Source organism: Gossypium hirsutum, chromosome A01 (assembly GCF_007990345.1).
Source record: "Gossypium hirsutum isolate 1008001.06 chromosome A01, Gossypium_hirsutum_v2.1, whole genome shotgun sequence".
Taxonomy (NCBI): domain Eukaryota; kingdom Viridiplantae; phylum Streptophyta; class Magnoliopsida; order Malvales; family Malvaceae; genus Gossypium; species Gossypium hirsutum.
The window spans coordinates 11,808,023-11,880,111 of record NC_053424.1 but is presented as its reverse complement, the minus strand read 5'-3'; the positions used below and the strand labels follow the sequence as shown (position 1 = coordinate 11,880,111).

At 33.8% G+C, this 72,089-nt stretch overlaps 2 protein-coding genes, 2 long non-coding RNA genes and 2 pseudogenes across 8 annotated transcripts; 2 read left to right on the top strand and 4 right to left on the bottom strand.

The window, feature by feature from the left end:
- The first annotated feature begins 12,130 nt into the window (after positions 1-12,130).
- LOC121205981 (aquaporin NIP1-2-like) lies at positions 12,131-14,047 on the top strand (annotated as a pseudogene).
- A 998-nt stretch (positions 14,048-15,045) lies between these two features.
- On the bottom strand, positions 15,046-20,302 carry LOC121209603 (seipin-2-like; annotated as a pseudogene).
- Positions 20,303-41,485: 21,183 nt separating this feature from the next.
- LOC121205977 (probable beta-1,3-galactosyltransferase 4) lies at positions 41,486-43,624 on the bottom strand. 2 transcript variants are annotated; one of them, XM_041076129.1, is made up of 6 exons: positions 43,304-43,608; positions 42,944-43,097; positions 42,642-42,729; positions 42,419-42,544; positions 42,212-42,318; positions 41,486-41,953 (listed from the first exon to the last, which is right to left on the bottom strand). In XM_041076129.1, the coding sequence occupies exons 2-6, from the start codon at positions 43,050-43,052 to the stop codon at positions 41,805-41,807; spliced, it is 579 nt and encodes a 192-aa protein (XP_040932063.1). In that variant the 5' UTR covers positions 43,053-43,097; positions 43,304-43,608; the 3' UTR covers positions 41,486-41,804. The 2 variants fall into 2 exon arrangements, with proteins under 2 accessions (XP_040932063.1, XP_040932064.1); XM_041076130.1 differs by lacking the exon at positions 41,486-41,953 and adding an exon at positions 41,960-42,119 and having other exon boundaries at positions 43,304-43,624.
- Positions 43,625-44,405: 781 nt separating this feature from the next.
- Positions 44,406-52,482, bottom strand: LOC121205973 (uncharacterized). 3 transcript variants are annotated; one of them, XR_005901037.1, is made up of 7 exons: positions 52,170-52,482; positions 50,896-51,898; positions 50,684-50,824; positions 50,252-50,379; positions 44,874-45,014; positions 44,545-44,789; positions 44,406-44,464 (listed from the first exon to the last, which is right to left on the bottom strand). It is a non-coding gene; the product is annotated as an uncharacterized lncRNA (long non-coding RNA). The 3 variants fall into 3 exon arrangements; XR_005901038.1 differs by having other exon boundaries at positions 50,684-51,085; positions 51,802-51,898; XR_005901036.1 differs by having other exon boundaries at positions 50,684-51,898.
- A 2,950-nt stretch (positions 52,483-55,432) lies between these two features.
- On the top strand, positions 55,433-57,760 carry LOC107917680 (uncharacterized). The gene is made up of 3 exons (XR_001689795.2): positions 55,433-55,575; positions 55,718-55,773; positions 57,510-57,760. It is a non-coding gene; the product is annotated as an uncharacterized lncRNA (long non-coding RNA).
- A 9,209-nt stretch (positions 57,761-66,969) lies between these two features.
- Positions 66,970-71,388, bottom strand: LOC107918123 (probable beta-1,3-galactosyltransferase 4). Of its 2 annotated transcripts, none has more exons than XM_016847647.2 (11): positions 70,348-71,388; positions 69,559-69,661; positions 69,413-69,477; positions 69,119-69,330; positions 68,943-69,006; positions 68,685-68,757; positions 68,426-68,546; positions 68,124-68,211; positions 67,901-68,026; positions 67,694-67,800; positions 66,970-67,435 (listed from the first exon to the last, which is right to left on the bottom strand). In XM_016847647.2, the coding sequence occupies exons 1-11, from the start codon at positions 70,458-70,460 to the stop codon at positions 67,287-67,289; spliced, it is 1,221 nt and encodes a 406-aa protein (XP_016703136.1). In that variant the 5' UTR covers positions 70,461-71,388; the 3' UTR covers positions 66,970-67,286. The 2 variants fall into 2 exon arrangements, with proteins under 2 accessions (XP_016703136.1, XP_040932056.1); XM_041076122.1 differs by lacking the exon at positions 66,970-67,435 and adding an exon at positions 67,447-67,601 and having other exon boundaries at positions 70,348-71,272.
- Between the last annotated feature and the right edge of the window lie 701 nt (positions 71,389-72,089).

The window sequence follows — 72,089 nt, the reverse complement described above, 5'->3', positions numbered from 1 at the left end:
TTCTCGGAACTCATATGATCGGTTCTGACTTCTGAGTCGTGTTTGGATGCCGGAGTATCTCATTGTTTACCAGAAATTGACCGGACATTAAGGAGAACAATATGGTAGAATCTTTTTAAATTTGCTTCGATGTTAAACATACTAACTGGATTTTGGTTAGAAGTCGACTGAATCCATATTTAGAAATCAAAATCGGTTTTTACAGATAAATTACTCTGATTTTTTTTTTTCCGATTCTCTTTTTTTTCATATCCATTTAATTGAGTAAATTTGGGTTGGGTATTACAATATATTCGGACTTAATTGTCAATAAATTTAAGTAATTGCGTATTTTTTGAAAAAAATTAAATTATTTATTATATTATTTTTATATTTTTATTCGTATTATTTTAAGTTTTATTCCGAACTTTTATTTAGCAGTATATATTAACCCCTGAAATTTCTTTTAATTATAATATCTCAAATTAATAAAATATTTATGCTAATATTATTAGTTTGATAATGGTGTTTTAATTTTGATAAAAATATGGAAAAACATGAGAAAAAATAATTAGGATACATTTAATATTATTTATCAAATATATTTATTTATCTTAATTTTTATTTAAAAGTTAAATACCTTTAATTTATTGTATTTTTTATTAGCACACAGGCTTATATTAAAATAATTTCATTTGCACGCCTGATAGGTATATTAATAATGGTTAATATTATTTGAGTTTTTTTAATGAGTCTTTAATTTGATTGATATGAGTATTGTTGTCAATACAATAAGATTGTGGGTTCGAGCGTGTTGAAGCGCATTATTCTCGTATTTATAGGTTGAGAATGAGCTATGGATACTTCTAGTTATTGTGTCAAAAAAAAGCATATTCGAATTATTAAAAAAATTATTATTTGAGTTTATTGTTTATGGTAATATATTATTTGAGTTTTATTGATTAAATAGTATGCGTTGGCCTTTTACAAAGGCATACAAATAAAAGAAGGCCAAAGGTTTACAAAGTTGCAACGCTTAATAGTGCCTGATAAATACTAATCTAATATTTTTTTTGTGATTAGACCAAAACATTTTCTTTTAATAGGAGAAAATAAAATAACACATAATTTGTTATAAGTAGAGTTGTTCATGGCTCGGGTCGGGTTCTAACAAAATTTTAGTCCAATTGTTAGCCTTGGTTCCGAAAAATGGGTCTAAATTTTGCACAAGCCCAATCCAGATAAAAATACAAAAACTCGGCCCGACCCAACCCATATTAAATTTTTTTAATTTTATTTTTTATAAAAATTGAATAAATATAATACATCAAATACACTAAAATATTAAAATAAATGCTTTCCAACAAATTGAAAATAAATTTAAAAAAATCTTTATACTTAAATAACATTAAATAAGTGTAATTTAACAAGAAAATGCCTCCAAAATAGTAGCAAAATTAACAATAAAAAATTGTTATACAATATCAAAACATTAACAACAAAATGTACAACATAATTGTGAAATGGTAGCAACACAGTGGCAAAATTGGGAAACAACAACAAAAAATAGCAAAGGTTTTTTTAATTGAAAATTTGGATTGGGTCGAACCAAAAAAACTTACCCGAGGCCTGACCCTTTTTTTTACCCAAACCTATTTTTCGGGCTTATATTTTTTCCCAAACCCTCCTATTTTCGAGCAACAACTCTAGTTATGAGTATATCTCTTAAGTAGGCTTTATCGGCCTTATCCTGTTACAACACAATTTTGCAAGTCGGCACCTTTACAAACATGCATGCGTTATATGTGAAATTCCTATAGTCCACCTTGCCAAAAACAAATATTAGAACCTTTCTTACATAGTTTACATATAAAATCTCACTTAATCATCTTTATCCGTCACTGCCTACCTAAAAAATTAGATTGCTCCCTAAATAGCCGACCAAGATAGAACTTGCATCATACACGTGTTAAGACCTAAGGTTAAAGATAGGTCATCCTTAGTTGTAAATACGTACCCTTCGTATTGAGAACTTTATGTCTCTCCTTCATCTTTCTCTTTGGTCCCCTTCAACTACCGCTTCTGCTCCAATCATACTCCGTAATGGTTAAGTATAATTTTGGTTGGATTGTTAGTCAATTAGGTCAACCATAATGTTGCTTTCTCCACTCTTAACTTCCGACGCCAAATAATGGTATTAGATAGAATGCTTCTTTTTTATTTTTCACTGAATTTATTTCTTGTCCATTTATATTTTTTATTTATAAAAATTTTTTTATATTTTTAGCTTTCTAGTGTGCGAACGGTGATTAAGGCATCTTGGATGTGTATGCCAGTAAAATTTTTGGGGCAAATTGATTAATTTGGATCAGCTTTTTATTTTTTTATTTCTTAAGTATCTACTGAAGCGAGCCCAATAACGATCCTCGTACTTACCAACCTCTTAGTCAAAATTGGTACATATTGCCAATAGACCAACATTGATTGATACTACGCATCAGGATTATTTATACGAAATGAATGAAAATTATTATTATATATTTAATTATTAACATGATTATAGGCAACTTTTATAATATTTATAGTGTTTAGAATTCCACATATATTTTTGTTTTTTTATGCTTACTGGTTAATATAAAACAATACGGTATATTAGGTCACTAATTATTATAAATTTACTTTTGGTCACTAACTTTAAAAAGTTACAAAATGGTCACTAAACTATTTGGAAATTTCATTTGAGTCATTAGGTTATTAATCGTTGTTGTATGTCTTTCCTATTTGCACCGCTTTTACCAATCAAAATTAAAGCTATCTTTTCCCTTCTCTTCTACAATTCAATTTTTCATGAACACAATTTAAATCTGGTCTGTAACCAATTCAACACTTCTCTTCTATCTCTCACTAACGTCAACGACTTGGAATAAGGTAGCAATTGACCACTGAGATTATGTCGTTTGATCTGTAGTAACTTAAACTAATTAGAGACTTAAACCTTAATGTTGTGATTGTAACTTTAATGGTGACCACATAACTTACAAGTTTAGCTCTAGGTTATACCAGATACTTCTGTCCTACATTTCTCGTTGTAGTATAAGACAAGAAAGAGCGAAGAGTAGAAGAATGTCACTGGATCATTTGTACCCATTTCCTATTAACCTGCGATTATTTGCATTGTCTCCTAATGCTTTGGCTCTCTTTTTTCACGTGTTCTGTGAGATTCTGAGCTGACACATGTTTAAATAGGCTGCTCTCATTAGCCTAATTCTATTACATTGCCTTTCCTTGGAAAGGGAACCTTGTCCATAAGGTTCCAAGCTGGAAATTTTTCAGAAATTCCTCTTCATCCTCACATGAGCTTGGCTACATCTGTACTATCCCATTCACCACACTTGCGTTACAACTTGATTTCGTATAACTTGACCCTGCATCTAATATTGCTATATGATTCTGCATTCTTACTTCATTCCTCGTAGTAGCCAGCAATGAGTTAACAGTTGATTTGGACTGCCTTTACATGGTTCTGTAACATTATTGCCCGACGGATCGGAGTCTGAGTACAGGATGTTACATTCATTGTCGGAGCAATTACATTAATCACAACATAATTCCATCATCAACAATTTGATTCATTAGCAGGTCATTACATCATAACATTATTTTGTACTAGGTTTATACGAGTTTATGAAAGCTCTTTTGATAACTTGAGACCATTGGGGACTAAATGTAAAGTTTTAAAATATTTGGATTGGAATCACGACAGTAGGGGTGTGATGTCGCAACCTCCAAAACAATAGCCATGCATTACAACTTAGGGACTAAATGTAAAGTTTCAAAGTTCACCAAAGTTGGCGTCCGACATCAGGATTCATGTCGCGATGACGATAGTTGTGTCGCGACTTTACAGACATCTCTATAAGTTCTAACCATTTTAAACTAGTGTCCGACATCTATGAGGTGGTGTTGTACTTTGTAGGCATATGCAACATTTCAATCCCCTTTGAATTCAACTTTCATTTCACGTATAAACAAATTGGTGACCTATATTGACAACCATCACAATGCAATTTCATACCAAGTTCACAAATCATCTTATTATGCCCAATTAGGCAACTTAAGCAATGAACCTTAGAACCAATTGCCTAAATGGCACATAACTCTTGAACAAGATTAATCATAGCTAGGCCATATATCAAGCCAAACACAAACATAACCATAGCTACACATTCAACCTTGACATTCACATTTAGGGAATGACCATTTACTAACAAAACCTTATTCATGCCCTTTTAGGTTCCAAAATAAACCATTTTACCGTCTTGATGATAGGGTGTGATCCGCACTAGTCCACCTTGGTGAGTCCACAAACGAGAATCTACATGTAGGAAACAACGATAGTAAGCATTTAATGTTTAAGTGCAAATAGATTACAACACTTACCTTGCCATAGGTGAGCATGTTAACTACTAAAAGTTTGGCATACATTAGCTAAAACATGACACTTAAGGCCACAACAGGTGAGCATATAACATAAGTATTCATTTGCATCAATCATTATAACGTAACTCAAAGCATCATCAAATTTGTATCAAATTCACAATACTCATTTCAATGTCATATTCTATCATTAATCCACAAATCTATACCATTTCTATTGAATCACATATCATATAGTATCAATCATCTTTAATTTTTTTCCATCCTGTGATCATTTGCCAGGAACCTAATAAAATTCGTCGCGGTAATGCACACTCTAGTAGCTCTAGATAACTACACTACAAAGTACCAGGACCCATAGGTCACTGTAATATCAAATCTCTCCCCATACCGAAGTCTCGTAGACCTATCACCATTTTTAGTGTGTATATGATTCGAGATCCTATACGATAGTTTAGAATTTTAAATAATTTTCAGGCACTAAAATTATAATTCATTTTAATTAGGTAGACTTGGCGGATTATTAAGGGATTAAGTTAGTATTAAGTTTCATTAGAAATTTTAACGTTTGGTTAGTCATTATTAAAAGAACTAAATTGAAATAGTGCAAATTTGTTAATTGTGATTAAATAGTTTAAGTGATTAAAAGGAGGATTTAAAAGGATTGGACCCAATTGTATGGGCTGGACGGTTGGGCAAGAAATCAGCAAAAACAGGGAACAGGGTAAATGGGAATTTGCAATTAAACATATAACAGCAAAATTGAAATCTAGAGATTCATCATTTTTCTTCAACAAACACCATGGGAGGTCTGAAAGTTGCTGGTTTTTCTACTTTGACATACGTGAGTTCAATTCTTGCCCTTTTCTTTGAGATTTTGTGTTTTTGTGACTTTTACAATTAGGTCCAAGTGTTTATTCATTAGTTTTTGATTTTATGGACAAAATTGAAAGCTACCATTGATAAGTGTTGGCTGTTTATGATGAAATAAATGAATTTGAGTTTTGATTTTGTTGTTTGATGTTTATCTATTTCATAGAAATTGATTTTAGGACCTAATTGTGAAAAGTTATGAATTAAGGTTTAGTGTTAATTCTGATTTCAAAGGTTGTGTATAGTTTGGTATGGGAATAAATGTTAATTGAGAAAATTGCTTAACGATGGCTTAGCAAGGACTGAATTGTATGACCTGTGAAATTAGGAAAAATGGTAATAAACATCTTGACTAAAAAGTTTTGGACAGCGCAGTAGGTTAACTTTGAAAATCCATATTGTAAAATCAATTAGGGATGAATATTGAATTAGCTTATTGACTCTGTTTCTCATAGAGAACGTGTAAGCATTGATTGTAAATTATGATATAATGAATTTTGTGAGCAAGGTCAGAATGAATTTGGGTTCCCCTATTTTGACTTTGAAAATCACCAAATTGGAGAAAATTTTTGGGGCTAAATTTATATGCTAGATCCTTATGAGTCTATTTTCCAATAGAAATCAACCGAGAATTATCGGTTCTGTATGTGTTAATTAATTTTTAGTGAAGAGAGATCAGAACTGTCATTAGTGAAACAGGGAAACTTAAATGCATTTAAAATATACTAATTGACTAAACCAAAAATTCTGAAATTTATGCGGAATGATATGTGAGTTTAGTTTCAGGGAAAATTTACGGATCTTAATTTGGAGCTCTGTAGCTCGAATTATAAATAATTCAGTGCTATGACTCGTGTGAGCAGCTTGATGTGAGCATTAATAAGTAATTGAATGTACTTACAAGAATGTTATATACATTAAGGATGTGGAATGGAGAGGAGGAAGAGGAAATAAATGATATATGTTTATAAGAAACGTATGAGAATGATACATATCATGAATGTTATATATAACTAGTTTCATATGATGCTTGTTGGGTATGAAGTTGGATTGAAATGTCTCAGGCAAGTATTTTATTTTGGTATCTGAAATATATATTTTTAGAGATATGATCTAGCTTTAAATATGAATGCTTGATATAAGATAAAAATATTTGGTAAGATGATAATCTGGTATAAAAGTATAAGTGGTGCCATAATAGACAAGGTAATGTTATGAGAGTACATGTATGATGACATACAATACTATGTTTGTAGTTTATGAGATGTTTATCATTAAATGATACCATGTTATATGTTTTGATTTTGTATAGTGTATAAGAGATTAGGTTGACCAAGGCTTGGAAAATGCTTAGGTATTGACCACACAGGCCAGAGAACGACCGTGTGTCTCAGCCGTGTATGGAACACGACTTTAGGACACGGGCGTGCGATGTGGCCGTGTGCCCCTAAATTGATGTGATTTCATAAACAGAAGCTCCACGGACAAGGGACACGGCCATGTCCAAGCCACCGGGAGTGTGAATCCACACGGCTAATCACACGGATGTGGGTACTGTTCACAAGTAAAATTTTTAAAAAATTAAGCGAAAAATTTTATGAGAAATCGGTTAACTTTCGACTTGATTTTAATGTTCATGTTGGGCTTCGAGGCCCAAATAAAGGTCGTTATTATATGATCTCAGAAGTGAATAGTAATGTTTTCGATTATCTGTAAATGTTCTGTATGTACTGGTAAACTCTGTAACCCTGTTGATACGACCATGCCCCGGCACACTTTTGGATCAGCTCCTTAAGCATTGTTTGCAAATCCATGCGAGCTGAATTAGTTCAATTTCATTTCGTTAGCTCCGTTTAGCTCGTTTCCAGCTCACTCGAGCTCAAGTCAACTCACTCAAGCTCAATTCAGCTCAATCTTAACCCAATGAGCTTATTTTAGCTTTCTTTAGCTGCATTTATTTTGCTGAAATAAACCATTTAATTTGTCATTAGTTAAATTAGTTGTTTATCTTAAGTTAGTTAATTTGTTAAATCTGGACAAATAATTAATTAAGTGTTTTATTATATCTAATTAAATACTTAATTAATTATGATGTTTTAAATATGTCTAAAATTGTTATATGTATGGCCAATTTATGTGCAATTATTGAGTTCATATGTGCTATTTAATGTGTTTGAAATGCATTTAACTTGCTGATTTAATTTGCTGAGGTTCATGAACGGATTGGTGCAATGTATGGGAGTGTGCTTGCACAATTGAGGTTCAATGGATGGCATTTAAAGGAGCACATGCATTTGGGACGTTCATGCAAGAGGGAGTTGCTGAAAGTTCATGTATTTGAAGATTCATGGATCATATTTATGGGGGAAATACATGGGACGTTTCATGCATGATTCATGCATTTTCAAGATGACCATTCAGTATTTTAGGCACATTAATGCCTCATTCAGCCAAGGGAGATGTAGGATCATTAAAGAGCTGCACATTCATGGAATTATGGAGATTCTTCAAGGCTAAGGATGCATGATGATCAAGTGAAGCATCATGATGGTTCGCCAATTCATGTACCATCTTAAGCATGAACTGGATTTTAATGCTTTTGTGTGAACATGTTAAATACCTGTGTGAAGAATTTAAGTTAGTGTGAACAACATAGATGCCGAATATCAATAGCATTTTAGGCTTATAAATAGCTTACTTGTTATTGTAAAGGTTACAGAATTTGATCAATTAAACTTATAGAACTTTTGTTCTTGTGAGGTTACCTCCTCTCTTCTTTCGTTCGAGTCTCGAGCGACTTATCTAGCTTGCTAGTGGTGTCAATCCGAACTCCATTGAACTTATCACCGAATCGGTGTGGCGTTCACCATCTTCCTATACCTTTGGTTCTTACCTCCATATAGGTAACGGGTCAAGGTCCGCTTCTATCCTTCATCAAAATTCACCTTAAGCAATATAAGACTCGGGGCAATACTTTTTAGTATTGAATCATTCTTAAGTTTGAGTTCTTTATCCATTTCCATTTATTTAACATCTTTGGTAACTTAATTCTTTGTTAAACCGAACCTATCTTTCATCAAACCAAAACCCATCCTTTGAACCCATTTTGCCTACCTTCCGCTTTAAAACATTCAAACTCCATCTATCTACAAATTTGAATGAGCTTCTCGTCGACGATCGGGCATCTTAAGTGAACCCGACTCAATTAATCGGGCCGGATCACATCACCTGTTTCGGCGACGGATACGGGTTAGGGGTGTTACAGAGACAAAGATTACTAGATGATCAACAACAAATGTTGGATCTTAAAAATAGCCTATTATAATCTCCCATATCTCAAGTATCTCATACAAGTACAATATGACCCTATTGGCATGCCAATGTATCCTAAGTTTTACTCACATGGCATCATCATATATATTATATATTCATACCTTGTATCATTCACACTTGCATATCATACCTTGTAATTGGTTTATTTGCATTTCATACCTTGTAATCAGTCACAATTGTCTCCTTCTTTGCATCTATTGGAACCACTTCTTTGTTAGTCCATCCATCCGAAATGATGCCATTGTAACTCGATGGTGGTCATCTATCTCGTAAAAATCAAAGAAGTCATGTGCTAATGCAATCCCAATCCTTAGGATCCTTACCAGTGAATAGGGTAACTCCACATACGTAGGTTTGGGTGGAAAAGGAAATTCATCCTCGATCTCTTCCTTTACTCACACCTTTCCTCGATTTTTGAGCCCCCACCTAAACCACCAGCCATCGCCATTGATTTTAGACAATTGCACCATATTCAAAGAGAAATCTGGGAAGCCACATCTTGCAAGGTTTCCTGTTGAGCTTCCATCATCCTTTTCTGAGCTACCATGTTGGATTGAAGGAGGTCAACATCTGATCATGCTTTTGAATGAGACTCTTGCAATTGACACATCATTTCTTGTGCTCGTGTCTCCATAACTCTCAACGAAAGCACCAATGTCAGGAACTTTCATGCAATTTAGCTCAAACTTAATAATATTAAAGAACGATAATAGAAAGGAAAAGAAGAGATAGAAGGAAAGAATGTTGAATATCCAACCGGAATACTTATTATGTTACAACCATTTCCCTTTATATAATACTAGTGGTTACTACTAAAAATGCACATAGTCCCTCGATGCTTTTCTCCTTCTTTCAGTGTTCTTTGTGATCTGAGCTGCACATATTATTAACTGGGTTTCACTAGCCCCAAATCTGTAACAAAACACAATAAAAAAAGATGTGAATAATGTTTTTTAAAAATAATGTTGATATTTAGAGGATTACTAACCTAATTAGTATATTAACTACAAATCCAAAGCCAAGTTAGATCAAAACAAAATTAATTTTTATAGTCTTTATTTAAGAAATAATTAAATAAAAACAATAATAATGATTAGGTCATAACGTAAACATGATTTTTGTCTTTGTTCAATGTAAACATGATTGTGATCATTCACGTAATCCATGATGGAACATGAGATCATTTTGGTGGGTAAAATATTTTAGTTCTCTTTTTATTTCAGAAATATACAATTATTAGATAATATTTGATATTTGAAATACAGTCAAAAAAAGACTTCAATTATTTTCCACATTTTTTTAATTCAATATTTTTTAGGGTTTAATTCAACCCATCGAGAATTCCCTTTCACTTTCAATGCCTATCATAGAAAACCGCCATAATCAGAGGGTTAACTTTTTAAGCAATAAATTATTTTAAAATTTTCATATTCATTAATTATTGGAAATTAATAGAATGAAAACAGTGATGATTAGAGCATGGCCATGATGTTTTGGTGGGTCTTATAAGACGGAATTATGAATTTATTATATTAAATATGATAATTAAATTAATATATGTTAGATATGGGATTCAAATTAATTAAGTATTAATTCAGTTGAAAAAAATTAATAATATATAAAGACGGTGTTATTATTTTTTCATTCATTTATATAATTTTTATATAAAATTATTAAAACATATATTCAAGTATTGAGTATGTGTTTAATAAGATTTATATACAAATTCTTGATTAGTCCATCTATAATCACTATTGAATTAAAATTTAAATAAAACGTTGATACATGGTGATACAACAAGAAAGGAGGACAAAAAAAAGGATCACAGTGGTACATAAGAGGCCGGTTCATCTAAAGAGACCAAGAGTTGGAACAGAGACAAGAGGAACATGCTAATTGCTGGAGGAGGAAGAGGTTGCTCAAAGTAAGGCTAAGGCTCAAAAGGTCAATTCTTCTTCATCGTTGGAAGGGCTTTTATAGGAGAGGTTCTCTTGTCCTATGTGTGGTGTGGTCAGATAAGCATTTAATCTTGCCAAATGCATAATGGATATTCATGAGCATATATCATGAGATCTTTTCAATACGAGGTTATTATACCTAAATGAACTCCTTATTATATTAAGAGTGCGTGTGTTCACACTTGGGGAATGTCTATACTTAAAAGTGGGTAGATGCCTCCCTCTTAGAGGAATGGGTGGTCTTACCCAAAGGTATTGAGGGCGAATGGCCTGTTGAGGCATTACTTTCAGATGGAGTCACAATGCGTCTATGGCGTTGACACGTTCCTGGTGTGGCGAAAGGGTATAACATAAATATTTTCTTTCATTCATGTTGTGGTTGTGACATAATATAGTGATTAATAATGTGATTAATACCAATAAGTATTGAATGCAGTCGTAAGACCCATTACACTCCAATGAGAGAACATGAGTTTGAAACTTAGAGACATGTTATTAGGAGGCCAGAACCACAAAGTCCAAACATTAAACCGCAAAACAATCATGAAAAATATGACCCAAAATCAAATTTGTTTATTTGTTTGTAACAAATATACGTATTTGAAAGCCTTGATTATAAAAGTACATACATATGTTTTGGCTTACAATTAGAGGAGTTGATTATGATTATTCTTAGTTAAATCATGACACATATTCTCCTTGTTAAATTAAGTAACAATTATTTAAATAATTTACAAATTAAAATATTTAAGCAGTCTACAATGTATAACTAAAAAAAAAAGGCATAACTTCAACTATTTATAAATCATACATCACGGAACTTAATTACCTTAAGAACTTATCCAATCAGCTTTTACAAAGTATTGCGATTGATATAATTTTATTCGAAACCCCTAATTTCATCGAAAATAAATACAATTTTTACAGATTTTATGAATAATAAAAACCCAATTTATCTGAATGTTTTAATCTAAGTGAACTTTTTCGAAAAAAAAAAAAGCAATAACAAATTTGGCCCATATTTAAGAAAACTTGACCATTTTAGAGGATGGCATTCATGAGTTTCTATATTACCGGTGGGTGGTTGAACTTAGAACATGAATTAAAGCGGCCTTGAATGTCTTCTCTGTTCATAAAGTTCTATTAAGTCACATTTTTCAATCTTATCCTCCTAAGTCCACAAAAAAAGATAAATATAAGACTTAAACAATATAAAACCCATACATATAGTAAAATCTCTATTAATTTTTTAGATTAACCCGAAACTCGTATTTAACAGATAGCATCTATTTAAAGATTTCGTTATGATAAGAATTTATAAAGAAAATTAAATTAAAATAAAAAAATATTAATACATATTTGACAAATTTAAGAGATTTTAAATTTGGGGTCACCGATATAATTTCAATGTTTTAACCAAGATGTGACCTTAGACTAGAAAAATAAAAAATTTCTCTTGTTTTTTGTTTTTGACCTTTAATTGGCTTTTGCTTTCATAGGTAGACAAATTTGATTGTTGAAGAACCAGACCTGGCAGAAGAAACATCTTTCTCTGTCTTTTGTCCCCTTCCCCTTCCCCTGTTTTTCTTTTTGTTGTTGTCATGGCGGAGATTTCTGGGTGTAATGGAAACCATGAAGTAGTTTTGAATGTTAATGGTGAAACCAGTCATCATCATCCTCCTCCTTCATCAGCTCCCAAAAAGAAAAGATTCTGACCTGGGTTTCTCTGTACCCTTCATTCAAAAGGTAACTCTACATACATACATACATACATACATACATACATACATAAATATCACGATGATGATGATGGTAAGATGGTTTTGTTTATATCCGAATCTGCAGCTAATGGCAGAGGTGTTAGCACGTACTTCTTATATTTGCGGTTGTGCACGGTGGTAGTGAATGTAAACAATGAGAAAGTGGTATCATACCAGGGATTTCCATAGTATGGGGATTAGCTGTAATGGTCTTGGTTTATTCCTTAGGTTCACATCTCTGGTGCTCATTTCAACCCTGCTGTCACCATTGCTTTGCTACCTGCAAAAGATTTCCTCTCAAACAGGTAAAAGAAATTTGGTATCCTAGCCAATGGTTCTGCAAGTCTCTTAATTTGATTGCTCTTTTTACTTTTAGGTCCCTGCTTATGTTTAGCTCAAGTTATTGGATTCAACACTAGCAGCTGGTACACTTCGGTTGTTATTTAGCGGACCACATGATGTCTTTGCCGGAACATCGCCGCAAGGGTCCGATTTGCAGGCTTTTGGGGTCGAGTTCATCATTACTTTTTTACCTAATGTTCATTTATCTGGTGTTGCCACTGATAACAGAGCTGTAAGTATGCTATCAATGTTCATTTTATTTTTTGGTATAACCAAGGCTAGAGGTTGAAGATGATGGGAATGGAATCGAATGATTCAAACAGTCAAATATTTATTATATCATTGATTAATTGCCTAATATGTTCCAAAGTAAATGGAATAAAAAAGGGCTAATAATGAAAGGACTTCCCCAATTTCAAATCTTATCTGTATTGGAAACGACATTAAGCCTTTGTTTTAAGTTAACACAAATCATGTTCTGATTGGTTAAACACCCTTCTTTTTTTTTTCTTTAATGGCAGATTGGAGAACTTGCTGGACTTGCCATTGGTGCCACTGTGCTGATTAATGTGATGTTGCTGGGTATTTAAACATTTTCCCCTTAATTTACTAGCCTACTATTTAGAGTTGTGCTTGGACATACTAATATATTTTATGTTTGCTAAAGTCTAGCTTGACCCTAAATATAAGCCTAAAATCTTGTCCAAACTCGTTCATATTTGCAAAAGACTAACCCAAACCTATTTTAGACTCGCCATATTATTTTTTTAATCAACTTTTTACTGAACTTGACATGAAGTCTGTTTTAATCCCAAAACTTGGATTCACAAAATATTACGGCGTGACATTTGAGATTTGTTATTTCATCACTTTTAAATATATTCTTTTAATTTTAAATGATGAAATGACACAATACCATCGTGTCACATTATCAAAATTTTACGTTTGCTAAGTTAAGGGACCAAATTGAATATAGTTACCAAGTTTAGCTAAAAAAATGGACAAAAAAGTGAAAATACCAAAATGGACTAATGGCTAAGTCCAAGGACTAAAATTATATAATCGTTTTTTAACACTACAACTCTGTGCTAGGATTTAAGATATTGTTTGGACAGGCCAATTACAGCAGCATCATGAACCCAGCAAGGAGTTTGGGACCTGCAATTGTGTCGAATCATTACAAGGGATATGGATATATCTGATGTCACCAACACTTGGGGCAGTATCAGGTGCATGGGTTTATACATGGTGAGGTACACAGACAAGCATTAAGGGAGATAACCAAGAGTGCTTCTTTCCACAAGAGTTCCCGTAATTCTGGTTAAATTGTACTATAGGGTAGGAACCAAAGGAGATTTTACTTTTATTTGCCTTTGTTTTGTGTAAATCAGAACTATATAATAGTGTTTGATAGAATTGGTTCATATTAACCTTTATTGATATTGCAAACCAAAGATACGAATGTACTGATCATTGGAAATGAATGTGAGATTGGCTCATTTCTGCTGTATTTTCATCAAATTTTATAAAGATTTCTGAGGTATATGTTCCATTCTCAAACACATTTTAAAAAGGGTGAACTATACTTATAGTCACTCAATATTAAACTAATTCTCTTTTAATCACTTAATTATGAAAAAATACAAAATAATCACCGAACCATTCGATTTTTTCTTTTATGGTGGATATCAAAAGATAAATTTGACATAATAGAAAATTTTAACCATTAACATTTATCCACTATGCTTAATTTAGTCTTGATTCTAAAAATTTTAACACTCCATATATATATACATTGTGTCAAAAAAAGAAAGTCAAATAGTTGGGTAATTAACCAAAAAAAAAATACTAATAATATTTATCCAACTATACAAAAAAATTCACTATTACATTAAATTATTTAATGAAATTAATTGAAAAAGTTGTCATCAGACAAAATACTTATCTAAACATAAACAAACTAGAAATAAAAGATCAAATTATAAAAGAAAAACAAATCAACCAAAAACGTATACTACAAGGACCTTTTTATAGAATTTGACCCGTAGTTTTGCATTGATCCTTTGTTCTTTCCCCCCTTAAATTCCAAGTCCCGAAACAGTTGATTTAAATTCCCAGTGCCATGATTTGCTTGAATTAATTTGGAAATTTCTTCCATGTAGACACTTGAAACTTATCTTCTTATCCAAACCATCAAAATGGTTCTTTATTAAATCATCAAAATTATGTGAACTCGGAAAAGTAAGAATGCAAAGTAACTTTCTTATATATATGTGATGTGAAAAAAAAAACCTTCAGCCTTTTAAAGATTAAAAATTAAATTAAAAGGATTGGTTGAGATCACATGTATCATGCATGTTCCATATGCATACTTCATGGTATGCATCCCTTGGAAAGATTGCTCAAATTGAGGAAGCCTCTCCTTCTTCAACAAGCACGTGATTCCTGTAGGCATGAGGTTTTCGACATTTCAGTAACCTATTGATATCGAAAAATCTAATTCCGAGTCATGTGTTCTATCCTAAACATGGAACATGGCAACTAAAAGACTACAACGGGTCGTGTTCAGTAAGAGAGTGAGACAAAATGTCCATTATTTCCATCATCTATGCAACCACTAATCAACTCATTCAACTACATAAAAAACAGTTGAGTTTCATGTATTATTACCTTAAACTCCAGAACACTTCAAATCTGTGGATGTCGACTATTTTGTGTAGACATGTTCCTGGTAGAACCATCTCTCATTCGTGTTCTTGGAATGAGTAAAGGTCTACAACAAACTAAAGTAAAACAGTACCTCCGTGGTAAACAATGTCATACTGAGCCATATAAAAATAGTTCTCCTCCAATACATATCATTCTTTTGAAAAAAGGAAGTTCTGAGTCAAGGATGAGGGATGCATCGTATAGTTCAGGAATACCAGCACCTGATCTGAACTCCGCTCGTTGTTCAAGTACTACCCTTAAGCAAGCAGTAGGCACGGTTCCTTCGTGCAACCTGTAATCTTCAGATTCAAAATCTGGGTTTCTGAACTGTAGCCAGTGATTAGAGGAACAATCTTGAAGACTGTCAGTAGAAACCGGATAGGCTCACTTCTGAATTTCAACATGCAATGACGGCTTGAGCTGGCAAGAGTTTCACCATTAACAGACAAGAAATCTACCCTGACCTTCAAAAAGAACAAGTTGCAGGACAGTTCATCAGTGCAAATTTGTTTTCCCAAAATTAAGAGTCAAATTACTGATTAAATTAAATGCCATTCACTACTCAGGAAGAAGCCACCTTCTATGAAATGGCCATCTTTCCTGGTTACCAAAATTTCATAGCCTGTTTCTAGACTCGGTTTCATCCAAATTATCACCAACCACAATGCTATAGTACATAATTTAGTAGATATGTGATAGAAATGTTGTGGAGCAGAGGAAAGTGGTCTATGACTCTAGTTCAAGTGGCTTAGACGCAATGGATAAATCACTGGAAGATGACCCAACTTATTCTAGAACTCTCTTATGGTATCAGGCTGACACTAACCTATTAGACATGCTAGTATAAGAAGCAGCAAACTCCAATATTCCCTGAATCATGACGTTAGCAATACTATCATTTCAGGCAAATATACTGGCTATACATTTTCCCCAGCTGAAGAGGTAAGTGGCTCATGGAAATAATAACCTATTCACTCGATGATTAAGATCAACAGTCACTCCGAGTGCCACGAGAAGACAAATTAAACCATAAAATCAGTTTCTAGATATAAAATGTAAACATAAATGATCAGAAGTAAATAACATTAAAATGATAGCAACCTCGGCATTCCATAAATCAAACAAATACCTGGAACATCCCAAGATATCTGTTGTACTCTGACTCCGGCAATGTCAAAGAAACAGTAACCTTCAATTTGTATCCATCGGTATGACTCCGAGAACCCACATATTCCCAACATTTATCTTCTCCATACATTTTGCACCGCAACCAATGGCGGCACAAGACACAATCGGAACATATGCAACCGGACTACTCTTACTATAATCAAAGTTCAACATTTCCTTTATCTCCAATGGTTCATCACCAATACTCATAAAATCCACTAGTACAAGTGAAAACATAAACATAAGACAGCCTACATTTAGCAGAACGTTCCGCGATCGAACAAGAGGTTCCATATAGATTTTGGTTCAGCATTTCATCTAGACGAAATAACAAATCGATTCCTAATTTGAAATTTGATAATAACTTACATGACTCAAAGCTTGAAAGGATCAATAATAAACATGTGAGTACTTATACTGACAGGTAATGTAATGGAGCTAATCAGCAAATTTAACTGAAACCCAATTGCCTTATCACTAAACCAGTATAAACAGTAGCAATCGAAGAGGAATGTAGCGACTCACTGAGTTCGGCGCTCGAGTCTGCGGAGTAACGGGCTTGGTCAAGTGATTCATCATTTTCTGCGGTGGTGACAGTGGATTCAACGCCGGCGTTCTCTTCTGAGACACGGATCGGGTTAACTCCATCTCGAGGCGACTCGGTTACCACCAAAGTGCTGTCGCTTGGCTTCAAATCGCGGAAGAGATTGTACCTTGGCTCTCTAGAACTGGTTCTGGAGTGGTCTTCGAGAGGAAGTTTCTGGAAGGGACTCTCCTCCGGATTCCTTGGAGGAGATTCCCCGGCGAGATAAGGCTCGCCGGCGGAGAGTAGACGGTAAGTGAGACGTGGAAGGATCTGATTGGTCAAAGGTAAGGCAATCGTAAAAGGGGAAGTCGTCAAATGCGTCAAAGAACTGATCCTCTTCGTTGGAGCTTTGGGATTCCATCGGAGAAAATGACCGACAATACGACGCTGTGATTTCTTTTTTTCACAAATTTCTATTTTTTTTAAATCAAAATTTGGAAATTATCTATCAAAAAACTTTTGGAAATTACGGCTAGAAGAAGACAATAACGAGAATACGTGTAGGATTAAGCAGTCTTTCCTTGTGACAATATAAAATGAATTTATTTATATGCTGGGTTCATATTTTAATTAATTTTTCATTAACTGAATTAATTAAATTTATTAAAGCATTAATAAATAATTAAATCCAAGTAATTGGTTTTTTACTTGAAAATTAGTTTACTTTTATATTATTTTCAAACTAATTCTATTAACATGTTCAAATATTAAATTATTCATTTAAATATAAAGGTTTACTTGAAATTTTAAAAATTTAAACAAAAATTTTAATGCTTAAAAATGAATTTAGGTAAATATAAGTTGAGTTTAATTTCTCGCTTTTTCAAATAAAAATTTTTTAATCCAATATTTTAATAGATTATTTTATACATCCAATCGAAATCTACAGACAAATCATACATTAATAATTATCAAATATGCAATAAAATTAATTATCAATTTCAAATTAATAGATACATTTAAAATAGGGTAAATTATAAAAATATTCATTTTTATTTGTCTCAGATTATATTTTAGTCACTTATATTTGAAATGTTACGTTTTAATCACTTACGTTATCGTTTTTGTTACGAAAGGGTCACTCTGCTGTTAAACTCTATCACCTCTCTAACGGCAATCCTTCGGTGGCAGTCTAAATGAGTTTTAAATGTCAATTTGGATGTGCAGCTTGGAGGAGAATATATTTTAATTTTTTTAGGAACATAGAATACAAAACTTTACCCTAAAACTTAATTTTCTCCTATTTGAAAAAAAGCAATAGCTGGGTTTTGGGAAATTTCTCCAACTTTCTATTTTGAAAATGAATTCCTCACCCCAACTTGGGTTCAACGTCTTATTCACTACTTTGGTCCTATATCTTTATGGTAATTTTGTAAAACCCAGTTATTGCTTCTTTTTAAACAAGATAAAATTGAATTTTAGGGCAAAATTTGTATTTTATTTTCATTAAAAAAAAGGATTAAAAACCTATTTTCATCTCAGCTAGACATCCAAGTTGACATTTAAAACTCATTTGAAATGCCACGTAAGACAACCGTTAGAGAGGTAACGAAACTTAACAGCAAAGTGACCACTTCATAATAAAACAATAATGCAAGTGACTAAAACGTAATCTGAGATAAACAAAAGTGACTAATTTTATAATTTATCCTTTAAAATAATATAAACTCTAACTAGAGGTGGCATTATTAAAAAGAATAATCATAAACTCTGAAATAATCAATCTTAATGAATTATAAGATTAATATGAAACATAATTACTAAACTAAATAATATTAACCGAACTAAATTAACAATAAAGTATTTTTTAACTTTTATCTTTTTATGATTAATGGTGACTAGAGATTTGCTCCTTAGCCAAGGCATTCCTCGTATATTATTTCTACTATCAATATTAAAAAAAAATAAAAAACCAAAATAGAGGATGTATTGATTGCGTTGAAGATAGTGTGTTGAGAATTGCAGCAACAAATCGTGAATTTACGAATGAAAAGAGGCATGATTTCTGGTCCACGACACCCACATGCCTTTAGAACTCAATATTTGCCGTCTGGCTAGATTAAATATGTTGGATCGATTTGGTATGAAAAATAAAACCTTATCTTGTTGAGCTTTTGTGTTTATATAAATGATTAAATTCTGGTTGGTTCAGCTTAATGGGTCCCAAGCTTTATATCAGCCCAGCTCAGGTATTGTTATAAACCCAATTTTACTCCAATTCAAAGAGAATGAAGCTTGCTAAAAATGATTTGGTTGATGTGTCTTGATATCAAAAGACGAGGAGTGTTGGTTCATCTTATTGTGCGGATTTCTTAATGGAAAGAATCGTATGAAACAGAAACGCTGTATCATTTTATAATCTTTTAGAAATTATTTAATTTTATTTTAGTATTTTTTTACGTTATTAACACATCATTTTCATAATCTTTTTAACATGAATCTTGAATCCTGAATTCTAAATTTTAGACCCTAAATCACTAGATCTAAAACCCTCAATCATAGAGTTCAAGGTAAAAAAAATATCAATATGATGTGTTGATGTTATGAAAAAGATGCTGAAATGACATTAAATAATTGGTACGGGATACATGATGATATGGTGTCTCTATTTCATATAATTATTTCCCAATTTCTAAATAAATAGAGATTGAGAGAGAGGACTAATAGGAGGATGAAGAAGATATTATAGGAATTTTAGAATTCTTTTAGGTTAAAAGGGTTTTCTTGTCTTCTGATAAGAGAAGATATTGCAAACATTTTAGAATCTTTTAGCATTGAGGTTAAGAAAGGTATTTATATAAACTAATCCTCTTTTAACACGTGTCATCTCCTGTGTATTTTTATTTATTCACTTTTATATTTACCATTTAATCAATTACTAATTTATATTTATATAAACTTTTTATAAATATATTAATTGCATGATTTTATTTTTTACCCGCATTATGAATATACCATAATCTAATCTAATCAATACAAAAATTATGAAAATAATTAAACTAATAAAATGAACATTTAAATTAAAAGTGTTACTAAATTTTTACAAATTCTAAGAAATCAAAATAATTTTTTTGGATGAGTAAAGTATAAATTTACAACAATTTTAATAAAAATAAAATGAAAACACCACCTGCCACCGCCACCTTCACATTTGCCATTTTTACCATCTAAACTCCTTTTCTATATGAATTATGATGAATTTTGTTATAATACTTAAAATTTTTAGTAAAATCGATTTGGATGTTTTATTTTAATTTTGTATGACAGTTTTAACTCATAACAGCAATAATCATCCTTATTGATTACATTATTTATTAATTAGTTATCTATAATAATATATTATCTAAAATTTTAAATAAAATATGGCTATTTAATGTAAGCAGATATATTAATTATAATTCATTAAATATAAATTAGTATAATTAAAATATTATTTCAATAAAACTTTTAAAATTTACATGGAAAAAAAAATCTATTAATCATATTTACTAAATGAAAATAATCTTCGTCGAGTGGAATTAAATATATTAATTTGATAAACTGTTATATTCCCTAATTAAATTTTTGATTATGAATTTGGAACCTTATAAACTTAAAAACTAATTACTTAAATTTAATAACTTATTATTAATTAATTAATTCAATTTGATAACTTATACTAATTAATTGAACTTGTTAATTTTATGAATTTCATAATTAATCATATGAAATAATGTAAAATAAAATATGCATAAAAGCAATATTGCATACGCCTGCTATATATATATTTTAATTTTGTTGATTTGATTCTCGATTTCTTTCTTTATTTTGAACTTAATTCTTGTACAAGCCCAATTTTAACCCAGCCCAAACCCATCACCAAAACAACCCACCAGCCTAAACCCAACTACCCAATTACAACACCCAAAGCCCAACAAATACAAGCCCAACTACCAACACACTAACCCAATTAGCCAAAATCAGAAACAAAACAATAAACCTAACCCTATGTGCGCCGCACCTAGGGTCGGCCACTTGACCTGCCGCCACCACCGCACGTCCCATCGGCGCCTGCACCGTTCAGCCACCTGCTCCACCTGCAAAAGAAAAGAAACACGCAACAGCCAAGACAAAATAAAAAAAAAATGCAAATGAAAAATAGAAAGGGAGAATTGGCTATATAAGCCGAATATGAACTGTAACAAGGAGAGATTCTTTGTAACAAAAAAACAGAGATTAGCAAAAAAGGAAACACGATACAAACTAAGTTTTAAGGTGATTATGAGTATTTTTTTTGTTTTCATTTTTATTTCTTGTCTTTTTGTTTATTTACACATATATAAAATAAAGAAAAGAAAAAGAAGGGAACTCACCTGAGAGCCGTTCGGTTGCGCCGATTGAGGGTTGTTTCCCGTCGAAGATCGACCCTAAAAGTTGGGTTCCAAGGCCTCTCCTCTCGGCTCTTTAGGCCATGCGAATCTGGCCTTCAATAAGGTCTTGAAACGGATGGGCAAGATGCCTATTTGCGCGAGGCCGACCACCGTCCGTGGTGGCGTAACGGCGGCGCTAGGGGAACCCAAGGGCCGGACCTTTTGAGAAAACAGAGGTCTTTCGGATTTTTTTTTTTTTAATGGTGGGTGGAAATGAGATTTTTGGGAAAATTTTGGGTTTAAATAACCCCACTGAACGGCACCGTTTGGGCTTTGGGTTCAGAGACCAAAAACGACGTCGTTTTGGTCTCTGACCCGCGCGGTAACCCGACCCATTGGGAGGATCCGCGTGTTTTTGACTATTGGGTAGTTTGCGCATTTAGTCCCTTTGATTCTGTAGCGCTTTCAAGAAAACTTTTCGCATATTTGCAATTTCACCACAAAATTTTATTTTTGCCTCAATTCGGTCCATTACTGTGCAGCGTTTTGGGAGGCTTTGGCTTATTTTCCACTTTGGTCCCCCTTTTTTCGCGCGTATCACAATTCGATCCCGTACCTTAATTTATTTCTTATTTTAGCCCGGAAATTTTGGTTCAGTTTTAATCTAGTCCTATTATTATTGTTATTATTATCTTTTTAATTCAAATTTCGATATATACATATATACATGTACATATATTTTATGATATACATATATATTATAACTTACACGTGCGCTTATTTTTCTTTATATATATTTTACAACTTATATTCATATCCATATATCCATATACATATTTTCATTTTTATAAATATATATACATACTTACATACAATCTTTAATTTAAAATATATCTTTTATATACTTTTTAAATTCATATACATATATATTACTTTATATATTTTAGTTCATATACACATATACCTGTATATATATTATTATTCATTTTATAATCTTAATATACATATATATATATATATTTACATACTCATTTACATATATGATTCATATTTTCCGTATACATACATACTTATGTTATATACATATATATATTAACTTAAATACATACCTATATATACCCACCTTTTTATAATCTATATATATACGTACGTACCTATTTTACAACTTATATGTACTTATATATTTTTCTATTTTTTTATTGTATATATATATGTATATATCCATATTTTCATTTTCGTAAACACATTAATACCTGCTTATATGTATTTTTATACTTTATAATTTCAACATACGTATATATATGTGTATTATATTTCTATTCCTTACTATTATTTTATTTTGTATTTATTGCTTATTTATTTAATTTTCTTTATTATTTTGAATAAATATTTTAATTTATTTGTATATTTTTTTTGTAAGTATGATTTTTATTATACTGTTCCTATTGTCCATATTATTCTTACAGTTTTGCGTGCATTATGAGTTTATTGGCTTTCGTATTTTTCCTACGATTTTCGTATTTCATTTTATTTGATATAACAAGTTCGTTTTGAACTAATAATATTTCGTGTTTAGATTCGAGAATATCGTACCCTAACTTACTGGGTTTCGATTTTCACAATAAATCTAAATATACGAATCTTTTCAAACTCAAGTTTTTTTAAAATGATCTCCGGAATTAAGAAAAGATCGTGTCCTAACTTACTGGGCACGACCCCTTTTCTAAACCTGGATAATAAAATATCTTTCAAATAAATAAAATTTTGGCATTCATTCGCGTATCGAAAATTCGAGACATTGTATCCTAACTCACTGGATATGATTCTCCTTCTCGAATAACGTGAAATATGCCCCTTTTTCCTGAAAATTTTCAACGTTTTAATACAAGGATCGTATTTTTAAAATTCTTCAAGGTTCTCAATTTTTGACATTAAGACATTAAGTAATCAACTAGGTACCAATTTTGGGCGTATCGAGGGTGCTAATCCTTCCTCGTGCGTAACCGACTCCCGAACCCGTTTTTTTGAATTCCGTAGACCAAAATCATTGTTTTGATAAAAATTAAATCGGTTATTAAAAACAACTACTTTTCGAGGTGACCCGATCACACCTCACAAAAAAGATTGGTGGCGACTCCCGTTTTTAGTTTTCATTTTCAAAACCCAAGTCGACCCCATTTTTAATCCAAAAATGGTGTCAACAGCTTGGCGACTCCACTGGGGAGAATTGGTGGCCACGCCAAGACGGGATGATATTTCAGAAGAAAAATGGATAGAGATACTCCAGAATCTCCAGGATGAAGATATTGAATGGAGGGCTCCTTGGTTAATTCCTGATGAGATATTGTACCGATGTGGAGATTTTGACTGGGTTCCGCTGCTCGGGATATGGGGAGCTATCGGATATGCTCCTCTACTCGTATCAAGACAGTATAGATCACGACAATTCATACCAGCAACGCAGGGGTTGGCTCATAGTGATTTTCATATAGGGAGGACAATTACAAGAAGAAGGTTCGAGAAATATTTAGTGCCTGGAACCAGACTCGTCGAATGAAGATCTTAGCCGTGGGTCCGACAATTACCCCCGAGTATGGTCAGTGGCGTGATCAAAGGATCAACGACAACATCCCGGCGTCAAATTCAGAAACTGCTCGATCTTTAGAGGAATACTTACAAGTTTTGCCTTCTGAGATAGAAATCATCAAACAAGAATTCGAAAAAAGGAGTTTAGAATTGGGGAAGAAGATAGAACAACTAGAGGAAGAAAAAATGCAGTTAGGACTGGATGTGGACATTCAAAGATTAGAGGCCAACAAGTTGAGAAAAGGAAAGAACAAAGCAGAAGAAGATTTGGACAGCCTGAAGACAGATTACAAAAAGTTGCGTAAGTCGGTAAGAGCTGCTGGCTTGGGTAAAACGCCAGAACAATGGCGACAAGAAATTCAGGAGGAAAAGACGAAAGCTAATCAATGGGAAAAGAAATTCCAGGATACTCGGGCTCGAGAAGTCGCCTTGGGAAAGAGTCTACTAGAGCGCCAAGATGAGAAGACGGAGTTGAAGGTCCGGATAACTGAACTAGAAAGATCGCTTCACCAGTACCGTAATCGTAATGCTACGGTTGAATTAAGGGCGAGCTTAGACAAAATTGAAGAATTAAAAGGACAAATAGAAGGGCTAGAGAAAGCATTGCAAAATAGTGAAATCCGGATAGAGCTTCTGGAAGAAATAATGAGCAGTGGCAAAACAATTCCGTCGGTCTCAAGAGCAGATTGGAGAAAGAGATTATATTATGGGAGAGGCGGTGACTCAAGTGCGCGAGGTAGCTGATCATCTGCAAACTCTAGCAGTTCAGGCTGATCTATTAAGTTTGAAGTATGAGTTAGAGTCCGACAGGGGCCGAGAGTTAGCTTGGCTTCTTAGAAAGGTTAAGGCTTTGAGTGTAAGGGCAAAGCCATATATGTAGTCTATTTTATGTAAAGAAACTCTTTATCTAGTAAAGTTTTCTAATGAAGTTGAATGAGAATCAGTGCCTCTTTTTCTTTGCATTCTTTTCATGCATTGCATCACATCATATGCATTAATGACCATTAAAAAACCTAATCGAATAAAATCATTTCAGTTAACCTGGAAAACCAACAAAATTACGGTACCCGAGCTAAGATAAAAATTATGGACCAAAGGTTGGAGAAGCTAGAGCGACTTCAAAGAGAAATGCAGGACCAGTTGCAGGCGCAAATGAAAGAGCAAATAGAAAAGATTTAGCGTGACATGGTGCAAAAGATGGAGGAGTCCCAAAATGATCTGGTGGCTAAGATGACGCAATTATTGAAGGGAGTAGATAAGGGTAAAGGTCCTGTGATTGTTAGTGAAGAAGAAAACAATGGTGAACCACTTTATCCTCCAGGTTTCACGCCTCCTCATGCGCAAGTACAGACTGAGCTGCATCCGCGGAGACCCTCTGTGTCGGTTAGGCCCCAGCAGTTCCAAGGCGATGCTTCAATCCCAATGAATTTTCAACCCGGAGCGGGCTTTAATCCCAGTGATAGCCCGAATAATATTGCTGTCCCAGATCTTGACGAGATGGTTGAAAAGGACAAGGCGAAGGAGGAATTTCCAAAACAATTTGAGGAGAAATGGAAATGGATAGAAGAAAAGTTTAGGGCAATAGAAAGCATCGAAAGCTATGGAATAGATGCAAAGGATCTGAGCTTGGTTCCGGACTTGGTGCTCCCTTACAAATTTAAGATGCCGGAATTTGAGAAATACAACGGGACTAGTTGCTCAGGATCCCATATTACTATGTTTTGTAGAAGAATGACGGGGCATATTAATAATGATCAATTATTAATAATTGCTTTCAGGAAAGTCTTACGGGAGCGGCGTCAAGTGGTACAATCAGCTGAGCCGAGCCAAAATTGCTACTTGGAGGGATTTAGCACAGGCTTTCCTAGACAGTACAATCATGTCTCAGAAATGATGCCTGACAGGATAACTCTGCAAAATCTAGAGAAGAAATCGAACGAAAGCTTCAGACAATATGCGCAGAGGTGGCGAGAGGTGGCAGTTCAAGTGCAACCACCGCTTTTGGAAAAGGAGATGACGACGCTTTTTATTAACACTTTGAAAGCCCCGTTCATCACTCACATGTTGGGAAGCGCTTCAAAAAATTTCTCGGATATAATCATGAATGGTGAAATGATTGAGCATGCCATTAAAAGTGGAAAAATAGATGGAGGAGAAAATAATAGGAGGGCACCCGAGGAAAGAGAAAATGAAGTGAATAATGTGAATGCTTATGGTAGGTCAATTACCGTGAATCAACCAAGAAAGTGGTTGCTAATCAACAGGGATCATCAAGACAAGAGTCAGGAGCTAGGCAAACTACTGAAAAGCCCCAATTCACGCCAATCCCGATGTCATACAAGGAGTTGTATCAGACTTTATTCGATGCACATGTTGTTGCTCCTCGTTACTTGAGTCCTCTACAACCTCCGTATCCAAAATGGTATGATACGAACGCGCAATGTGATTATCATGCGGGAATTTCTGGGCACTCGATAGAAAATTGTACTGCCTTCAAGAAGGTAGTAGAAGGACTTATCAATTTAGGTGTTGTCAAACTTGACGACTCACCTAACGCAAAGAATCCGTTACCTAATCACGCAGATAAGGGGGTGAATATGGTTAGCGAAGGTACGGGAGAAGAAGTCAAGACTGACGTTGCTGAAGTAAAAACTCCATTAAAACGGGTCTGGAAAGAAATGTCGAAAAGAGGTTTGGTTATTTCAGATTCTGAGGAAGGGCATGAGATGGGAAATTATTGTGAATTCCACCATAAAACAGGGCACGAAATCCAAGAATGTGAAGGATTTAAGGCTTTGGTTCAAAGCATGATGGATAACAAGAGATGAGGTTTTACGAAGATGCGAAAGAAATGAGGAGCATATGCGCGACAGAGTTGGGAACAAAGGCTCCAAATCATCCTGTGGTCATTATCTCACGCCCTAAGGGTAATGAGGTAGGGCTCAGGTAACACCGAAAATTGTAATCCAGAAACCATCAAATTTCTCTTATAGGGATAACAAGATGGTGCCGTGGAATTACGGGTGTAATGTGACCGTTTGGGAAAAGAAGCAGAAAGAAATCAGGAAACGGTTCTTACACGCGCAATGGAAAAAGATATGACGCTCAAGCAGAGTCGTCCAGGGAAAGATTGGAAGAAAGAACAGAGGAAAGGGAAGCAGTAGAAGTTGAACCATTGGTAAATGAACCAATAAAGAAGAGGAGGCAAAGGAGTTTTTGAAGTTTTTGAAACACAGTGAATACAGTGTTGTGGAGCAACTACACAAACAGCCAGCCCGCATTTCTGTATTAGCTTTACTCTTAAACTCGAAGTACATCGGAATGCACTATTAAAGGTGCTAAACGAAACATATGTGGCTGACGATATTTCGGTAAACAAGCTGGATCGGCTGATCAACAATATTGGTGCTGACAATTTTATCTTCTTCAGTGATGATGAAATACCATCCGGAGGAAGAGGTTCTACTAAAGCCCTACATGTTACTGTCCGATGCAAAGGGTACACACTCCCGGGGGCCTTGGTGATAATGGATCTGCACTAAATGTATTGCCTTTGTCCACTCTTAGCGATTACCAATAGACAGTTCGCACATGAAAGCATGCCAGAGCATAGTAAGGGCATTTGATGGAACAAAAAAGGAGGTTATGGGGAGAATTGAGGTACCATTAAGGATTGGCCCAGTCACTTATGAGGTGGATTTCTTGGTAATGGATATTAAACCCTCCTACAACTGTCTATTGGGGAGACCGTGGATACACTCAGCAGGGGCAGTACCTTCATCATTACATCAGAAGGTGAAGTTGGTATCGGAGGATCGTTGGTAACAATAGATGCAGAGGAGGATATTATCGCAATGATGACTAGCGATGCACCTTATGTGGACATCAACGATGAGCACTAGAATGTTCTTTTGGTCGTTAGAATTTGTGAACGCGATGTTTATTGCGGAGGGAAATAGAATTCCTGTACCGAAAATATCCAGGACCACTGAGATGGGATTGCGATTGATGGTAGGAAGAGGAGCCTTACCCGGGAAAAGGATTGGGAAAATATCTTCAGGGAGGATTGAGGCACCAATGCCGAGGGAAAGTTTGATAGATTTGGTTTAGGGTACAAGCCAGACATGAAGCAGAAGAAGAAAGAATAGAGAAGAGACAAGGAGAAGAAGGGCGCGTTTGAATGGACATGAAGTAAGTGTGAGCCTTTAACCTTTCCCCACATATCTGCATCTTTTGTGTCGGGAGGTTAATCCATTCTGAATGTGGAGTGTCCGGTAGCGGCATGGAGGAATGTTGGAAAAGTTTATACCAACGCCATAGAAGCAACGGAAAGGAGGGCTTTGTTGGAGATCTGCCCTTATGAGCCTGGAAGCGAGCTAAACAATTGGACTGCTGAAGAAATCCCTGTAGTCTTTAGGGCTTATTCAGAGTAATGCTCAAAACATTCCTGTTGTTTGTTGGCCTAGAAACAATATGAAATTTTTTGTGAAATAGGCATGGGCCTAAATATCATTATTTTAATAAATACATGTCACGTTCATCTTGATCAGTCATTTTTTTCCTTTTATATTTATCATTTGGTTGATTGTCTTACAAATAATTCTTTCATTTGTAATTCTTTTGCACAAACATATTCATAAATTTATATTCTTGGTATATTCTTTGATTGCCTCATAGGTCTTCAGATATCAATGACATGAGTGACGCTGCTCAAACACGGAGCCTATTTTTGAGCAGAAGTGTGTTCAGAGGGATCCCACGACTTTGAAAATGACGAAGATTATGATGCATCCCGGACTTGTTAAGAATGATGAACAAGAGGATAAGCATATCCTACCTCATAGGGAATCGTTAGAAATAGTAAGCCTAGAGGAGGAAAGGAGGTGAAAATTGGAACTGAAATCACCGCAAAGACAAGACAAGACCTCATAATTTGCTCCGAGAGTTCAAGGATGTTTTCGCGTGGTCGTACCAAGATATGCCTGGGCTAAGTACTAACATTGTGGTGCATCGTCTGCCCATAAAGAGGATTGTAAACCCGTTCAACAGAAGCTCAGGAGAATGAGACCTGACATTGTGTTGAAAATAAGAGAAGAAGTCAAAAGACAATTCGACGCTGGATTCTTACAAGAGGTCAAGTATTCGGATTGGGTAGCCAACATCGTCCCTGTTCCCAAAAAAGATGGAAAGTACGAATGTGTGTGGATTATAGGGATTTGAACAAGGCTAGTCCAAAGGACAACTTTCCACTGCCTCACATTGATACTTTGGTAGATAACACGGCGGGCTATTCATTGTTTTCTTTATGGACGGTTTCTCTGGATACAATCAAATAAAGATGCATCCTGGAGACATGAGAAAACCACATTCATTACCTTATGGGGAACATTCTGTTACAAGGTAATGCCCTTCGGATTGAAGAATGCGGGAGCAACGTATCAAAGAGCTATGGTGACTTGTTTCACGACATGATGCACAAGGAGATCGAAGTCTATGTTGACGATATGATCGCGAAGTCTAGAACGGAAGAAGAGCATGTTCAGGTCTTGAAAAGGTTGTTTTTGAGATTAAAGAAATTTCAGCTCAAGCTTAACCCGGCCAAATGCACGTTTGGAGCCAGATCAGGGAAGTTATTAGGCTTCATAGTTAGCAAAAAGGGGATCGAGGTTGACCCAGACAAAGTTAAGGCAATACGAGATTTACCTCCCCCGCGCACTCAGAAGGAGGTTCGAGGTTTCTTAGGGAGGCTGAATTACATTGCTCGGTTCATCTCACAGCTGACAGAGAAATGTGATCCAGTATTCCGGCTCTTAAAGAAACATAATCCGGGCGAATGGGATGAAGAGTGTCAGAGGCTTTCGATAAGATAAAGCAGTACTTGGCTAATACTCCAGTCTTATCACCTCCTAGTCCAGATAGGCCATTGATATTGTATCTGACAGTGTTGGAGAATTCCATGGGTGCGTATTGGGCCAACATGATGAGACGGGAAAGAAAGAAAGGGCAATATACTATCTCAGTAAGAAATTTACCGATTGCGAAATGAGGTACTCATCAATTGAGAAGTTGTGTTGTGCTCTAATCTGGGCAACCCGAAGACTGAGGCAGTATATGTTGTATCACACGACTTGGTTGATTTCAAAGTTAGATCCTTTAAAATATATGATGGAATCGACTGCTTTGAACGGGAGAATGGCTAGATGGCAGATCTTGCTCTCAGAATTTGATATAGTATATGTCAGTCAGAAGGCCATAAAGGAAGTGCAATAGCCGATTTCCTAGCTAGTAGAGCCTTGGAAGACTATGAGTCTTTGAATTTGATTTTCCAAACGAGGACTTGATGTATGTGGCGAATACTGAAGAAAATCCCTCAAATGGATCACGTATGGAAGTTAAATTTTGATGGAGCCTCAATGCTACGGGTAATGGATTGGGGCAGTTTTGGTATCCCCAAGTGGAGATCATTATCCTGTTGCTAGCAAGTTGGACTTCGATTGTACAAATAACATGGCAGAATATGAAGCATGTATTATGGGCATTCGTGCAGCCATTGAACGGAACATCAAGTACTGAGAGTATACGGGGATTCAGCGTTGGTGATATACCAACTCAAAGGGGAGTGGGAGACTAGAGATCCTAAGCTAATCGGCTATAGAAAACTAGTTCTTGAATTGGCTGAGGAGTTTGACGATATCACCTTCTATTACCTCCCACGGGAGGAAAACCAAATGGCTGATGCATTAGCTACTCTAGCTTCGATGATTCAGGTGAATAGACTTGAGGCAATGAGGCCTGTTCAGATGAGTATCTCTGAGACCCCGGCTAATTGCTGCAATATTGAGGAGGAGGGAAAAGATGATTGTCCTTGGTATCAGAGTATCTACAATATGTGAAGAATCGGGAATACCCTGATCAAGCGACAGAGAATGACAAAAGAACTCTGAGAAAGATAGCCATTGAATATGTCTTAGACGGAGAAGTGTTATATAAAAGAAGGAAGGATCAAGTACTGTTAAGATGTGTGGACGCTGTAGAAGCCAAGAAAATTTTGAAAGAAGTCCATGAGGGAATTTGTGGGACGCACGCCAGTGGTTTCACGATGGCCAGACAGATCATGAGATTTGGGTACTATTGGCCCACCATGGAAGGAGATTGTATTGATCACGCCAAGAAGTGCCACAAATGCCAAATTTACGGAGACAAGATACATGCGCCTCCTTCACCTCTTCACGTCATGACCTCTCCTTGGCCGTTTTCCATGTGGGGTATGGATGTTATTGGGCCAATATCACCAAAGGCTTCTAATGGGCATCGCTTCATCTTCGTAGTAATTGATTACTTTACCAAGTGGGTGGAGGCTGCTTCCTATGCAAATGTCACGAAAGCAGTAGTCAGCAAATTCTTGAAGAAGGAGATCATTTGTCGATATGGAATGCCTGAGAGGATCATATCCGACAATGCGATGAACTTGAATAATAGCACAATAGCTGAAGTTTGTAGCAAATTTAAAATTAAGCATCATAACTCATCGCCGTATCGTCCCAAAATGAATGGTGCAGTGGAGGCGGCCAATAAAAACATTAAAAGGATTGTGGGGAAAATGACTGAAACCTACAAGGATTGGCATGAGAAATTATCATTTGCTCTCCTTGCCTATCGAACATCTGTTAGAACTTCTACTGGGGCAACGCCTTTTTCTCTGGTTTATGGAATGGAGGCAGTATTACCCATTGAAGTTGAAATCCCTTCTCTACGGGTGTTATCTGAGCTACAGTTGGATGAAGCCGATTGGATCCAATCTCGGTACGATCAGTTGAACCTAATAGAAGAAAAGAGGCTAAGAGCTATTCACCATGGGCAAATGTACCAGAAACGAATGATGCGAGCCTATAATAAAAAGGTTCGCCCCCGAGAATTTCGTGAAGGGGACTTGGTACTAAAAAAGATTCTTCCTATGCAAAAAGATTTTAGAGGAAAATGGATGCCAAATTGGGAAGGCCCTTATGTTGTAAAGAAAGCCTTTTCTGGTGGAGCTTTGATCCTATGTGAGATGGATGGCAAAAGTTTACCAAATCCGGTAAACGCAGACTCCGTCAAGAAATACTTCACATGAAAGAAAGGGGAACCAAAGTGAAAACCCGTAAAGGGCGCTTTGCTTCCTAAAAAAAAAAACTTTGGAGAGGCTAAGGTGAAAACCCGTAAAGGGCACTTTGAGACCAAAGAGGGCTTGAGTCGAAAACCCGAAAAGGGCGACTCAAGTATTGGCAGGATTGGAACATCAGGACTTGAGCGGATCAAATTTTGATCGGGGAATATGATGATCTTCCTTTACTTGAACCAATAAGAAATGATATGCAACGTTTTGAACATTGACAGAGTAGTGCAGATCTCCTGAACACATGTCAAACTTAGAAGGGTCTTCGGAAAGTTTGTACAGAGAAACTCAAGCGGCGATAACTGGGGCACCTAGTTCTTATGTGTATTCTTGAAAATACATTTTTTATTTTCTTTCTTTCTTCCTTTCCTTTTGTGAAAACGCACATTCTCAATCCACTTCTTTGTTACCTTTCTTTCGCCATCTTCGATGTTTTATTTGAGTTATGATCAGAGCTAGCTTTATTCTTATCTATTGTTATGATCTTTTTGCAAACATGTTACATAGGAATAACGATTAACGAACTAATAAAACTTTCAGGAAAGAAGTTTTGCACATTACTCTGGAAAATTTCTAAATAATATAGGGACCTGAAACATGACTATTGTTTAGAAAATACCAAGTTTAAAGGGTGAAATAGCTAGGAAGGAAGAGTCTAAGTTAAATACTATCCTTTCAGATTTTGTCGTCTAAACATTGATTGAACAAAATGACAAGCTGTCGTGTTAATTACAAAGCTTAAATGACAAGCAAGCAATGATCATCAGGCAATAGGAAGAGGTTACCTCGGAGAAAAGAGCCTTCACTTGCGCATAAGACTTTGGTATGACACCTTGAGAATGGTGTAGGAAACCAGAACGGTTCAGATCCTATATCCCTGAATTGTGATAAAGAGGACAGAGGAAAAGTCACATATTTCTACCCTTAGATTGCTGCGAGAGAATGATGGTACAAATTTTGGCGTCACAGTGGATATAACTTTGAGGTTTATAATGGGGACAGTCTGGCTAAATGTTCTTCAGAAAAATCAGTCAAGCGAGAAGGCGTTGTAGCACGTCAGTCACAAAACTTTGATAAACTGCGAGTAGTGATAACCTAAGCGAGATCATTCTCAGAAAAATAAAATTCTGCATTCATGCAAACACCATTCACATATGTCTAGTTAGGAGCATTTGTTTCGTTTTGATCATGTCATCCTAATCATTAGGCATAATTAGGTTCATAATACAGGTCTTATCTCCCTGAGATTACAGTGGAACAGACCAAAGAATTTCAGATCTTATCTCCCTGAGATTACAGCGGAGCAGATCAAAGATAGTAATCCTATCTCCTTGAGATTACAATGGAGCGGATTAAAGGATCTTATCTCTCTAAAGTTACAGTAGAGAAGATCACATCAGGTCTTATCTCCCTGAGATTACAGTGGAACAGACCAAAGAATTTCAGATCTTATCTCCCTGAGGTTACAGCGGAGCAGATCGAAGACACTATCCTATCTCCCTGAAGTTACAGTGGAGTGGATTAAAATAAAGGATCTTATCTCTCTGAGGTTACAGCAGAGTAGGTCGCATTAAGTCTTATTTCCCTGAAGATGCAGTGGAATGGATTGAAAACAACGAATCTTATCCCCCTGAAGTTGTAGTGGGGCAAGTTGAAGATATGAGTCCGATCTCCCTGAAGTTGCAGTGAAGCGGGTCAGAATGATGGACCTTACCCCCTGAAGTTACAACAGAATGGATTGAAGTTACAAGTCATATCTCTCTGAAGTTGCAGTAGAGTGGATTGAAACGACAAGACAGTGGACTGGAATGAAGCTACCTGAAGAAGGAAAGCACCAAGAAGTCGAGACTCGACGAGACCGGGCAAAATTGGGCTTTCTTAGTCTTTGCTCTGTTATCATTACACGACAACGAGCAAAGAGGGGCAGCTGTACAAGCCCAATTTTAACCCAGCCCAAACCCATCACCAAAACAACCCACCAGCCTAAACCCAACTACCCAATTACAACACCCAAAGCCCAACAAATACAAGCCCAAATACCAACACACTAACCCAATTAGCCAAAATCAGAAACAAAACAATAAACCTAACCCTATGTGCGCCGCACCTAGGGTCGGCCACTTGACCTGCCGCCACCACCGCATGTCCCATCGGCGCCTGCACCGTTCAGCCACCTGCTCCACCTGCAAAAGAAAAGAAACACGCAACAGCCAAGACAAAATAATAAAAAAAATGCAAATGAAAAATAGAAAGGGAGAATCGGCTATATAAGTCGAATATGAACTGTAACAAGGGGTATTCTTTGTAACAAAAAACAGAGATTAGCAAAAAAGGAAACACGATACAAACTAAGTTTTAAGGTGATTATGAGTATTTTTTTTGTTTTCATTTTTTATTTCTTGTCTTTTTGTTTATTTACACATATATAAAATAAAGAAAAGAAAAAGAAGGGAACTCACCTGAGAGCCGTTCGGTTGCGCCGATTGAGGGTTGTTTCCCGTCGAAGATCGACCCTAAAAGTTGGGTTCCAAGGCCTCTCCTCTCGGCTCTTTAGGCCATGCGAATCTGGCCTTCAATAAGGTCTTGAAACGGATGGGCAAGATGCCTATTTGCGCGAGGCCGACCACCGTCCGTGGTGGCGTAACGGCGGAGCTAGGGGAACCCAAGGGCCGGACCTTTTGAGAAAACAGAGGTCTTTCGGATTTTTTTTTTAATGGTGGGTGGAAATGAGATTTTTGGGAAAATTTTGGGTTTAAATAACCCCACTGAACGGCACCGTTTGGGCTTTGGGTTCAGAGACCAAAAACGACGTCGTTTTGGTCTCTGACCCGCGCGGTAACCCGACCCATTGGGAGGATCCGCGTGTTTTTGACTATTGGGTAATTTGCGCATTTAGTCCCTTTGATTCTGTAGCGCTTTCAAGAAAACTTTTCGCATATTTGCAATTTCACCACAAAATTTTATTTTTGCCTCAATTCGGTCCATTACTGTGCAGCGTTTTGGGAGGCTTTGGCTTATTTTCCATTTTGGTCCCCCCTTTTTTCGCGCGTATCACAATTCGATCCTGTACCCTAATTTATTTCTTATTTTAGCCCGGAAATTTTGGTTCAGTTTTAATCTAGTCCTATTATTATTGTTATTATTATCTTTTTAATTTAAATTTCGATATATACATATATACATGTACATATATTTTATGATATACATATATATTATAACTTACACGTGCGCTTATTTTTCTTTATATATATTTTACAACTTATATTCATATCCATATATCCATATACATATTTTCATTTTATAAATATATATACATACTTACATACAATCTTTAATTTAAAATATATCTTTTATATACTTTTTAAATTCATATACATATATATTACTTTATATATTTTAGTTCATATACACATATACCTGTATATATATTATTATTCATTTTATAATCTTAATATACATATATATATATTTACATACTCATTTACATATATGATTCATATTTTCCGTATACATACATACTTATGTTATATACATATATATATTAACTTAAATACATACCTATATATACCCACCTTTTTATAATCTATATATATACGTACGTACCTATTTTACAACTTATATGTACTTATATATTTTTCTATTTTTTATTGTATATATATATGTATATATCCATATTTTCATTTTCGTAAACACATTAATACCTGCTTATATGTATTTTTATACTTTATAATTTCAACATACGTATATATATGTGTATTATATTTCTATTCCTTACTATTATTTTATTTTGTATTTATTGCTTATTTATTTAATTTTCTTTATTATTTTGAATAAATATATTAATTTATTTGTATTTTTTTTAAGTATGATCTTTATTATACTGTTCCTATTGTCCATATTATTCTTACAGTTTTGCGTGCATTATGATTTTATTGGCTTTCGTATTTTTCCTACGATTTTCGTATTTCATTTTATTTGATATAACAAGTTCGTTTTGAACTAATAATATTTCGTGTTTAGATTCGAGAATATCGTACCCTAACTTACTGGGTTTCGATTTTCACAATAAATCTAAATATACGAATCTTTTCAAACTCAAGTTTTTTTTAAAAATGATCTCCGGAATTAAGAAAAGATCGTGTCCTAACTTACTGGGCACGACCCCTTTTCTAAACCTGGGATAATAAAATATCTTTCAAATAAATAAAATTTTGGCATTCATTCGCGTATCGAAAATTCGAGACATTGTGTCCTAACTCACTGGATATGATTCTCCTTCTCGAATAACGTGAAATATGCCCCTTTTTCCTGAAAATTTTCAACGTTTTAATACAAGGATCGTATTTTTAAAATTCTTCAAGGTTCTCAATTTTTGACATTAAGACATTAAGTAATCAACTAGGTACCAATTTTGGGCGTATCGAGGGTGCTAATCCTTCCTCGTGCGTAACCGACTCCCGAACCCGTTTTTTTGAATTCCGTAGACCAAAATCATTGTTTTGATAAAAATTAAATCGGTTATTAAAAACAACTACTTTTCGAGGTGACCCGATCACACCTCACAAAAAAAGATTGGTGGCGACTCCCGTTTTTAGTTTTCATTTTCAAAACCCAAGTCGACCCCGTTTTTAATCCAAAAATGGTGTCAACAAAGATAATGGTGTTAAGAAAGCAAGTGGCACACCTAACCAATGATAACATGTTATTTTAACATGGCATCCATTAAAAATTGAGTTTAAAAATATATATTAAAAGATACATAAGAAAAACTATAAGAAGCAAAAAGGTGTAATCACACTAGCTTAGATTTACGTGGATGATATCATTTTGGCTCAACTTCTTCATAAGCCAAAGAAACATTTGTGCACAAGATGTAATCTGAATCAAGATGAGTATGGTGGGAGAGTTGTCATGTTTTCTTGGCTTCTAGATTAAACAACTTAAGAATGAGATTTTCTTTATCTTAAGAGAAGTTTGCACATAATTTAGTGAAGAAACTTGGGTTAGAAGGATCGAAGCCAATTAGAACTCCAATAGGAATATCAAAAAAACCGTGCTCAAATGCAAAGGGAGTTATAACTAGCTCAAGTAGCTATTCCGGCATAATTAGCAGCCTACTTTACCTTACTACAAGCAGATCAAACCTATGCTTTAGGATGGGAGTTTGTGCAAGATACCCATCAAATCCTAAGGAGTCACACTTAAAAGCTGTGAAAAAGATCATTCGGTATGTTAATGGCACTTTAAAATTTGGAATTTGGAATTTAACTCTCAAAAGACACAAATATGAATTTGGTTGGATTCAGTGATACAGATTGGGCAGACAAAATGGATGACTAGAAGAGCACGTTAGGGGATGTTTTTACCTTGGTATGAACTTAGTATCATGGTACAATAAGAAGTAACCATCAATCTCAGTATCAATAACTGGAGTATATAGCTACTGAAAGTTGTACTCAGTTATTTGGATGAGACAAATATTGCTAGAAGACTTTGAAGTTGCATCGCCATTTGCAGTTATCTATTGTGACAGTTCTAGTGCAATCAAGATCTCTACGAACCAAGTGCTTCACTCTGACAAAATATATTGACATCACGCATCACTTCTTTAGAGAGTTAATTGAGAGTGGTATAATCGAATTGGATCACATGCAAACTGAAAATCAATTAACTCGTCTATGTACCAAGATTCCAAATGCTATATAATCCAAAAACTTAAGGAATAAAGTAGGGCATGTCGAGTTTGACTTGTTATAAAAGGCATGACACTAAGACAATACAATCTAGTGTCTTTTTGCATATTGGCGATTTTTTTGGTTCCTTATTCTAATTTTGGAGAGGTAAAAGTTGTGAAATATTTTACTTTCTTTATTTTGGAGGGAAAATCTAAAAAAATTGATATGGGTTTTTATAAGATGTGATTGTGTTTTAATTTGATAGTTACTTTCAAAAACAATGTGAAGCCTAATAGAAGGATATTCTCTTTGGAATTTCCCTTTTGCCACAAGATTTTAAGAAATTTTTCTTCCAAGTAGAACTTTCTTAAGAAACTCCTTCATGTGTGGAGTGAAGTTAACCAGAACCCCCACTCCCTCTTCCTCAAAGAATACTTAACAAAGATCACCGTCTCTAGCTCATTTACAAAAACATTCTAAGGAGAGTGATGAAATGATGATGGTATCTCCTCTGTAGTTCCTCAAGCTGTCACTCAAGACAATCCTACACAAGAACAACCTCCAGTTGTGTCACAATTTGTAGCTAATCAAGGCAATGTAACAATTCCTTAAAAACATAGGGTAGATAATTTGGTTTATCCAACTTACTATTCTGCCTCTAATAATATTGTTGCTAATGAGTCTATTGAGGGAGGAAATGAGATTGTTTCTAATGTTGTGTAGGAGCTTAGAAAGCAGGTTAAATAATTAGATCATTTAATTGAATAAGGCTCGCATGTTCAATATTAGGCACTTGATCAATTGATTAAGGGAATTACTGAGAAAGGTTCAACTAAATTTTTAGTAGAATTCCAAGGCCTTGTTAAGAAGGTTGATGAAGCTAAGAAACAAAATGAACTAGTTGTTGATGAAGAGACCAAAACTAATGATTCTAAGGTAGTTGAGACCTCAATTGCAAGTGCTTCTGCAACTCAAAGAAGAACTAGAGCTGCAATGACTAATATTGCCTTCGAAATGGAGTTTGTAAGGAATTGTTCATTCTTGAGGTTCCTAAGAAAAAGATATATTAGAGAAAGAGGAAAGCTCCTACCGCTAAAGAAAAAGAAGAAGATGATGATGATGTGCCTTTTACTAATTTGGCACCTCAGATGGTGAAACATAGATCCAAAAGACCTAATATCCTATCTTTTATATAATGCAGAGCCTAATAAACTTTCCTACCAGTGCGGAAAGGATGAAGCTCATGGCTCAAAAAGGCTTCATGAATGAAAGAAATATTCATGAATCCAGATTTATTGAACATGGCATTGAGGTCTTTGTAGAGAGGAATGAATTGATTCACTTAGTAGCTTATGTGAAGCCTTATGTCAAGAATGTGGTCCTGGAGTTTTATGTCTGTCTTCAGAAAAAAACCAATCACAAATGAGAATGATCAATACTTCACGTAAGCCTATGTAATGATCAATACTTCACGTAAGCCTATGTACATGGGCACTATTCACCTTCAGCCCAGTTGTCATCAGCAAGTTTCTGTACCATACAGAAGATAATGAATGATAAATTTGTCCTTCACTATGATCACCTTACTGAACACCTTACCAACAAAGTCAGAACCACATGTCTTGAAGGTCAAGATTTAGGACATCAGAACAAGAACCAAATTATGATGCACTGCAAGCCTTTGCAACTAGGAATTGGCTACCATATAAACAAAGCATATGTGTAAACAAATAGATGGTTTTCTTTTGTATAAGGTAGCATCCTTCATTCCAATTGATCTTGGTAAATTAATTTTTGATGAGATTGTAAAACACACAAAAACCAAGAACAAGAGACATATGCTACTGTTTCCCTAATTAATCAATCAAATGCTTCTGCAACAAAAGAAAGACTTAGTGCAGGAAGGAGAAGTCCTTGAAGCACCATAACCTAAGTTGAAGTATTCATCTAAGTGAAACATAAGGAAACATGCAGCTGTTGGTTTGAATCTTGATGAAGAAGCCTTTTAAGCTGATGAGGACCAAGTCGCAAATGGGTCTGCAACTGCCAGTACAGCTAAGGCTAAACGAGTCAATTAATCGAACATTTTGATGGAGTCGTGCACTACACTACAAAGCTTACCTTCTTGCTCAAACCATCTAACCAAACCTTTGGATGAAAAAAGAACACATAAATATATGATGTTAGGCCTTAATTCGTTCGCATTTACATTATTCTTTAGTGATTTTTAATTAGTTCATTTTATAACTAGTTGTGGTAAAATGAGTTTTAGATTATTTTTAGTGATTTTATGTTATTTGTAAAACTTTGTAGTGCTTTTGATTAAATAAAATTTTTCAATCTCTTTTTGTAAGCATGGAATGAGTTTTACAAAGAAATCGGAACCTACCCTAAAAGGTTGCGATCTTGGTTGGATTTCTAAGGCAAAATCACGAATTGAGGTGGAAAAGACCAAAAAACTCATTTAAAAACAGAAAAAAGCAAGCAGGCTTAGAAAGCCTCGTAAATAGCAAAAGCAACGAGGCTTCCTTACACTTCTAATTAGGTTTTCTTAGTTTTGAGTTTTGTACCCAATTTTACATTCAACATTCATTTTTCTTGTGCATTGCAACAACTTTTTTAGAGATTATTTATTATTAAGGATTTTTTAGTTTCAATTAATTCTCAATTAACATTCTTCATTTTAATATCTTTCATGTTGTTTGACAATTTACAATAAGTTAGATTGTGTACGTGGTTCAAAAATCTATAAATTCATAGTAATTAGATATAATATAGAATAAGGCTGCGGTTTAATTTTATGATTTGTGTGCATGTATTAATTCTAAGTGAGAGCAAGGCTAATAGGAATCCTAAAGAAAAAGCAGGTTGAGAGAGTTCCCATAGTCATCTAGCCAAAAAATTATGTAAGAATAGTTTCAGGTAAAACGACCAACTGAGAATAATATTGCACTTAGCACGAGATTAATGAGTTGTTAAATTACTTGGAGGTGTTGGGGAATGTGTGACGGTGACATTTGTGTTTTTTTGAACTTAATTTACTTAAATCTAGAGATGCATCAATGTCATTAATTTCATATTAGGTTAAATCTAAAATACGTCAATAATGAAGATCATTGTTGAAGAGTAATTGAGTGTTTTTATTGTTTATCTATCTATTAAGTTGTTATTGATGTTGCTTATTGGATGCCATATGGAAGTATTAGTGAAGCACAATTTCAGGGATATCACGTCAACTCTAGCTGAAAATTTGCAAACCTACTTGTTTACTTGATTTTGTAGTATTGAAGAAAAGTTATTTTGAGTGCCAACACTTTGTAAGCAAATTGTTTTATGATCAATTAGTAGTTAAGCTTTCAGGTTTTAATTATCGTGAGATTACAATTCGATAAATAAAGTGAACTTAAATCATCACATCTTATAAAGAAATGTAGTTCTATAGACTTACATGACACTGAATAGCCATTGGCTACTGCAATGTTTGAACTTGTAGAGTCCAGTTTTTGAAGAAATGTTTATCACCCTTTTCAATCATAATCATATACCAGTCAAAAAGTGGAGTGAACAACTAATTCATGAATCACAATTCAAAAGGGAGCCATGGCTTACTTATTATGGAGTTTGCCACTCACACCAAGAAAAGCAAACAAAAGAATGGTTAATTACAAGCTCTTCTCCTCTCTCTATATATAACTGCTGTTTGCAGTGTCTTTCTCCCTATATAAAATGGAGCAGACATTCAGCAGCTTCAACCTCTTCTTTTCCCCTCAACCCATTCATGTTTCTACAGTTATTACAGTCCCTTTTTTTTTTTTTTTCTCAACTCTCAATGCCCAAAAACCAAGCTCGTTTGTTTCACTTGCTTCCCTCCTGAGGTTGGAGGAACTGGGTTTCATTAGAAAGTTGCAGTCCGTAAAGCATTCTTCCCTTCTCCGCACCGCCGATGAACATCCCTCATCCTGTCGACTGACCTGCAAATACCACTGCAGGTCCAGTCAAATGAAGCAACACAGATGTTGCCCGCTTGAGCCTTCCATTCACAATCTGCGGCAATGTTTGTTATCGTCAAGCTTCTGCTCACATATAATCCCAGAACTCAATGGTACATCATTCCCTACTCTGCTATTGAATAGCCCAGGTGGTCGCATATGACCAGTAAAACCGCTTTTTTGATAACAAGTTCTTTAATTCAATGGTTCAAGCTATGCAGCTTTACAACCAGATGGTCGTTTCAAGATGCTAGACTCGATCAGATGTGATAGTAAGAAAATAAGAAGAAAAACAATGAGAATATAACATTACCTGTGGTACCACAGCACAGTCTGCGGTCATCTATATGATCGACATCCAACCCGATAAACCATGATCCCAGTGAAACGTCTTCGTTGGCATACTTATGCAGCACATGCCTGAAAAATTATCGTTTCACAAGAAACGAACCACATAAACACAAATGAATTTCAAACACAGATAATATGATACTATTCTTCGGAGGATGCAGGAACTTACTGGTTAATGGATATGTATGATGCCAAATCTTTAGAGATGGCATATAGCTGCCCCGTAGCATGACGGAAATACTTGTTTCCCTCCTCACCGAATTTCCAATATTCAGGTTCATGGTATCTTACTCCCCTGTTCACAGATGAGGAAAAAGTGAGAAAATTTCAAAGAAAAGGTAATAACTTCGAACTTTTAGTTAAAAACATAATATTGAACATATTTGGCTTACTTTTGAGCAAGAACTGGACCAGATTTCATGCAACCAATGTAAACCCTTGGCTTGGACCGATGTCTAGCCGAAGTTGCTCCAAGTGTCGCTGCAAAAGCACATAGATAAATCAAATTTAAGAAAAGGTACCGAGGAAAGCAACACCAAGAACCATTTACATAGTAATCTATAAATCCCGAAAGGGTAAAAAAACTCTCGATACTAATTTAAACTTTCAAGTGCAACATACATTTTGGCTGCAACATGAGAAAGATTGTTTTGTCAAAATGCAAAACCAGGCAATAGAATATTGCTTCCTTTACCTATATTTACATGCACATCATCATCAACTTTTACATGGAAATCAGCATCCCACAAAGCATCCCACATGGCTTTTAGCGGCGTTGTAAGAAAAGCACCACTAAAAGTCATGATTTTAGCGGCGTTTGTGGTAAAAGCGTTGGCTAAAAGCCCTTCCTGCATTAAATCCAACCAAAACAGTAAATATAGCATAAAATGCAACCAAAATTAGCAAATTTAGCATAAAAAATGCAATCAAAAATATTAATTCTAAATGATACTTTAAATTTAACGAAAGATGTATAATGTAATTAATAAATAAAGTATAACTCAAAATATTCTTACAATAATGTTAAATATGACAATGTTAAAAATATTCTTACAACGAGAAAACTAATGTCTAAGATGGCGGCTTTTGCGACTGCTGAAACATCTGCATCATATGCTGAAGCTGTAGCTGGAGCTCATCGTACTTTCTACTCTGCTCTGCCTCTCTCGCTGCTGCCGCTGCCTCCTTCTCTGCTGCCTCCGCTCTAAGTTGTTGCTGGAGTTCTTCATATTTTTTTTAAACCTCGACAATTTGCTCAACCATGTTCACTTGTATCTGAGCTATCTGATCTCTTAACCTCTGAACTTCAGCTTGAGCTTGACTCCCGGAAGGCATGTATTGCTGGGAGCCGAATCCAAAATATTAGGTCGGGGTAACACCAGATCCTTGAAATCGAATCCGACCGTACCTTTCAGGACCCAAAACTTCAGTGATAATTCTGTTATTAATGTTCTCAAGATTAATAGAACTATCAGTCGAAGCAATCGCTTCATACTCCGCCTTCTTCTCCTTTAGTTTCTCCTAAAAAACAATTAAAGAGTTAGAAACAAAATATACAATAAAAAAGAATGCAACATAACTTAACATTATTTAAAACTACTAATGACAAATTAAACCATTATAATTAAACATTATAAATATTTATAATAAATCAAATTTTATTAAGTAAATATACCATAATTTCTCCAGCTTTAGATGTCATAGGAGATCCATCTTTCTTCTTATGCGTAATCTCAAAAAGCTGAAGGCGTCCAACTTTTTGACCAGACGAGACTTCCTACAATATAGAAGTAAAAATATTATTTAATAGTAGAAAGTCATTAATATTTGAAAGAATTAATAAATTCATAATACCTCGGCTTCAGCTACAGAAGCAAAACTGCTCGACCCTGCCGTGTGCATGAATTTTATTTTTGTCTGCTGCTTGTTCCAACTCGCTCACGGTCCTACATAATGAAATTATTATTACGTATATAGCAAACATTATATATAAGAGTTTGGAAATACATAATACCTCTCATTTCTTTAAATTTCAGAATCTAACCGCATCTTCCTATTGGTACCTCAGCATTCCCAGCGGGACATTTCTCAATTTTTCCTCGAGGCTTATGTCTTTCTTAAAATATAGTTTTTTCAAAGTGTTTTTATGGTCTTTCCATTTTTTACCCAATGCCTTCTTGATATAGTCATCGGAGACCTTTAAAGCAAATCTCTCCTAAAAAAACACAAGTTTAGAATGTAAATATAAATGAAACTTAAAACAAAGTATTATAAATTACATTCACGTTTTGTTACCTTTATATTATCGAGAGATTGATTTTTGTTGCTATCAGGAATGTGATGCCATGATTCGTAGTTGATGGGTAACATATTAGCATTTCGTGATATAATGTCCAAATAGCCTGCTAAAAGTCGAGCTTCAGATCCAACAGGCTGACCATGATTGTTTCTACTTACTTTGACACGCTAGACAGGATTTAAGTCGTATAAATTTTTAAGCAGCTTACGTCCTCGACCTCTGCGCGTCCCACCACTTTCAGCTGAAAAATGGTATATTATTATATTAAAATTGACAAATAAATCAATAATAAAAGTCAACACATGTAAAATGAACTTAACATTACTTTAAAATTCTATAGGCTCGTTAAGTGTCTCCGGCACATTTGAAGATCCAACAACTATCTGCTGTTCACTATTTGCTTCTTCCGAATTTGGAGTATTCTGGACAATACTTAAATCTCGTAATCTTCTTCTACGCATTTTTCCTGCAATACACATAAAATAGTTGAAGTTTTAGTAACAAATTACAACAATAATAGTACATATAAAATAGTTAAATTATATAACATGACCAACATTAAAATTATAATATTACATATAATTAAAAAATCGTAAAATCTTACTACATCATTATTCGTAAATATCTTCATCCACATCATGTCGAACCCATTGATGTTGTGTACTAGTACTAGGGATATTTTCATCTAAGTTTTGTTCTGGAAAAGGTAATGTTTATGATCTTTCGACGATGTCATCTCTACTTCTATTACCCATGTCAAACAAGTCTCTAGGGGTGTTCCGGAGTACAACATACCAACCCTCATTAGTTGGATCTTTCGAATAAAAAACTTGTTTCACTTGAGAAGAAAATACATATGGCTCGTCCATCAATTGTTGTCCAGTGTGAATCAAGCGAGAGAAATTAACCATTGTAAAACCAAATTGATCTTTTTTAATTCCGCGAGCAGTATTAACATTAGCCCAATCACACCGAAATAAGACAACTTTCCATCTGCCATAGTAATCCAACTCAATAATGTCGGTAAGAAGTTCGTAATACTCCACATTACCCTCAACCGAATTATTGTCCCTAGCACTAGCATAACTTGTAATTGAAGAATTAACAACAATTCCACAATTTTGAGTTCTCCTCATTCTCTCGCGATATTTTGTATGAAATCTGTATCCATTGATTATGAAGACACTATATCTTTTTATTACTCTATTTGGACCTTGGGAAAGCCATTTAATTTCGTCATTAACGTCCTTCCCACTCCAAACCTATTGAATCGAAAGTAAATTGAGTAATTATAAGTGTATTATGTAAAAACATTCTTATTTGATTAACTAAATTTTGCGATTATATGTAACTTATTAACTTCAGTTACATACCGTTTGGCTTAACCATTCATGAAAATATTCTGTGAATAACTTATTAATCTCTCGCTGTTGTAATCTTCGAGAGCGTGCACGAGATCTCAAAATTTGTTTGTACTCACTATGTTAAAAACAAGTTTAATTGGTTAGAAGATAAACAAATCAAAACGACGAATATGTGAGGAAATTTTAGAACTTACTTGCGTAACGGTTCAACTGAATCGTGGTGAAAAAGTACATATTGATGTGCTTGTATCCACGATATATCATCTAATTCTGCAATTTCAACTTTGCCGATTGGTTCTCAATAACTTTGGAATAAATAAGTTTCGGCCAAGTTATGATCATTGAGCCCAGCATTTCTACTTGCTCTATTCAATCATGTTTCAACATCTTCTAAATATCTAGAACAGAAGATCATGTACTCCTCTGCCAAGTAGCCTTCAGCAATTGATCCTTCTGGATAACGCTTATTGCGACAATAAGACTTCAATTTGCTTAGGAACTTAAACACGATATACAATATTTATCAAAAGCTGTAACTAAATGTATAGGGGCGAATGAATGAATACTTGACAAATAAATTAGCACCTTTCTATAGGATACATCCATCGATAAAAAATAAGGTCCACCAGGTATTGCTTCGTGAGGGAGATGGATTACCAAGTGCACCATAATAGTGAAGAAGAAAGGTGGAAAGATCTTCTCCAAATTGCATAAAGTCAAAGCGGCTCGATTCTGTACTTTCTTAAGTTCTTCAACATCCAAAACTTTGCCACAAATAGCTTTCATTATATTGGATAGTTCAATTATACAGGACGTCACATTTTTTGACAAACAGCACCGTAAAGCAACTGGGAGTAAATCTTGCATCAAGATGTGGCAATCATGTGATTTTAATGAATTTAATCTTCGATCTTTAGACTCACACATCAAGATTTATTTGAAGCATACACATCTGAGACCTTTATATCCTTCAACACCATGCAGAACACCTCTTTCTCTTTCTTTGACATTGAAAAAATAGAAGGCGGCAACCGATATTTCTCATTCAGAAGTACTTGAGGATGAAGATCACGCCGAATTCTCACGTCAACTAAATTAAGTCGACTCTGAAGATTGTCTTTTGATTTTCCATCGACATTCAAAATTGTCCCAATTATGTTCTCGCAGACATTCTTCTCAATATGCATGACATTAAGATTATGGCGTAATATGTTGTGCTCCCAATAAGGCAACTAAAAAAAATACTCTTTTTTTTCCACAAGTCCGCCTCATTAGGAACATCCTCTTCGTCAGATTCATCATCAGATTCATCCCTCGATCTTCTCTTTGCTTGCATGTTAGGTGATTGATTCATCTTCCCATAACTAAAGTTGATATCTTTTAACATAAACAAGATTTCAGATCCAACGGTCTACTCTAAATTTATGATTTCCATCTAACCACCGACGATGGCCCATGTAAGAGAACTTATTCCCATTATACAACCACTTCAAACAAGTTTGCGCAGCACAATAAGGACAGACATAACGTCCTTTAGTACTCCAACATGATAAATTAGCATAAGCCTGGAAATCATTAATTGTCCATAACAAAATTACACGTAAATTAAAGCTCTCCTTTCTCAACACATCATATGTCTCAACACTCGACCATAACTATTTTAACTCTTCAATAAGTGGCTGCAAATAGATGTCAATATCATTTCCGGGACCTTTCTCTCCAGGGATAATCATTGATAAAATGAATGAAGATTGCTTCATGCAAATCCATGGAGGCAAATTATAAAGAACAAATACTACAGGCTAAGTACTGTACAAAGTACTCATGATTTTAAAAGGATTAAAGCTGTCAGCTGCTAGCCCAAGCCTCACATTCCGGGGATCGCTTGCAAAGCTTGGAAATTTACTGTCAAACGATTTTCAAGCTAAAGAATCAGCAGGATGCCTTAATAATTCATCATCGGTTCGTTGATCATTATGCCACCTCATAGAATCGACCGTCTTTGAAGACATGAAATGCCTTTGAAGTCTTGGTATTAGGGGAAAATATCGCAAAACCTTGACTGGCTTCTTTCTTAACTGTGCCAGACCTTCATTCGCATTCACATCTTCTGTATTCCTATTCATCCAACGAGACTTACCGCAAACATGACAAGAATGTTGGTTCTTCTGATCACCCTAGTACAACATGCAGTCATTTGGGCAACTATGAATTTTATCGTACCCAAGGCCCAAATCTTTTATTAGTCTCTTCATATCTTGACAAAACTGGGGGATTTTTGCAAACGGAAACATCTCTCTCAGAAACTCTAGCAGCATTGTAAAAGAGTTTCCGGTCTACCCTCCCAAATATTTTAAGTGAAATAGACGAATGCAGATGGATAATTTCGAATATTTTGATCCCTCGTAAAGTTCTTTGTTCATTTCATTAAGTAAATTGTAGAACTTTGCCGCTTCTTCATTTGGCTCCTTATCAGGTGCACTTGTTCCCGTTTCGCAAAAAACATTTCCACCAATATTAAAATCATCGGATGCAATAAAGTCAGGTGGAAACAATTGCTCATCATGACTATGCATATTAAATGCATCCCGCAACATACCTTCCATGTCATCTTGTCTAACATACTGGTGATTATCAGTATCAGGATAAGTCGGATTAATTGTTGAAGAAGTTCCATTAGATGTACACTCTCCATGGAAAATCTATTTTTTATACCCGCGAATAAAGCCATCAACAATTAGATGTTCGTAGACAACTTCACGAAAATGTCAATTGATGTTGTCACACTTCTTACACGGGTAAAAAATCATATTCTCTTGACTTGCATTTTGAAATGCAAAATTTAGAAAAAGTTTGTGCTCCATTTCGGTAGGCGTTGCTTACCCTTGACAAATTCATCCAACTCCTATCCATTTCGTAGTTCTTGAAATCTAAAGTTGACAATAATTTACACGGGTAAGTTGTTTATTTATAAGTATAATTAAATTATGTAAGTTATGATATGATATATATTTATGTATTATGTAAGTTATGTAAATTATGTAAGTTATCTGAATTATGTAAATTATGTAAGATACGATATATATTTATGTTGATATGATTGTGATTCTGTTGATGGGAAAACACAAGGGAAGTGAAGAATTGGTTATTAGATTAAATTTACAAGTTTAGGGTTAATTATTTATTTTGAATTAAGTCCATCATGTGTGTTAAATTATGGTTATTTTTTATTGAGTCACATGAATGCTAAATCAACTCAAGAATGAATGGGCTAATTTTTTGAACAACATTTAAAAATACAATTTAATTTAATTAGGTAATTTAAAAATAAAATAAAAGTAGACAAAATATTTTTTGTGATTAAAATAAAATAAAATAAACATTTAAAATAAAACTTTAAATACAATTTAATTTAATTAGGTAATTTAAAAATAAAATAAAAGTAGACAAAATATTTTTCGTGATTAAAATAAAATAAAATAAACATTTAAAATAAAACTTTAAATACTATTTAATTTAATTAGGTAATTTAAAAATAAAATAAAAGTAGACAAAATATTTTTCATGATTAAAATAAAATAAAATAAAATATTTAAAATAAAACTTTAAATACAATTTAATTTAATTAGGTAATTTAAAAATAAAATAAAAGTAGACAAAATATTTTTTGTGATTAAAATAAAATAAATAAAATATTTAAAATAAAACTTTAAATACAATTTAATTTGATTAGGTAATTTAAAAATAAAATAAAAGTAGACAAAACATTTTTCATAATTAAAATAAAATAAAATAAAATAATATATTTAAAATAAAACTTTAAATACGATTTAATTTAATTAAGTAATTTAAAAATAAAATAAAACATTTAAAATAAGGACATTAAACTTGTTAAGGCTTTCTTTTAATTTGCATTTATTAATTTAACTAAACATTACTCTTTTGGTAACGGCAAGTTTATGCTTAAAATGTATGATTTATTTTGGATAAAAAGTTTAACTTAAATGACAAAAGAATGATAATATTTGTGATAAAACGGACGAGAATATTTCAATAATAATTTAAATTTAATTATAAAAAATATAAAATATTTTATTAAATATTTGTATAGGAGATGGGACGTATGATACTAATAATTAAATTTAATAAAAATCGTGATAGAAATATAGAAATATTAAATCACAAATTACAAAAATATTAAATCCATAACAAGTCTCTAAGATAAATAGCATAAGTTAAAAGCATGATCCATTAATGATCCATTAAAAAATAATCTAAGGATAAACAATAATAGTAATTTAAAAACGAAAAAAAAAAAAAGAGTAGAAGATTAACTAACCTTCTGCTTATCTAGACTTTCTGTGTATTTGAGTAGTATTTGTAGTTTGTATTGGTTTCTTAGATCTCGAGTGGTAATTGATAGAGTAGTTAAAAGTTTCGGCTCTATTTGCTATTGCTGATCCGACCCTGCACAATCCAAAAATTCTAACTGATTTACCGCTGAAGAGTCCAACAATAGTAAATAAAACGAAAAACAAAAAACGAAGAGACATCATGTACGACAGCAAAAAAGGACATCATGTAACTAAAAATAAGTATCAAATTTGGATACCAAATTACAAGCTATTACATGATACACATGAATAAATGTTCTACAATTTGTAAAACGTGATCACAAAGGGTTCAGGGACCCCAACATAAATATCAAAAACTGCCGAGGCATATAAAACATCAACATTGTTTCAAGACAAAAAAGATGTTACTTCTTTACCTGCCAAGTAGCAGCCTTTTAGCGCATCTCAAACACTAGGGCTAAAAAGGCCCCAGTCATTTACTTTGAAGTTTGTAACAGCTAGTTTAAAGATTTCAACCATCGGCATCAATCCAAATTGCGTCACAGAAATGGCTATAACTGAGAACAGTTAAATATTATGTAAGATAAAATACTATAGCAAGCATGCTAAAATTCAAGAGAACACTAACCTTAATGAGCTTCCCTAAACAGTATAAGTGTCCATTACTTTTGCAGAAAATGACTTCTACAAACGATGTCCTCGTTTACTAGTATTTCTTTCAAGAGAGAACTTGGTCAATGAAAAATTAACCCATTTCTTCTGGAAAATGTCTTAAGCTTCAAGCACTATAGATCCCCTACGAATTGAGTTCGATCCCACTTTAAAGCAAAACATAAAAAAGAAATCCTAAGTATTGTTCAATCCTTTTTATATCAATAGAAATTTGCAGAAAAAACAACCACCGACAAAATTTTTATTAAACTGGATGATCCAACTAATAGACTATTAATTTTCTGAAAAAATAAGTTGAATTTTCATAAACCAGTTTTCTAAAAGATGTACCAAGTTTCCATATGTTTCTCTCAATTTCAACCAATCCCAAACTAGAATATAAATTGAAAAGTTTGTCAATCCTTAAAAAATTGAACATTTCCCATTTCATATAATAGAAAAAAATCAATAACCGTCATCCCAGTACGAAATCATCCATTCCATTTCCTTAACTAACAAATTCAACAATTGAAATCAGAAATAATACAAGATTGAAACCATAAAACATGCATACCAAAATCCAAATTCTAAAATCACCACCCAAATCAAAGAACAAACAAACTGAATCCAACTACAACCACATGCATCTACCCCAGACATATATAGACAGAGAGAGAGGGTACAAAGCAAGATTTTTGTTTATTGAACCATCATATATTAATATTAATTGATCCATCAATTTTAGCATCTCATATTTTAACAACCACACCATGAGTCTTAAGGATCTGGTAACTATGAGTAGATTGTCTCACCAACAGATAGCTAATAAAAACAAGGAACAAGTACAAGGTTTATCATCATTTCTATAGATTGCTGACCATACTATTATTATTGGCCACCTTATTCCTCTTCTTCTGCTTCTTCCAGCCAATTCACAAATGGCTCCAGGGCCTTCGCAAAGGTTTGTCTACTATCATTTACTGTATGTTTTAAAAGATAATATATATAAATAACTGGAATAATATGGACAAGGAAAATTAAATTCAACAGCGATAAGAAACAACAATAAGCTTGGACTAGAGAATAAGAATGAGCAAAAGGCAATAAGAAAAATGGTTATTTAGCAGGTTAATCACACAGATATAAGCACATACAGCAGTCTCCTAAGCAATATTTATGACCTCAACAATGGGGTTGGATGATATAACAAGAAAACTAATGACATAACAAGAAAACTGAACCTTCATTTACCTATGGTTGCGGCATCGAAGAGCGACGGCGACGCAGCAGTGAGGATGGCGGACGGCGATGAGTAGGTGGTCGGGTAGCCTCAGGAGCTTCGGATGCTTAGGGATTTTGGGGAAAATTTAGAGATTAGGGGAAATATAGTGAATTGGGGAAAATCTATTACGGGGTGGAAATGGTGGAAATGGCTAAGTGTCGGGTATGAGTGGAGGATAAAACGTAAGAAAAGAAAACGACGTCGTTTCAGTAACAAAAATTTAAACGTTTGTGGCGCTTTTGAAACACGCCGCTAAATCCGATCTATTGCAGCTTTTGTAAGGTAACACCACTAATCCCCTTCCAGCTCCAATTAAAACGACAGAGTCTTAGTTAAAGAGAAATGCTTTTTGTGGTATTTTTTTCAAAAATGCCATTAATCTCCATTTTATATTTCATTTTTATTTTTGTATTTAATTTTTATTTGTTATCAATTTTTTTAAATTTAACATTTAAATATATAAAGTTTATCTATTATCTCTTAAATAGTTTAATCTAAAAATTTAATCTAAATAATTTCATTTTTTTCAAAAACGGCATTAATCTAATATTTTAAGATATTAAAATTAATATTATCTCTTTTACAATTATATAAGAAATTATTTAATATATAAATTAAAAAAAATACTAATTTATCTATCCTTAATCCTTTAATCCCTAAACCCTAAACCATAGAACCCTAAACCATAAACCTTAAATCCTAAACCCTGAACCATAACTCGTAACCCTTAACCCCATAAACCTTAAACCCCAGCCCTGAAACCATAATTCATAAACCCTTAAAGTAGTAACTCATAAACCCTAAAACTCTTAACCATATACATTAATCTGTAAACCCTAAACCCTAAACTATAAAGATAATTACTTCAATATTTTAAAATTAACACTATCTCTTTTACAATTATATAAGAAATTATTTAATATATAAATTAAAAAATGCTAATTAATTTAAAACCTAAACCCATAATCCATAACCCCTAATCCATAATCCCTAAACCTTGAATCATAAAACATAAACCCTAAACCCCTAACCCTTAAACCTTTCACCCCAACCCTTAAACCATAATCCCTAAATCCTATAATCTCTAAACCTTAAAATAATAACTCATAAACCTTAAACCCTTAACCATAAACTCTAAACCGTAAACCTTAAACTATAATGATAATTAATTCAATATTTTGAAATTAATACAATCTCTTTTACAATTATATAAGAAAATATTTAACATATAAATTAAAAAATAATCAGTCATATTCCAAAAATCTTTAAAATTATTTTAAATAATAGTATTTTAATTTTTTTCATTTTTAACAAATATTTTTCTATGTTTTTACTTTCAAATTTTTCCTACGTGTCATTATTTTTTTCTGAAGAATTTAAATATTCAATTAAAAATAAATTGTATTTTAATATAAATAAACCAGTTAAATTATAAAAAAAAAGATGAAAAGATTTTTAGGAAAATGCCGCTATAGATCAGTATTAGCGACGTTTTGAAAAAAAGGGCCACTAAAAGCTCTATATAAGACAACGCCGTTTCACTAAATTTTTTGCGGCGTTTTTAGATCAGTATTAGCGGCGTTTATTAAAAAGCGCCGCTAAAGGTGTGCATATAGCGACGTTTCTTAGAAAAGAGCCACTAAAAAGCTCAATATAAGACGATGGCGTTTTGCAAATTTTTTTGCGAAAAACGCCGTTATATGCACACCTTTAGCGGCGCTTTTTAGAAAACGCCGTTAATACTGATTTATAGCTTTTCTTAAAAACGCCGCTAATGCCACTGAAGCTCAGCTAAAACGACGGCGTTTAGCGTAAATTTTGCGGTGTTTGTTAATGAAGCGCCGCTAAAGGTGAACCTATAGCGGCTTTTTTTTGAAAGCGCAGCTAATTCTCGATCTTTAGTGGCGTTTTTTAAAAACACTGCTAATACTCGATCTTTAGTGGCGTTTTTCTTTAAAACGCTGCTAAAAACCTATTTTGCTGTAGTGGGTTTACGATCAGCTTTGTCACAACTCAAGCACAAATATCTGGAGTGATTGCAAGCAACTATCATGATAAAGGAATCAACCCCGAATGGTCTAAAACAACAGGCAGACAAATTTGGCAAAAGAACTGAGCATCTACCAAATTGGAGAAGACGACAACAAAACCATCCCTAAATTCACTTGCAAAAGCAAGACTACATGCATAAGCAAAACTAAAAAAATGTGCTACAATAACAGACAGAAACTTCTAAAACCGAATATTTATTAAGCAATGGAAAACAAACAAAAAAAATATAAAACTCAAGACAACATGAGTCCAAACTTGTTCTTGAAATCATTTATTGTTTCGAAATACTCTCAAAACTAGTGGTGTTCTAACGGTCAATTCAGATATTAACCGGACCGAATTACCATTCATCAAATTAAGCGAAACCATAAAAGTCTTAATCATTAACCGAACCAAATATTTTTCAAAATCTTTTAAAAGATTGAAATAATTTCGGTAGTGGATAACTGAATTAACTGAAAATTTTACATTTTTTTTTGTTTTGTTCAAATAAGTTTGAAACATGAAAAAATATCATTACAATGTTATTTTTCTTTACTTTTTATTCAAAAAAGAAAGCTAAAAAAAACAAATAACAAATAACACTAATTTAAAATCATCATAACAAACACTGCATTAAAAATAAGAAAATTTGAGACTTAAATGATGAAATGAAAAAAATTCGAAGAAATCAATGAGAATAGAAGATGATTTGGTGTCAAGTGGCACCCAGACTTTGTTTTGAGTATGAGGATGGGAAGAAAACAAATTTAGGGCTTCTTTTTTTATTTTTTTTTACTTATTATTTAGTTTAAATATATATAAATCTATTATGATTTTAAGCCATTATAATAATCTGTACAAATCCAATTAGTTGTAAACTCATTCTTTAATTTTTATATTTTGGGCTTACATAATATATTGGACCTGTCACACTGGTTTTCAATAGAGGTCTGAAATTTAGAAAAAGAATGGGGTGTTTATTGAAAGAAACAGTAGGTTTGGTGACCTCTACTGTAAAATCTAAAATTTTTAGTGGCTGAATGGAAAATAGTTGGGTTTTAATTTTAGTTCAGTTACGTTGGAACTGATTGGTTCCTAAGTGGGAAACATAATGATGTCAGCGGTTGGTTTTGATAGGTTTTTTGGTGACTGTGCATGTAATATTATATATAGCTGAGAAGTGTTATTCCGGAGGGAAAATTCCTTTCAATTCTGTTCCAATTTCTTCATTTCTTCATCTTCTTATTTAGTTGTCTCGAAGAGAAAAAAGTTCAAGGAATGTTTTACATGGAGCGATAAACATGAGGATTGAGTCTAAAAAGATGAGAGTCTGATGAACTGGTAAGTTTCTTAATCTTTCTGTACTTGTGGATTTGAGGAAAAGAGAAGTTGGGGGTTTCTGTAAGTTTCTGGATTATGGATTTTAAAGCGTGAATACCTCTGATTTAACTAGTATATTTGGTTGTCATGCTTAACTAACTAGAATGGAAGAGACTCTGGTTGTTGGAAAAGTTAAGCTGGAGGGAGGAAGGACAGCAAGTGAGTTTCTTTACTCCACTTTTAGATGTTTGCTGGTGGTTGTGTTATTTGCATATTTTTTACTGAGTTTGGTCTGGGTCTATGCTGTGCATGAGTGTTGTTGTCTAAGATTGTATCGAGATTAAATGCATGCATAGGTTTGTGCAAGTATGAGAATTGCAAGAATGTTTTTGTTAAATGAGTATAGTTGCATATTGATTGAAATATGGCGTAATCCATGATATATAATATATGAATAATTAGTGTTGATTGAAATGATGGGTGTGATATGCTTGTTTATAAAATGTGGAGTACGGAGAAAATAATTGGTGGGTTCGCTGAAGATAGGAAAATTGGTGTCATGGAGGAATGGGCGGATTGAAAGGGAATTGGAGTCACTAAAATATGATATGGCTCAGCCTTGCGGGTGAACATATAGATGTCCAAACTAACAAGGAAGATACTGGCTCTACAGAGTGACATTATGGAAATCATCTATTGTCTCTACGGAGCGACACCATGAAAATGGTCTACTAACTCATCGGAGTTGAAAGTCTATGACTAGCCATGGCATGATCCAACAAAGGATAGGTTTGCTCTTATGGAAAAATGAAGTCCACAGGACAATAAACAAGGAAGTACATTAGGGCATATATGAGAAGTCCACTATATGACTCGCATGATGAAAAGTCCATCATAACAGTTATGGTGTGTATGGGAACCCTAGCAAGCATACTGATAAGAAGTCCAGCCAAGACGCAAAGGCAAAGAGAATATGTGAAAGCATTTTGTATGCGGATATTTATGGAAAAAGGGGTTTTCCTTTAGAATGATTACAAATGTGTATCCATTATTAAGAGTCAGCCAGAGGTAACGAACAAGCCAAATTTAGTTATGAAAAAGTGAGACGGATCTCTAAACTCTATTTCTAAGTGTTTCTTGGCAAAGAGGTCGCCAAAAAAGGGAAGTCCACCAAGGACTATCTTATGTGGAACGTCTGCCAAGGACTGACTTATGTAGAAAGTCCGCTAAGGACTATCTTCAATATAGGAATGTTCACAAGGATTATTTGTTCTGTAAATACTGTCATGGACTAACAAATGAAGAGGATGTTCATTAAGACTATCTAGTGTTGGAAAGTCCGCTAAGGTCTATCTTCCAAGTACAATTCTGCAAGAAAAGAGTAATGTTTAAACTATCCATGGAATCTTATATTCTAGGGTCACCTACGAGAAGGTAAGTAAATGAGTTTTCCTCTAAAGGGGGTATATGCATAAGCTAAGTTATAATAAAGTACATGTCGGGGTAATACAGTAAGTCGATATTGAGTTCGACGCGAAATGAAGGAATCAGGGTAAGAATCCATCTTTTTAGCGAAATGTCTGTAAGTCTGCTAAAGTTAGTCGACAATCTATATATCTACTTTCATGGCTACCTTTTAATGATTCAAACCATCAAGGTAGAATAAAAGTCTGAGATGAAGCTTGATAAAGTCAAGTTTCCAAAAAGAGGGTTGACAGAAATGGTACAACTATGTCTAAATCCGCCCCCGCTATATCCGCCAATGATCCGTTCAAGAAGAACGCATAGGCGTCGACCACGCTAGCCGAATTGCGAGAGCTTATATAAAACTCTAGGAGTTTATTTACATGCATTCACTCTTATTTATCATGATATCAAAAGTTATTATTTAATAATTGGTGTATTAAAATTCACTAAATTCATTCGAACTTATGAGTGGTTTGCCTTGATTGCAGGATCAAAGGCTGACATGGATATTGGAAGGGACCAAGTTAGACCTCGCGAATTCCAAGTGGACGTTTTGGTGAGGTTTCATACATATAGAGGAGCATCCTTAGAGGCTACGCCTTGGGGTTAGATTAAGCGCAGTTAGTTGAATTCAAATTTGGGATGTATATGTTATATATATTCGGTAAACCAAACGATTGTAAGAACTATAATCAACTTATTTTGTTACTAGTATAATAAGAAGTTTTATTGGATGCTATTTCATAGAACGTGTTTGATAGCTAAGAAATTGGAATAAAGTTATATGGTGTACATGTTTTAAATTTGGTGTGATCTAAGTATTGTAAATAAGTCAAGTAAGAAATTTTGTTAAGTAATACGATTTAATTATGATATTCGGTATCTAAACCTGGCGTTCAGGTAGGATATAGGGTGTTACAGGACTTATCTAATATATTGAGCCTATAATTTTTATTATTAAAAATTTTGGTTAATAGGTTAATTATTCGGTTTCAAATTGATTTAACCGTTAACTGAAATTTTAAAAAAACCTTAATCGTTCTCCGACCAAATTAGATTCAATGGTTGACAAATTAACCAAAATAACTCGGTTCGGTCGATTAATTCGGTTAAACCGAATTATGCACACCCCTACTCAAAATATATTCAAATTAATAAGTTGATGAAAAGTTACCCACTTTCCGCGAGAAATTGCTTATGGCTAGTGGAGTTTCAACGACAACAGGCACTGGCATATATTGATCACAACTTGTGAAGACACCAAAGATACCCACAAAGTATATTTACAAACTGAAAAGAGAGAAGATATATTGAGTGAATTAGGGAAGTTAGCGGGAAGAAAAAAAAAGTAGGCAATAACCGACCCACAAACTAACACAGCCATTAAGCAAAACAAGATAAAAGAAATATTATTGTTAGACAAAACAAAAATAAATAAATAAATTTATTTAATAATAAAATATCATATTATTATTTACTAAACCGAGAACCCATCAAATATTATTCCATGAAAAGTTATTTTAACTTATAATAATTTCTTCTAGCATTGGTTCATGAATGATTAGGGGTTTTTGTTTAGGAGAGAATCCCTATTTAATGGATCAGCCACTTCTTTTGCTGGCAGATTTTATTGGAACTTGTATGCTTGTTTATTTTATTCCATTTTTTAATTACAATTGATGTATCTATATTATTATAATTAAATTGATCAATAGAATGCACAAACAAAATTATAATTAATCAACTTAATTAAAAGTGAAATATGTGGTAAAAGATATTCTTTTAAGGTCTAAAAAATTGTTTTTTTAAATATCATTTTAATATAATTTAAATTCTTACAATATGTTAAAATTGTGTGACTCGAATCTTTGTTAAAGAAAATATAATGATAAAATAAGGAGATTTGTGCCCCTACAATACGGACTATGCAATACAAGTAGAATCTGTATAGAATTACTCCTCGTCTATTTGACATTTATTAGAATAAGGTTTTTCAACCTTTAAATAAATGTAGTCGAAACTTATTTTATATCATCCAATTTTTAACATTAATGAATTTCTTTTACTCTGCACGTGATTTTTTCCTAAAAGGGTTTCTACATAAAATCTATATTTTTTATTTTTTTTATTTTTTATTTTTTTATTACTTTGCGATCGTTCTATATTATCATCATCGACGCTTAATTTTAATACAATAAATATATTTATATAACTACAATCAAATACAACCATTATAATACATAAATAAATAAATTGATAGCACCTATACAAAATAAAAATATTATATTATACATTAAATTGGCAATGAGTGGATATACCTTTAATATATATATTCAAAGAAAGAATATAAGAACTCCAAAAGCCAAATTTTCTGTATTTTGATTCGTACATGAAAATAGAAGCAATGTTATATATGCCAATGATTCGTAAGCTACTGATGGTCAAACGATAGAGTCGACAGAATTGTTTGTAACTACAGATGACTGGTCGTCATTGACCTGATCATCTCTATTGGCCTCGCGACGCAATAACTTAATTGAAGATGCGTATCGAGCTACTTTGTGGACCATCTCGACAAGTGCTAGTTTAGCGAAGAAACCGCACCATATGACCAATAAGGACCACCCAAGGTAAGGGAAAATGATGGTTACGAGTAATATGGATGCTAATGGTGCAAATAAGAGGCTGAAACTGATAATGATGTTGGGGCAATCTTTGTCGTCAATTCGGAGCTTGATTTTAGTCACCATGGCTGCAACATATGTTAATGTAACGATGAAAAAGGCGAATATCAAGGTGCTGTTGTCATCAAATGGAGAAGCATCGTGTTTGTTGTAGTATTTGAGTTGCAAAAAGGGAACGAAGGCCAGTACTAGGAAGGTTAAAATTGCATGCATTGCTCCCATGTCACCTGCGCTGTAAATTTCAAACATCGAGGATAAGAAAATGTTTTATGGTTTTTTTTTTTGGCTGAAATTTCATTTGTACTTTTGGGCTGGGAAATTTTAGGGTGTTTTTATGTTATAATCAATCTATACATGATTTGAAATTATTTTATTCGAATATAAATTTCTCATAATTTTGTCACTTAACACGTACTATTTCACACGTAGAATCTCATTCATAAAAAAGTGAAATCTATATAATTGATACCAATTGTTCTAAATGTTAAAACTTGACCCATGGTCGTGATACACAATTCGAAATTGTTCTCTTTTAGTACTCACAATTCTTGTCACCTACAAGTACCTTTGATATATTCGAACTTAGAATCTCTTCAAAATGTATGCTTTGCAAAGTAAATATCAATTGATCTAGCTATATAGAATGTAGTATGAGGTTTTGGATTTGAATCTATCAACGAATACTTGGGTGATAAAACCTTAATCTCTTAAATCTATCAACAAATACTTATGAGTGATAAAACCTTAAAAGATTAATGAATATCAAAAAGGACAATTCTAGTTTGCTTATGGTAACAATCTAACAAATTTTCCAACTAATGAATAAAGTTAGATAAATTTATCAAATCATGAAACATCAAGTAACGTATAAAAAAATATACATTGCTGACACCTAATTTCATCCAGATGCAAATCAAACCCTTTGTAATTTAATAAGGTATAAATTTTGGGTGTCGTAAAGGTGCTAAAACCTTCCTCACACGTAATTAATTATCAAACCTCTTTTTTTAAAAAAAAATTTTAACATGGAACTTTTTAAAGTACTTTTATAATTTCTTTTTAAAAGATAAGTGTATAGTTACTTGATAGCAATTATCTAAAAAAGATCAGTGGTGTTTACTTTAAACTGATTTTTTAAACTGAACTACTATGGAGAAGAATAAAGAGGGAAAAGAAAGAGCAATTCATTTCAAAATTACCTGGCAGCCATTTTCTTGCAACTCTTCTTCTCAACCTCTAAACTTTGAACACTTTGCATAATGGATTGGTTCTTTTTCTATTATTTTCTCGCTCAATAAAGGTAGCAACACACCAGATGCTGGGAATGATGGATTGATACGTAAGTGAGGTTTGTATTAATATTTATTGCTTAAATCATCTCAAAATTTTCTATCTAGAAAGTTCACTATCTTAGTGTTGGCCATCAATTCTAGAAACTCGCCATCTTCATGTGTCATTTTCATAATTAAGCTTATATGTCGAATCATTTGTTTGAAGATTTAATGACAATATAGTTTGACCGTTATTAACTAAAAGGGAAGTCAGATATTATGAGCCAAAGCAGTGCAAATAACATCTATATCCAAATATCAAGTGATTCATGTTTCTATTACCATTTAAACAACTTTTTTGTTATATCGTCAATTTGTTGGCTATAATTTAAAGGATTTATATGTAAAATTGTTATACACCAATCTAAAATTTAGATAAGATTTGGATCGTTTATCGGCGAGACACACAGTGAAAGGATAGTCAAGGGAGTTCCCGATATCAATTTGCATGAGTGAGAGGAGCTCACGGTCCCAGCTCATATATACCCAAAAATTTCGTATGTAGGGGACCGTGAGATCTAACATGTGAGCTGAAATAGTACACGTGCTTAACATGCCTAATGTCTGCTCAGAATGTCAATCTTATGAATAGTGCGGTCAAGTTATGAATAATAGAATTAAATCATGAATAGTGATAATATGTATAAATACCTGAATATTTCTTTTAATGAAAGATGGAAAAAATTATTCAACAACAACAGTATTGAATTATATGATGCTTGTAAGAAATTTATTTAATTATTACAACTGAAATTAATTTATAGCTTTAAAGTCAACAAACCAATTGACTTTGGGCGACAGCCTAAAAAGTCAAAAGAACAAAATATTTGTTTTAATCTGATTTCGATAGCGCTTCCTCTCTTACTGTTTTTTCTCAAAAGTTCATCCTGATACGCAGTGTTTATTCAGTTTGAGGCGCCATGGATACCAAAAGCTTTTAAAACCCAACCAGTAAAATCCATCAATTCTTAGGTTTTCAATTCGAAAATAAATTATTGAAAAATTTATAAATCTTAAAATTTGGAAAAATTAATTTAATTAATTTTTTAATTCAATTGAACCGATTTCAAATAGTTCGCTTAAAAATTGATTCAAAACTGTTTCAACACTTTGTCCGGATTGTTACATCAACCAATTTCTAATTCAACTAAACTGGTTCAGTTTCAATAACCATGTTGTCAAAAAGTTTTACTTTAGACTGTCCACAAAAAATATTATTTATTAATTCGTATAATTTTTATTTTGATAATTAAATCTTTTTCTTCTATGTTGCTACCTAAATTATCATTCTGTTATAACTTTTTGTATAAAAAGATAATGGTGTTAAGAAAGCAAGTGGCACACCTAACCAATGATAACATGTTATTTTAACATGGCATCCATTAAAAATTCAGTTTAAAAATATATATTAAAAGATACATAAGAAAAACTATAAGAAGCAAAAAGGTGTAATCACACTAGCTTAGATTTACGTGGATGATATCATTTTTGGCTCAACTTCTTCATAAGCCAAAGAAACATTTGTGCACAAGATGTAATCTGAATTCAAGATGAGTATGGTGGGAGAGTTGTCATGTTTTCTTGGCTTCTAGATTAAACAACTTAAGAATGAGATTTTCTTTATCTTAAGAGAAGTTTGCACATAATTTAGTGAAGAAACTTGGGTTAGAAGGATCGAAGCCAATTAGAACTCCAATAGGAATATCAAAAAAACCGTGCTCAAATGCAAAGGGAGTTATAACTAGCTCAAGTAGCTATTCCGGCATAATTAGCAGCCTACTTTACCTTACTACAAGCAGATCAAACCTATGCTTTAGGATGGGAGTTTGTGCAAGATACCCATCAAATCCTAAGGAGTCACACTTAAAAGCTGTGAAAAAGATCATTCGGTATGTTAATGGCACTTTAAAATTTGGAATTTGGAATTTAACTCTCAAAAGACACAAATATGAATTTGGTTGGATTCAGTGATACAGATTGGGCAGACAAAATGGATGACTAGAAGAGCACGTTAGGGGATGTTTTTACCTTGGTATGAACTTAGTATCATGGTACAATAAGAAGTAACCATCAATCTCAGTATCAATAACTGGAGTATATAGCTACTGAAAGTTGTACTCAGTTATTTGGATGAGACAAATATTGCTAGAAGACTTTGAAGTTGCATCGCCATTTGCAGTTATCTATTGTGACAGTTCTAGTGCAATCAAGATCTCTACGAACCAAGTGCTTCACTCTGACAAAATATATTGACATCACGCATCACTTCTTTAGAGAGTTAATTGAGAGTGGTATAATCGAATTGGATCACATGCAAACTGAAAATCAATTAACTCGTCTATGTACCAAGATTCCAAATGCTATATAATCCAAAAACTTAAGGAATAAAGTAGAGCATGTCGAGTTTGACTTGTTATAAAAGGCATGACACTAAGACAATACAATCTAGTGTCTTTTTGCATATTGGCGATTTTTTTGGTTCCTTATTCTAATTTTGGAGAGGTAAAAGTTGTGAAATATTTTACTTTTTCTTTATTTTGGAGGGAAAATCTAAAAAAATTGATATGGGTTTTTATAAGATGTGATTGTGTTTTAATTTGATAGTTACTTTCAAAAACAATGTGAAGCCTAATAGAAGGATATTCTCTTTGGAATTTCCCTTTTGCCACAAGATTTTAAGAAATTTTTCTTCCAAGTAGAACTTTCTTAAGAAACTCCTTCATGTGTGGAGTGAAGTTAACCAGAACCCCCACTCCCTCTTCCTCAAAGAATACTTAACAAAGATCGCCGTCTCTAGCTCATTTACAAAAACATTCTAAGGAGAGTGATGAAATGATGATGGTATCTCCTCTGTAGTTCCTCAAGCTGTCACTCAAGACAATCCTACACAAGAACAACCTCCAGTTGTGTCACAATTTGCAGCTAATCAAGGCAATGTAACAATCCCTTAAAAACATAGGGTAGATAATTTGGTTTATCCAACTTACTATTCTGCCTCTAATAATATTGTTGCTAATGAGTCTATTGAGGGAGGAAATGAGATTGTTTCTAATGTTGTGTAGGAGCTTAGAAAGCAGGTTAAATAATTAGATCATTTAATTGAATAAGGCTCGCATGTTCAATATTAGGCACTTGATCAATTGATTAAGGGAATTACTGAGAAAGGTTCAACTAAATTTTTAGTAGAATTCCAAGGCTTTGTTAAGAAGGTTGATGAAGCTAAGAAACAAAATGAACTAGTTGTTGATGAAGAGACCAAAACTAATGATTCTAAGGTAGTTGAGACCTCAATTGCAAGTGCTTCTGCAACTCAAAGAAGAACTAGAGCTGCAATGACTAATATTGCCTTCGAAATGGAGTTTGTAAGGAATTGTTCATTCTTGAGGTTCCTAAGAAAAAGATATATTAGAGAAAGAGGAAAGCTCCTACCGCTAAAGAAAAAGAAGAAGATGATGATGATGTGCCTTTTACTAATTTGGCACCTCAGATGGTGAAACATAGATCCAAAAGACCTAATATCCTATCTTTTATATAATGCAGAGCCTAATAAACTTTCCTACCAGTGCGGAAAGGATGAAGCTCATGGCTCAAAAAGGCTTCATGAATGAAAGAAATATTCATGAATCCAGATTTATTGAACATGGCATTGAGGTCTTTGTAGAGAGGAATGAATTGATTCACTTAGTAGCTTATGTGAAGCCTTATGTCAAGAATGTGGTCCTGGAGTTTTATGTCTGTCTTCAGAAAAAAACCAATCACAAATGAGAATGATCAATACTTCACGTAAGCCTATGTAATGATCAATACTTCACGTAAGCCTATGTACATGGGCACTATTCACCTTCAGCCCAGTTGTCATCAGCAAGTTTCTGTACCATACAGAAGATAATGAATGATAAATTTGTCCTTCACTATGATCACCTTACTGAACACCTTACCAACAAAGTCAGAACCACATGTCTTGAAGGTCAAGATTTAGGACATCAGAACAATAACCAAATTATGATGCACTGCAAGCCTTTGCAACTAGGAATTGGCTACCATATAAACAAAGCATATGTGTAAACAAATAGATGGTTTTCTTTTGTATAAGGTAGCATCCTTCATTCCAATTGATCTTGGTAAATTAATTTTTGATGAGATTGTAAAACACACAAAAACCAAGAACAAGAGACATATGCTACTGTTTCCCTAATTAATCAATCAAATGCTTCTGCAACAAAAGAAAGACTTAGTGCAGGAAGGAGAAGTCCTTGAAGCACCATAACCTAAGTTGAAGTATTCATCTAAGTGAAACATAAGGAAACATGCAGCTGTTGGTTTGAATCTTGATGAAGAAGCCTTTTAAGCTGATGAGGACCAAGTCGCAAATGGGTCTGCAACTGCCAGTACAGCTAAGGCTAAACGAGTCAATTAATCGAACATTTTGATGGAGTCGTGCACTACACTACAAAGCTTACCTTCTTGCTCAAACCATCTAACCAAACCTTTGGATGAAAAAAGAACACATAAATATATGATGTTAGGCCTTAATTCGTTCGCATTTACATTATTCTTTAGTGATTTTTAATTAGTTCATTTTATAACTAGTTGTGGTAAAATGAGTTTTAGATTATTTTTAGTGATTTTATGTTATTTGTAAAACTTTGTAGTGCTTTTGATTAAATAAAATTTTTCAATCTCTTTTTGTAAGCATGGAATGAGTTTTACAAAGAAATCGGAACCTACCCTAAAAGGTTGCGATCTTGGTTGGATTTCTAAGGCAAAATCACGAATTGAGGTGGAAAAGACCAAAAAACTCATTTAAAAACAGAAAAAAGCAAGCAGGCTTAGAAAGCCTCGTAAATAGCAAAAGCAACGAGGCTTCCTTACACTTCTAATTAGGTTTTCTTAGTTTTGAGTTTTGTACCCAATTTTACATTCAACATTCATTTTTCTTGTGCATTGCAACAACTTTTTTAGAGATTATTTATTATTAAGGATTTTTTAGTTTCAATTAATTCTCAATTAACATTCTTCATTTTAATATCTTTCATGTTGTTTGACAATTTACAATAAGTTAGATTGTGTACGTGGTTCAAAAATCTATAAATTAATGTCATAGTAATTAGAATATGATTAAAATTAGATATAAGAATAAGGCTGCGGTTTAATTTTATGATTTGTGTGCATGTATTAATTCTAAGTGAGAGCAAGGCTAATAGGAATCCTAAAGAAAAAGCAGGTTGAGAGAGTTCCCATAGTCATCTAGCCAAAAAATTATGTAAGAATAGTTTCAGGTAAAACGACCAACTGAGAATAATATTGCACTTAGCACGAGATTAATGAGTTGTTAAATTACTTGGAGGTGTTGGGGAATGTGTGACGGTGACATTTGTGTTTTTTTGAACTTAATTTACTTAAATCTAGAGATGCATCAATGTCATTAATTTCATATTAGGTTAAATCTAAAATACGTCAATAATGAAGATCATTGTTGAAGAGTAATTGAGTGTTTTTATTGTTTATCTATCTATTAAGTTGTTATTGATGTTGCTTATTGGATGCCATATGGAAGTATTAGTGAAGCACAATTTCAGGGATATCACGTCAACTCTAGCTGAAAATTTGCAAACCTACTTGTTTACTTGATTTTGTAGTATTGAAGAAAAGTTATTTTGAGTGCCAACACTTTGTAAGCAAATTGTTTTATGATCAATTAGTAGTTAAGCTTTCAGGTTTTAATTATCGTGAGATTACAATTCGATAAATAAAGTGAACTTAAATCATCACATCTTATAAAGAAATGTAGTTCTATAGACTTACATGACACTGAATAGCCATTGGCTACTGCAATGTTTGAACTTGTAGAGTCCAGTTTTTGAAGAAATGTTTATCACCCTTTTCAATCATAATCATATACCAGTCAAAAAGTGGAGTGAACAACTAATTCATGAATCACAATTCAAAAGGGAGCCATGGCTTACTTATTATGGAGTTTGCCACTCACACCAAGAAAAGCAAACAAAAGAATGGTTAATTACAAGCTCTTCTCCTCTCTCTATATATAACTGCTGTTTGCAGTGTCTTTCTCCCTATATAAAATGGAGCAGACATTCAGCAGCTTCAACCTCTTCTTTTCCCCTCAACCCATTCATGTTTCTACAGTTATTACAGTCCCTTTTTTTTTTTTTCTCAACTCTCAATGCCCAAAAACCAAGCTCGTTTGTTTCACTTGCTTCCCTCCTGAGGTTGGAGGAACTGGGTTTCATTAGAAAGTTGCAGTCCGTAAAGCATTCTTCCCTTCTCCGCACCGCCGATGAACATCCCTCATCCTGTCGACTGACCTGCAAATACCACTGCAGGTCCAGTCAAATGAAGCAACACAGATGTTGCCCGCTTGAGCCTTCCATTCACAATCTGCAGCAATGTTTGTTATCGTCAAGCTTCTGCTCACATATAATCCCAGAACTCAATGGTACATCATTCCCTACTCTGCTATTGAATAGCCCAGGTGGTCGCATATGACCAGTAAAACCGCTTTTTTGATAACAAGTTCTTTAATTCAATGGTTCAAGCTATGCAGCTTTACAACCAGATGGTCGTTTCAAGATGCTAGACTCGATCAGATGTGATAGTAAGAAAATAAGAAGAAAAACAATGAGAATATAACATTACCTGTGGTACCACAGCACAGTCTGCGGTCATCTATATGATCGACATCCAACCCGATAAACCATGATCCCAGTGAAACGTCTTCGTTGGCATACTTATGCAGCACATGCCTGAAAAATTATCGTTTCACAAGAAACGAACCACATAAACACAAATGAATTTCAAACACAGATAATATGATACTATTCTTCGGAGGATGCAGGAACTTACTGGTTAATGGATATGTATGATGCCAAATCTTTAGAGATGGCATATAGCTGCCCCGTAGCATGACGGAAATACTTGTTTCCCTCCTCACCGAATTTCCAATATTCAGGTTCATGGTATCTTACTCCCCTGTTCACAGATGAGGAAAAAGTGAGAAAATTTCAAAGAAAAGGTAATAACTTCGAACTTTTAGTTAAAAACATAATATTGAACATATTTGGCTTACTTTTGAGCAAGAACTGGACCAGATTTCATGCAACCAATGTAAACCCTTGGCTTGGACCGATGTCTAGCCAAAGTTGCTCCAAGTGTCGCTGCAAAAGCACATAGATAAATCAAATTTAAGAAAAGGTACCGAGGAAAGCAACACCAAGAACCATTTACATAGTAATCTATAAATCCCGAAAGGGTAAAAAAACTCTCGATACTAATTTAAACTTTCAAGTGCAACATACATTTTGGCTGCAACATGAGAAAGATTGTTTTGTCAAAATGCAAAACCAGGCAATAGAATATTGCTTCCTTTACCTATATTTACATGCACATCATCATCAACTTTTACATAGAAATCAGCATCCCACAAAGCAGCGGCAGTGGCAAAGTATGTCTTTGTCTTTGCTGATAATTCGAGGTAACCCTCAACATGCTCCTGATCAAATGAAATTTTTACAAGAATTAGAATATTGAAGAAGAGCTTTGTAGCTTATGGAATGCAGAAAAGAGCTCCTTTATGTAGGCTCATGTCAAATAGAAGATGCCGACAACGAGCAAAGATTGAGGGTCATACCAGCCTCAGAATGTCACCATGCTTCCGATCTTCAGCTTCAATAGCCCTATCAAGGATACCCCCTGAGGTAGCACTGTCAATGGACAGATAAGAAGTTTAGGAGGATCTCACAAGAAGTTGAGAAGATCATATATGAAGCAATAACATTATAGACAATCAAAGATGAATCCACTGAATATTAGCCCAAACAACCAAAGGCTTTTAACTCGAAATTGAACTTCCAACTAAACTAGCTTTTAACTTGAATAAAGTACCCACCTGTGACCAATTACAAATCGCATTACAACTCCCTTCTCTTCTTCAAGCTTCTTTCGTTCTTCTCCTGGTTTTTCATACAGATGAAGGAACAGTAATGATTCATCTCAAGAAACTAATTTTCTACATGATGCACCAAAATGACTATTATATGGAATAAAAGAGATCAATTTGCAAACCTTGAGGCATCCAAGTAGCACGAACTGAATCTCTTCGTTTTCTGCTGCTAAAAGCAGTATTAATACCTACGACCATTAAATATTTCCGTTTCCCACTCGATTCAGGGATTTTCAGGCCATCCGAAATGGGAGAGCCATTAATTATGGATTCCTGCATGGCCCTTGCAGCAGCTAACTCCATCTCCAAATTCGATATGGTTTTATCCAGTGTTCTGCATTTTACATTTAGTAAAACATAAGTCTTCCGCTAAATTAACCAAAAATGTAAGGGAAAAAGCACGGATATAAGCTTACTGTATAGCATTATGAGTCTTTGAAACTTCCCCAAGTATATTCTTCGATCCGCGCTTCACATCCTTCTGTTAACAGAATACATCATATGAGCTAACCAAACCTAGCAATAGGTGACTTAACTTTCAAGTATTTGAATAAACACTCACTTGAATCGGATCACAACCCTCTGTAACTAGTTTTAACCTTTCATCTTTAACCCCGGTTTCTAGTGATACAACCTTATCTTCAGCTTCAGGCACTGTCCACATTCTAATGCCAAAACATCTAATTAGTTTGAAATTCACACTGGTAAAAGAAAAATGGGACAGAAAATATTGTAATTATCGATCTGGGAGCACGAGTACACTCGTAATACTTTTGAAATTCACACTAACATCACGGCAGATACCTCGAGTAACAAATTTCAGATAAAAGAACAGCAAATTAAGTGTTTGAACACTAAAAATGCCATGTCAAAATCTTTGAACTTTTAATCCCCTTGATTTGATCTCATCAGAGTAACAAAGCAAAGCTCAAATGGCCAAAACCTTAAATCCACCATAAAAAAAATCATGAAACAAAGAACAGGAGAACCTACATAATACTCTATGAACTGCAGATCTTTGCTTTACAAGATCAAAAGTTTTCATAATCATTATCCATAAATAAGAACCCCACAAACATATATCAGAAAACCTACTAAAAAATGCCTTAAACCATGGTCCATAGAACTAATTAAATGAAACAGGGAACTGCTTCCACTAAATTGTAAATACAACCAAAAACAAGACCATCCTAAATCAGGAAACTTGTAAAAGCCAAATAATTTATGGAAATCAGAAACAAAAATCATAACTTTAGAAGCACCAACTTTCACCAAACTGCAAATACAAGCTACAACCAAATCAAGACATGGGATTTAAAGAAGCTAAAAAGAAAAAATGAGATAAATTTACCTATCGGAGAAGAGCATCCCAGCACAAAAACAGCCAACGCAAAGCAAAAGAGTCCACTTCTTAGTCACAAAAGACTTTGCATTTGACTCCAATCCTTTACTCTTCCAACCCATTTTTTTCTTGAAACTCTTCCTTCTCTTTCTCCCTCTAAAACTAATCAATCTAAATCAAAGCAAATCCCATTTCTTATCTCAAGTCAACAAAGTCAAAATGACCAAAATCTTTCAGATCCAAAGATCCCAACTTTCCTTCAAACCCAACACCAAAACAGCAACCATTTATTCCAAAACAAAATGTTTTTTCACTTAGAATTTGTATCTTTAAATTGGGTTTTGAGAATTCCTTCTGCTGGAAAATCGCAGAGAATAGAAAACTCAAAACTTGGTGCTCTTTTGGAAGAGCTCTTGGTGATGACCCCCAACAACTTCAACTGTTGAGTTTTTCTAATACAAGCATATATAGAAATATGTGATACAATTAATTTGTGTAATTTATACAACCGACATTCAGAAAAGTAATTTTTATTTTTATTTTATTTTTATTCTTATTTTATTTTTGAGGTCTAGGGCTGTATATTAAATTGTCTGTCCTAGTTGTACATTTATTGACATTTTAACAACTCCCCTAATAGCAGTTGTTTGTTTGATGATTAACAACGGAACAAAAATAAGAGTACCAGTAGCAGCTAAGCTTCTATTTCTAGATCAGAAACAAAGTGGATTCATATTTAAAACATATGTCTTCATATATTGCTGCTATTTTTCATGTTATTTTGAAATGGATGCGCACCATTTGAATTGAAATGACATATGCAAACACAACTGCATGTGTGATGTTTTATGTCATGATTTGCCCAAAGACAAAAATTCCAACAAGAAAAAGGGAAAGGAGAACAGTTGTAGAAAAAAGGAATAACAAATCACATGCCCTAAGAATGTAGCTTAGTGGAGAATATTTTAGGCTGTCAAGAAACCTGACATGTTGTTTCAAAAAAACTTTGAAAGATATAACTAGTTTAGTTTAGTTTAGTTTAGCTTCTTCATTTTTTTTTCTGTTTAGATTTTGCTTTTGTCCTTACAAAGCGCAGCGAACCATCATTCTACAATCATTCATCATGGTATGGTTAGGACACATGGGACACATGCAATGAACATGAGTCCAATAATGGATTTTTCACAGGTTATCAAGACCTATGGTTCTAATTCAAGTTTTGATGTGTTTGAGACTGAGAGATTCAGATCACAACACAGGCTAGTTTGGTCCCAGTTCCAGCACAATTATTTTGGGTTTACAACTGTATATACTTTTACTAAAAATCCAAGAATTCCAAGGTAAACTACTTTGTTGACCGACAGTGCCGTGAATTTTTATTTATTTTCTTCTTTAAAAAAAATATTTATTTTCTTCTTTAAAAAAAATGAGGGATTAAAATGTAGCATCAAGCCCTTCTAGCTTTGACTTTGGGAAGAAGACTCTCTATATTGTCTCTTATACGTACCATATATATATTTGAAGACAGATAAAATGTCACCATAATATCTGCTTGGAAAGAGAATGAAGACCTACCATTTAAGTATGTTTTGTTTGATGGACGAACCATAAATTATCTTTCATTAAAGATATCAAAGCTTGATCATTTGTATCATATATGTACCACACATCTTATTCATTAATATCTATTCTTAGTATTTGCTTTATATTGGTAAATCCTAACTTTCTATTTGCATGTAAAGATACTGTTG

Bases quoted from the DNA above. Each gene is read 5' to 3' on its own strand.
- LOC121205977 (XM_041076129.1), bottom strand. From the start codon at position 43,052: ATGACTTTTAGTGGTGCTTTTCTTACAACGCCGCTAAAAGCCATGTGG. The intron at 42,545-42,641 runs GTAAGCCAAATA...ATCTGTGAACAG, and splicing joins GGTCCAGTTCTTGCTCAAAA to GGGAGTAAGATACCATGAAC. The intron at 42,319-42,418 runs GTAAGTTCCTGC...ATAATTTTTCAG, and splicing joins TCATACATATCCATTAACCA to GCATGTGCTGCATAAGTATG.
- LOC107918123 (XM_016847647.2), bottom strand. From the start codon at position 70,460: ATGGGTTGGAAGAGTAAAGGATTGGAGTCAAATGCAAAGTCTTTTGTG. The intron at 68,212-68,425 runs GTAAAGGAAGCA...GTGCTTTTGCAG, and splicing joins TGATGTGCATGTAAATATAG to CGACACTTGGAGCAACTTTG. The intron at 68,027-68,123 runs GTAAGCCAAATA...ATCTGTGAACAG, and splicing joins GGTCCAGTTCTTGCTCAAAA to GGGAGTAAGATACCATGAAC.